This window comes from Malaclemys terrapin, chromosome 4, assembly GCF_027887155.1.
Source record: "Malaclemys terrapin pileata isolate rMalTer1 chromosome 4, rMalTer1.hap1, whole genome shotgun sequence".
NCBI classification, from domain to species: domain Eukaryota; kingdom Metazoa; phylum Chordata; order Testudines; family Emydidae; genus Malaclemys; species Malaclemys terrapin.
Window position 1 is genome coordinate 101,011,524 of NC_071508.1, and position 72,089 is coordinate 101,083,612.

Below are 72,089 nucleotides of genomic sequence, written 5' to 3' on the forward strand. Positions count from 1 at the left end.
ACCCCCAGCCCTTCCTTTGCCCTATCCTTGCTGTACTCTACCACTGCTGTCTGAACTGCCTTATATAGATCTGGTTGGGAGACCATCTCTGCCACATGGAGGGTGTGTGCCAACCACTCCAAACTAGCTCCTTGTACAGCTCCTGTGAAAAGCTTAAGTGATGCCGAGGACCTTGGGTGGAACCTCAGCACTACAGATGAGTTTCAGCCTCAGTCTGAGTCAGATGCAGCTGTTGCAGAACCAAATATTATTCCTCCCCCCACACAAACCTTCTCTTAGCCATCGAGGACAGGGAGGAAAGGGTGTGCACACAGGCACTACTTTACCAGCTGAATTTATCTCTGTGGTGGGTAATAATTCTGTCACTGAAACAAGCACATATTCTGTAGTGTATGATACTCTTTATTCTTTTAAGTCTGCCTAACAGCTCAATTTTCATGAACACACAAACCTTCTGCTCCTGTGTTCTGCAAAATAAACATAAATATTATTCAAGAAAGCCAAAGCGTGTGTAAAGTCCTTTAATAGCAACCATAAAATGTATTAAGATAAAAAAGGGTCCCATGAACACAGCAGTCGTAGATTATGAACAATATACTGCTGGAGGTAGCTGACTGCAGTTTGTATTTATAGGCAACCGTAATTATGAAGAAAAGAATGAAAATAATAGACATGTGAATATTAAAACCCACTGACTGGTCTCTTAAAATCAGACTGAGTAGAGATGGTTCAAAACCAAAACTCCAGATCCAATTACTCCTGAAACCCCACAGAGCACATTCAGATCCCAGTTTTGCAACCTCTTCCTATCTCTGTAATGTACCAAAAGAAAACCTAGGTAGGAGCTTTCCAAAAAGCTTTGGGAAACTTCATATCTGGATTAGAGTTTGGATTTGAACATTGCATCTTGGGCCCTTCTCTGATTACCAGCATATTCCAACTAACTGCTTTATGGGTATGTATTGCATCATAGTTACAGGTAAATGACATCTATTACAATTAGGTCTAAACAATGTAGATAATGCTTCAGGACCTTCCCCATTTAGCCCACAAAGGAGCACAGCCAGAAAAGACCAACACACTCACTGTGCTCCTGCTCCTGTTTAACTTCCCCAGACTATTTACTTTGGGTGAAGGAGGCACAGGAGGTGACTTCGGTGCCATTGTAGTTTGTGATGAATAAAAGAAATTAAATCAGTGACCCGTGAGCTCATGATGAACTATCAAGGTACAAGCAAAATGATTACTACAGCTCTCTTTCCCTACTGGCACATTAGGATAAATACACTGCAACTTCACAAAGATCTGTAGGTCACTATTTTATCATGTACATGTAATAAAGTATTCATGTTTTTCGTTAGCTTAAGCTAGTATTTAGTTTTTTTTCAAGACTACCAGACAAATACATGCTTCAGAGAATGTGTGTATGTGTCTAAATATATGTTTAAGTTTATATAGAGAGATATTGGGGGGTATATATATAGAGAGAGAGAATGTTTCTCTTTCTGCATTTGAGATATCCTTAAATTATATCACTGCTACAGAGGCAGAAAACGTTGCACTGGTTTGCGGTATTTTTAGCTCTTATTATATTTCACGAGGTAACACACTCATACAGCCTTATTTTCTGGTCTGGCCAAGCTCTGCTCACTGCAGGACCAGAGTACTGGTGATGATGGTACTTTAAATTACCTTTATGCATTAAGCCTCTCATTGCTGGCCAGGGTCTAAGGTAGTACCAGGCATAAATTGGAGCAGCCTGACTCAGTTTTCCGAGATCCTGAGAGATCTTTTGAAAGCTGGTGATCAGCGCGATGCCAGGACACTCCAGTCACAGGCCCCCTGCTTCAGACCATGAGCCAAACACTAAATGCTTGGGATTAGGAGGAAGCAACCTCTGTGGGTAATATGCTTTAACACCTTCCTCTGAATTACCTGGTGCTAGCCACTGTAGGATAAAGGATGCTGAATTTTAGATGGACCATACGTCTGATCCAGTATGGTCACCCCAAAATTCCAATCGGACCCCCCTTCCTGTCTTCTGTGGGAGCAGGGTCAGGCCCAGAGAAGTGAACCAAACATCTACATATTCAGAGAGGTGTATGCATTCCTCTGTAATGCTTAGTCCATTCACAGTCTTTAATTTCAGCCTGATCTGTTTACCAGCGTATAACATTTTTCCAGGTCCTTTATTTGTACTTGATTTTTTTTTAATTAAAAAAAAGGGAGTGACTGAATTAAGCCCTGGGAATGTAGATAATGAAAATCTCAATGGAGAAACAAAGATACCGCAGCTCTTTATTTCCCCCCAAAAGCACATGGCGTGTTGAAGTTATCAGACCACATCAGGCTTAGGGGACATTAAATGTCAAGAGAGCAGACATACTATAGAAAACTGATTGGGGGCTCCTGGAACCTTTAGTATCAAATGTTTTTCCTCTATAATAATGGGCGGCAACATCAATCTCAGGAATGCTGCCACAAATGTCAAAGAAAACCTGACACTGTGTATAGATTAGAGTTGCAGATAAAAGCACAGGTCCAAATCAAACCCTCCGTGTTCTTTTACTGAAACTTCACTGCCAAAAGTGCAATTTCTTAGTTATCAAAAAATAGAATCTGTAACACAGCCCTCATAAAGTTTCTCATTTTTGGTGTTATCAAGGAGGTTTATATTGAGAAAAAGCCATTTTCCCCCAAGGTTTCTGCAGCAGCATCTCACTTTTTTTTTTCTTATTTAACAAACAATGTTTACTTCAGAGCAGTTGGCTTCAAGACAAAGAGCGACTTGCTCTGCAAATACAGCGATATAGTAACACTTCAATGCTTGTTTGCCGCTCCCAGAGGGGACGCTCACATTTAAAGAAAAATAAAATAAAACACTTTTGTATCTCCGTGCAGCCTCCCCGAGTGCCTCATGGATAAAAATGCCTTTGTGGAACTAACTCAGAAATTGTAAACAATGCTATGGCACAAAAGCAAGTTCAGAGAAGGAATCAGCACAAAAATAAATAAATAAAACATAGACCCAGGCTTTGTAATAGAAAGGCTGCTGGGGTTTTTAAAAGACTCCAACTCCCACTGATTCTCACTTAGACTCCTTAGAAAAACTCACTCAAAAGGTTTAAGGTGATTGTCAAAAGTGCCTGAGTGATTTAGGAGATTAAATCCTATTTTCAAAAGTGACTTAGGCCCTTAGTCCCAGCTCCTCAAATAAATTTAGGTGCCTAACTCCCACTGGTTACAATGGGAGTTAGGTGCCTAGATGCCTCTGAGGATCTGGGTTCATAGATTTCAAGGCCCAAAGGGACCTTTATGATCATCTCATAGATGTTAAGGTCAGAAGGGACCATTCTGATCTTCTAGTCTGACCTCCTGCACAATGCAGACCACAGAGTCTCACCCACCCACTCCTGTAACAAACCCCTGACCTATGTCTGAGCTACTGAAGTCCTCAACTTGTGGTTTAAAGACTTCAAGGTGCAGAGAATCCTCCAGGAAGTGACCCATGCCCCCGCTGCAGAGGAAGGTTAAAAAACCCCAGGACCTCTGCCAATCTGCCCTGGAGGAAAATTCCTTCCCAACCCCAAATATGGTGATCAGCTAAACTCTGAGCATGTGGGCAAGAATTACCAGCCAGACACCCAGGAAAGAATTCTCTGTAGTAACTCAAATCCCACCCTATCTAGTGTCCCATCACAGGCCATTGGGCATATTTACTGCTAATAGTCAAAGATCAATTAATTGCCAAAATTAGGCTATCCTATCATACCATCCCTTCCATAAACTTAAACATGTCTAGTCTGACTTATATAGCACTGGCCATACAATTTCCCCCAAATAATTCCTAGAGCATAAAAAAGCATCCAATCTTTATTTTAAAATTGCCCGTGACAGAGAATCCACCACAATCCTTGGTAAATTGTTAATTGTTCAATACCCTCTCTGTTAAAAATGTATGCCTTATTTTCCATCTGAATAAGTTTCAACATCCAGCCATTTGATCATGTTGTACCTTTCTCTGCTAGACTGAAGAGTTCATTATTAAGTATTTGTTTCGCATATAAGTATTTATAAACTGTAATCAAGTCACCCCTTAACCTTCTCTGTGTTAAGATAACTTGAGTCTATCCCTATAAGGCTAATCATTTTCTAATCATTCTTGCAGCTCTTCTCTCAACCCTCTCCACTTTATGAACATCTTTCCAGAATAGTGGACATCATAACTAAACACAGTATTCCAGATTACTTTGGTGCCAAATACAGAGGTAAAAAAGCCTCTCTACTCCTGCTCAAGATTCACCTGTTCATGCAGCCAAAGATTGCATTAGCCCTTTTGGCCACAGCATTGCACTGGTAGCTCATGTTCAGCTGATTATCCACCATGACTCCCAAATCTCTTTCAGAGTCATTGCTTCCCAGGATAGAGTTCCCCATCTTTTTAAATATAGCCTACTTTCTTTGTATCTAGATGTATACATTTCCATTAAGCCATGTTAAAATGCATGTTGTTTACTTGTGCCCGCTTTACCAAGAGATCCTGATCATTCTGTATTAGTGACCTGTCCTCTTCATTATTTACCACTTTAATTTTTGTGTCATTTGCAAAGTTTAAAGTGATGATTTTATATTTTCTCCTTGGTCACTGATAAAAATGTTGAACACAATCTCTCCGGTACTCCACTAGAAACACACCTGCTGGATGGTGAATCCCCATTTATGATTACATTTTGAGATTTATCAGGTAGACAGTTTTTAATCCATTTAATGAGTCCTGTCAATTTATAATTTTCTAGTTGTTTTAATCAAAATGTCAGCAGTACCAAGTCAATTGCCTTACAGAAGTCTAAGTATTTCACAACAACACTATTGCCATTATCAGCCAAACTGGTAATTTCATCAAAAAAGGTATCATTTTAGTTTGACAGCATCTATTTTCCATTAACCCATATTGATTGGCATTCATTATATTATCCTCCTTTAATTCATTATTAATTGAGTCCTGTATCAGCCACTCCATTAGCTTGCATGGGATTGACATCAGACTGACAGGTTTATAACTACCCAGGTTATCCTGTTTACTCTTTTTAAATATTGGCACAACATTAACTTTCATCTAGTCTTCTAAAACTTCCGCAGTGTTCCAAGACTTATTGAAAAGCAACATTAGTGGTCCAGTGAGCTCTTCAGCCAGCTCTTTTAAAACTCTTGGATGCAAGTTATCAGGATCTGCAGATTTAAAAATGTCTGAGTTTAGTAGCTGCTTCTTAACATCCTTCCGAGATACTAGTGGAATGGAAAAAGTGTTAGCATCTGATATGACTACATCATCTGATTTTTTTCCTAAATACAGAACAGCAATATTTATTAAATGCATTTACCTTTTCTGCATTATTATTGATAATTCAACCATTTCCATCTAGTAATTGACCAATATCATTCTTAGGATTCTTTTTGTTCCTAACATACTTAAAAATTTCCTCGTTATTGTCCTTAATTCTGCTGGCTATACATTTCTCCTTGCAGTCCTGGGCTTCCCTTACCAATTTTCTACAGTTCCTAACTTCTTATTTTTTATATGGTTAGGGCCAGATTTTCAAAGGTATATTGAAGCCAATGAGAGTTAGGCATCTAATATAGTTTTCAAAAGCAGCAGAATAGGTTAGGTACCTATCTGCATATTTAGGCACATAACAACTTTGAAAATCTTGCCTTTATGAGCTGAAGTCCCATTGACTGTCAATAAAACTTAGGTTTCTAAAAAAAAATTTCTCACTTGAAAATTAGACTTAGGGTCTTAAATCATTTAGACATGTTAAATAAATTGACCCATAGTGTTGGAACTACTATTCATAACTAATGTATTAAGATCTTCATAGATAAGGGAAGGGAAATTGCTTTTTTTCGTCCCCTTTGGCTTTTTTTTAAATGGGAAGAAAAGGGCATTAATACATACCACATCTCTGGACACTTGTCACCACAGCAGCTTACTGTGGTTAATACCACCAAACAGTGCTACTGAAGAGACCAGAACAAAACAGAGACAGAGCAAAAGGTACAAAGAAACAAGCAAGGGGATGACATTTCCAAGAGTGATCGAGAAAACCTGAAAAAAATATAAGATTCTATTAACATTTTTATCTTGTTCTTATTCCGTTCAAAGAACTGGGGTCAACCCTTCAAAAGAGTGTGAGTCCCGCATACTCAAAGCGCGGACAACTTCTTTTATTTGAAGGTGCTAGAGTTTTAAAAAAATAATAGTTGTTGAATATCATTTTACATTAATTATTGTAGCCGATCAATTCCCTGATAATTCAGTTAGAGTTCTCTTCAGTACAGTACTCTGATGGTCTCCGCTGCTTGAAGTCTCTCTCCCCTGGGGTATCAGCTGGCTCTTGGTAGCTAGGCTCAAGTTGAAAGTCTGTCCTGCAGCAGACCCAGACTCCTTTCTTCCCTGGCTGGGAAATGACTCAGCAAGCTAGGTCTACTTGTTCTAGTCAAAGGAATTCTGTGTGCCTGGGTGAAGCTCAACTGTCTGAGCTGTACTCTTTCTGCAGACAAGTTGTCTGTTTCCCCTCCTTCTCTCATGAAAGACTGAGTGAAGTACAAAAAGAAAGTACATATTTTCAAGGTGCTACAATGAAATCATTTAAAACATGGCTTATTGAAAAAGAGGAAACTAGACTTCCATCAACAGGTGGAACAGCCTCTTCTAATTGTAGTACTGAGAAGTCTCTGCCATCGCCTGTACCAGAAACCAAGTGCCAGTTGCCTGACCTTGTTAGCATTTCTGAGACACCTCATCAGTCAAAGCTTAATTCTTTCTTTGTGCATAACTTTGTTTACCAGAAGCTGGGAATGAGCGACAGGTGATGGATCACTTGATGATTACCTGTTCTGTTCACTCCCTCTGGGGTACCTAGCATTGGCCACTGTCAGAAGACAGGATACTAGGCTAGATGGACCTTTGGTCAGACCCAGTAGGGCCATTCTTATGTTCTTACCTTGCACTGTGTACAACTTGCAAGGCTGAGCAAATTATGGATATTTTGGTTCCAGGACCCAAACTGAAAAATCTGAAATAAAAACAATTGGTTCTGTTTAAATCCAAAACAAAAATTTTTGAATTATTTTCATCTAATCAAAAAATTGATTTTATTTGTTTGTTTTGAATCAGTTAAAACATTTCAAGTCAATTTGGAATGGATTTTTTTCCATTTCTGAATTTCTTTCAAGTTGAATGAAATATTTCCATTGACTCTAAATTAATTTTTTATTTTTTATTTCTGTTAAGTCATTTGGGGTGTTTTTCACCCTTTTGTGTGTGTGTGTTTATTTTATTTTTTTAATTGGCCAAATTTGAAATTGAAATACCATTTCAAATTAAAAAAAAATCAAAGAGAGACATTCAAAATGGTGAAAACAAAATGTTTTTTGCAATCAAAACAAATTTAACTACTTCAATTCAAATTTGGGGCCTGAAAAATGCGTTTTAGCAACAAAAATTAGTTGAAAAAATTTCACCCAGCTCTACTTGGGAAGGATGCAACAAAAGATCCAGAAATGAGATCTCAAATTGGTAATACACCTCTACCCCGATATAACACTGTCCTCGGGAGCCAAAAAAATTTACCGCATTATAGGTGAAACTGTTATATTGAACTTGCTTTGATCTGCTGGAGTGCACAGCCCCACCTCCCCAGAGCACTGCTTTACTAGGTTATATCTGAATTTGTGTTATATCGGGACGTGTTATATCGGGGTAGAGGTGTATAGTATTTCATATAGAAATGTTTAAGTTCCTCTTTGGTGTTGAACTAAGTTAAAAAGTCATAAACATGGCAGACAATCTGTCCAAAACTCTGCAAGGGTCAGACATTTCAGCAGCAGAAAGCCACTCTCTTATGAAAATGATACTTAATTAACTTCAGTCCATCTGATCAGATTCATAGATTCATAGATTCTAGGACTGGAAGGGACCTCGAGAGGTCATCGAGTCCAGTCCCCTGCCCGCATGGCAGGACCATATACTGTCTAGACCATCCCTAATAGACATTTATCTAACCTACTCTTAAATATCTCCAGAGATGGAGATTCCACAACCTCCCTAGGCAATTTATTCCAGTGTTTAACCACCCTCACAGTTAGGAACTTTTTCCTAATGTCCAATCTAGACCTCCCTTGCTGCAGTTTAAGACCATTGCTTCTTGTTCTATCCTTAGAGGCTAAGGTAAACAAGTTTACTCCCTCCTCCTTATGACACCCTTTTAGATACCTGAAAACTGCTATCATGTCCCCTCTCAGTCTTCTCTTTTCCAAACTAAACAAACCCAAGCAGATGAAAGCTGCAAACTTACTCTGGGAGCAAATCCACCAGAAAAGTTTAAAGTTGGAGATACTTGAAATGCCTGAGCTTCCAAGGAAGAGAGAAGTTCCCAAGGAAATGCAAATAGGCACTGGTGAAGCCAGTTACCCAAATTCAGCAAAGGTATTTTATAATGTACTGTACATCTACTTCAAAGTAATTGATTTTACAATATCCAACATTTAATCAAAATTTGAACAGAAAAATTATTCAAAATCTTGAAACTCCCCTAGCAAGTACAAACCTACCAGAAACACAGGTTCAAGACATGCTTCAGGTGTATGGTTCCAATTTCAGCCATGATCAACCGAGTACTCAGACTCATCTGTTGCAAGCCGTCAGTTTACATAAAGATTGTTGACATCAGTTCAGAAATATCTCAGCTCGCTCAGCCAAACCAAACATCAGTTGTTTTCTGAAGTGTTGAAGTTGATAAAAATGACTTTGATGGTACCAGAAACTAATGTTGTAAGACAATGTGATTTCAGTGCTCTATGTCACATTAAAACTTGGCTTTGATCCACAATGAGAAAATCACTGCTCAATTGCTCTATGATTTTACACGTACACCTCATAACTTAAAGCTTACAGATGGTGCAGAAGAAATCATTTCAAGAAACCCGGATGAAGATCACTGTTTGAATTTTTTCAGATTTGTGAGTCTTTCTTTTTACTCATGTTCAAAACTGTAATGCTTTAGTGAGTAACTCTGTACCATGACTAAGTTTTACTAGAGTGCAATAAACAAGCTTCTGTTCCAAACTCAGTGTTTGCTTTATTTATTAATGCAATCTCTAAATTTTGGGGGGGGGCCTAAAGCCCCTGCAAACCTCCAGTTTTCTATCCTTATGCATAGTCATGTTCTGTGTGTCTCCAAACCTCACTTGTGCAATGTCTAATTTGCATGCCTAAACTGACCCACACTCTGACAATCTGGCCTTGAATCTCTACTGGTCTGAATTTAGGAAACACATCTTATAAAGTCTCTCCGATAACACTGGTCTACAATTTTTGAGAAGTTGTCTGCTTCAAGATAAAATGTGCTATTTATTATGTATTTTGATGTGCTGAATTCAAATATGACAATTAAAACAACTGATTGGCTAATGTTTCTAAGATATTTAAGTTTTTACATTTTATGTCTATGTATATTGTGTAGATAGTAGTTTTAATAATAAATTGTAAACCTAGGTCTTTTCATGTGTTTATGGTTGCTTTACATGATAATATTTCACCTGTCCTGTTTATGTAACACTTTAAAAATCAGCAAAAGAGCTATATAAATAAAATTTATTATGAAACAAAAGGCAAAAAACTATTATGTACACTAACTGGAAGTCTTTCCATGCCGTCTTTTCCTTGCCACGCAGTGCATGGTCAAATGCATCATCTCGAAGAAGTTCATGAATCTGAGGACCAACAAAGACACCTTCCTTTATCTTAGCTTCACTTAACCTTGGAAATTTTCCACGGAGGTACTTGAAAGCTGCTTGAGTTTTGTCAATGGCCTTGACGAAGTTCTTTATCAGACCCAGCTTGATGTGTAAGGGTGGTAACAAAATCTTCCTTGATTCAACAAGTGGTGGATGCTGAACACTTTTCCTCCCAGGCTCCAATGACTGTCGGAGTGGCCAATCTTTCTTGATGTAGTGGGAATCTCTTGCTAGACTATTTGCAGAGAAAACAGCAGTACTTTGTGTATCCAGTCTGCAGACCAAGCAAGAGAGCAACAACCTTCAAATCGCCACAAAGCTGCTACTGATGTTGGTCATAGTTTATGCACCTCAAAAGTTGTTTCATGTTGTCATAGGTTTCCTTCATATGACTGCATGACCAACTGGAATTGATGGCAAAACATTGCCATTATGCAGTAAAACAGCTTTAAGACTCATCTTCGATGAATCAACAAACCATCTCCACTCATCTGGATCGTGAACGATGTTGAGGGCTGCCATCACACCATCGATGTTGTTGCAGGCTACAAGATCACCTTCCATGAAGAAGAATGGAACAAGATCCTTTTGATGGTCACAGAACATGGAAACCCTAACATCACCTGCCAGGAGATTCCACTGCTGTAGTCTGGAGCCCAACAGCTCTGCCTTACTCTTGGGTAGTTCCAAATCCCTGACAAGGTCATTCAGTTCACCTTGTGTTATGAGGTGTGGTTCAGAGGAGGAGGATGGGAAAAAATGTGGGTCCTGTGATATTGATGGTTCAGGACCAGAAGTTTCATCCTCTTCCTCTTCCTCGTCTGACTCAAGAGAGAATGATTCTGGTGCATCAGGAACCGGCAGTCCTTCTCCATGGGGTACTGGGCGTATAGCTGATGGAATGTTTGGATAATGCACAGTCCACTTTTTCTTCTTTAACACACCTTTCCCAACTGGAGGCACCATGCAGAAGTAACAATTGCTGATATGATCTGTTGGCTCTCTCCAATTCATTGGCACTGCAAAAGGCATAGCTTTCCTTTTCCTGTTCAACCACTGGCGAAGATTTGTTGCACATGTGTTGCAGCATATGTGTGGGGCCCACCTCTTGTCCTGATCTCCAATTTTGCAGACAAAATAAAGGTGATAGGCTTTCTTAACCATAGTGGTTATACTGCACTTTTGTGATGCAAAAGTCACTTCACCACAAACATAGCAGAAGTTATCTGCACTGTTCACACAAGTACGAGGCATCTCTGCTCAATTTGGCTAAACAGAAATGTGTCCCTTTGCAAAATCAAACATTGACAAATAAGAGAGCACGACACTGTATGATTTCTAGAGCTGATATAGGGCAATTTGTTCAGCAGAGTGATGTAAGCTTCGTTAGGATTGCATCATCCATGACTTCTAGGAATAACATGATGCAATTCATATCATGTATGACGCAATACCAGCTTCAGATTGCATCATTCATTGTTTTGCGTAAAAAGCAAGTACTGTCCAAACCCAGTCATAGATTTATTCATAGATCCAATCAAAGATGTATTTTAGTCATTTCTGGTTTAAATTGAGATCCCTTCCCTTTATAACTCACTTATCCTCCGCCATTCTCAAGTCAAGGGTCGTATATACTGACCCAATAGCAGATCTTGAAAACTAGAGCCATTCAACCATTTTAAGCATCATTTTCGTTCTCAGTGACCCAGAATTAGTAAAGTTTGACTACATTTATTTCAGAAGCATTTTGACTGTAGAGCAGTGTAATGGGAACTATATCCCGTAGCAGATAGCAGAGGAGATCAGAAGACTCTAAATTCATTATTTATTTAATTATTATATGTACTACAGTAGTGCTCAGAAGCCTCTCAGGATTGGGGCCATATAGTGCTGGGTACGGTACATGTATAGAAGAACACAGATTTCCACTTTAAAGAGATCACAAGCTACTTCTTAAGTTCTATTCCTAGCTGTACCACCCTCTGCCTTAGGTCTAAGCTTTACTCAAGTGTCCACTAATTTTGGGTGGCTCAGTTTTGAATGCCCAACTTGTGACACCTGAGCCCTGATTTGCACAGGCACTGAAAACTCACAGAACTCCAGGTGAAATCAACAGGAGATGCAGATGCTCAGCACATCTGAAAAACACTGTATCTCAAGTTGGTAAATCAAAATTAGTAGACACTTTTAGAAATTCCTAAACTTTTTTGTACCACCATCTATCCATCTGAAAAATTGATTTCATAATATTTAACTCACTGAAATGATGAAAATTAATGGCTATAAAGTACATCCTGGCACACAAAGCACTAAGCAAGTGTAAAATACCGATGAAATCAGGCCCTTTGACTCACACTGACTTTCATAGGGTCAGAGTTTTACTATATAAGACTCAAACAAGCGGAAAGACTGGAACACATTAAAATGTTTTTTGAAAACATATCACGCTTGTTTTTTATGTTAAAAAAAATGAAAAAATATTCACTGAGCTCTAAAAATTAATCACATATTACATGGCAGTGTTTTCCATTGGAATATGCCATTTCAACCTGACTTAGTTTTTTCCATGAAAATGTATAGATTTTGATGACATTTTGTTTGGAAAATGTTTACTTTGTTTGAATGAAAACTTTTCATTTTTTCATTTTGAAACATTTTGTATTTACATTTTTTTATAATCAAGCAAAAAGGGAGAAAATCAAAAGGACATATTTTCAATTTTTTTAAATGTTTCAGTTTACATAAAATAAACTTTTTTGGTATTTGGTTTAATGAAACATTTCAAAATGTTGTCTTTTCATCCCAATTTAAAATTATTTATTTTAATCTCAAAATTTTCCACACAGCAGAAAATCTATTTTCAGACCAGCTCTAATTAGGGGAATAAACACTCTTGAAGTGTGGGGTGAGACTGTTTGCATCTACTGTTTTGTTTATGGAACATCTCTAATTAAGATTCAACAAAAGTAGAACAATTTATCATGAATCTTAGGTAGCCAGTTAATGCTATTTAGTTCACTATGGGAAGCAAAATACCAAATAAGTTCCCCTTAAAATGTTTAGTTCAGGGAGGTCAATATATTATTATGTACTTTAGGAGAGTGGTGATCAGATAAAATCTCCGCAACGTTGGAATACGTTATACTATATAACATACATATAAATTACTATTAAAATACTTGCTGAGTTACTTACAAATTTGTCAAGAGCAGCTTACAGTTATACTTCCCAAAAGAGAAATGATGAAAGAATTGTCTTGGTCTCACATATCAAACTTGGGTAAATATCAATGTTTTATCTACTCCTGAATAATCAAAGGGAGATAAACTTCCTGTAGCAGCAAAACTTTCTTTTAATCTCTCCTTGCTACCCCCATGTGAATCTGACAAATCAAATACAATATTTTAGTCTACGTCAATGCACTTCTATAAATCAGCTTTATGCATTCCATAGTCTTAAAAACAATATGGTAGATTTATCTAAAAATCCATTATTTGAATACAAACTCCCAAGTAAGAAAGAAAATCAGCATCCAGGTTTGAGTGATAAATATGTGAAAATCTGAAAAACAACTCGGAATGACAATAGTAATGGAAAGCTAAAGGGGAGAAAAAGGAGACAGCTGAAAAAGAAAGATAAAATGAGAAAAGAAAAAAATGATATAAAAAGTGTTTATAGTCGTACAATAGGAAGGACTGACGTGCTTTTAGATAATTCTAGAGATGCATTTAAAAGCCACAATATAGTACAAGTCAAAATTCCTTCTGTATATAGGGCTTCAGTGCTCACAAGTTCTCTAGAAATATTGTTTGGTATAAAATTATTTTAAAGGTTTCTTTGTAAACATAAGCATTTGTCAGAAAAACTAAAAACACGATGTTACTTTATAAAAAGGTGCAGGAAGTTACTGTTTTCCAGCTACATATAATTAGGTGTCATTATTAATTATTATTATTTTTACTATTACTATTGTTAGACTCGATCTGACAGTCTGAACAGAAGTGGCTAAGTAATCAAACTCTATAAAGCTCTTGTCATCACAGCCTGATGGCTCATTCCTCAAGGGCAACAGACTTTCAGTGAATACGCCAGAGGGCACAGAGTACACCATTGGTGTACAGAAGCAAAGAAGGCACATGCCCTCCAGCTATTTCATCGAGGAGAAAAAAAGATCTCTTTTTCAGGAAGGCCAAAGAACAGTCACAATCTAACAACAAGACTATTTTCAGTATTATAAGGATTATGTGATTAGGTACAGAATATTAAACACACACACACACAAACTGTTTTGAATATCCCACTTTGCTGAGAATTGCTGTTTTCCTCTTCTGTATCTTGTCTGATTAATTTCAGTGGGAGGGGAGAGATCTGTATGGTTTCAGTTTGAGAGTTGTCTCTCTCATATTGGTTTGTTAGCTTCTCATTTCATTTCCTTGTCCAATATTACCAGGAATATTGGTATGCATTAAATGAAAGGTTTTCTCCATGTCATCAGACTAATGTCAACCATCAGGTGATGTGCATCAAATCTCATTAGTGTGTTGATTTCATTCAACATCCTTTTGAAAGAATGTTTCATTACCATGCAAATAGAAATAGCACTTGTTTCCACACTGGCTACTTGCTACAGAATATCACATACAGACACCTAAGAGTCAAATTCTTATCTAACTTAAATCTTATGCAACCCCATCCAAGTCTGTGAGGTTATGCAGCAGAATCTGACTCTATATTACACCCACTGAGCTTTATGTAGCAGGGCCCATTCACATCAGATGGGGAAGCCACCACATCACATCAGCTATCATACCACATGGGGAAGCCACCATCCATTACACTCACTCACTATCTTCTGCAATATTTAGTAACCAAGGAACTGTACTAAATGCTACAATCTCCCCTATGTGTTTTCTGATCTTTAATATTATTAGCAATGACTGTAATTCAGCCAGGAGGATTTGGCATAAGTTCATATCATTGGTCCATCTACTGCATCATCGTGTGCCCAATGATGACTAACATAAACACATAATTCACCCAGACATGCTATAGATTGTGGGTGAGTGGGCGGAAATGGAATTGGAAATCCTATCTTTATCTTTAATATGCAGAAGTTGAAGCAAAGAAATAATTAAATGGAACCATTAGGTTGCATATATAGATTTCAAGATCATCTGAATTGCAACATGTATAGCTAAAGGCATAGTCTATATTTGATTTTACTATCAACACCACTGGGAGGCCTTCAATAATAATCTTTCCAGCTAGCAAAACTTGTTTTTCTTCAGCTATCATCAACCAGCCCAGCTGTCATCCATAATCTTTCTGATAATGTATGTTTCTGTAATATCCCAGAACTCAGTTATTTTGAACAAAGTTTGTTGAAATATGGCCAACAAAAGCAGTCAACTGATTTGGATTCTTGCTGAAATTAAAGCTTTAATTAATCTAACATTGAAACATTTTTTCTGACTTCTTGTTTTTTGTCTCTTAGATAAGCTTGCAGAATTGTTATTCAGTCTGGGAAAATCAGACCCACTATTCAACAAACAAACAAGACAGCACACTTAGCTCAGCTTAAACATGACAACGAATCCGTCGCAGAGTCCATATGAATGCAGTTATTTCATTTCCTGAGGCCTTCTCCCCAGGGATCCTACTCCCCAAGCCATTTTCTCAGAGCTCTGCCTGTATTTTGAAAATAAATCTGCTGGGATAAGAACTAAGAAAATGAAAAAAAGGCAGGAGATCAGAAAGTGAGAATATGCATAAGAGAATAAAGGAAGGAGAGCCGAATGGGATAAATAAAACAGTTGGATGCAAGAAAACAAGAAAGCACATGGCTACAAGCGAAAAAAGAAATCTCATTGCCAACTCAGAATAAACTCCTGAGGCTGATTACAAGATTCAAATGTAAGTAGTAATGCTCTTGCAATAAAAAGCAGCATTTATTAAAATTTTAATATTCCAACACATAATTTATTTCTCTACTTCACTATTCCCAATTCCCATATCAAATGTAATCTTCTTTTCACCTATTACCACATCTATGAGTTGCATTCATTTTTTTAAATTCCCCTTAAATAACAGACGTTTTATATAAAAGCATTGGAAGAGTCCCCTGAAACAAGCTGTTTACTTAACCATTAAAAAATACATTTGAAAGTTCTGATGACAAAGGACTAGTCTTTAATTTGTTATAAATCAATATAAAAATATATGCCAATACCGAGTCCCACTGAAGTCAATAACAGAACTTCCATGTGGTTTCTTTTTCGAAATCAACACTTTCAAGACAAAATATTCAACCAACACACTCAATTTGGGCTTATTATGTCACACAATATGTTGAATCGAAAGACATATTCTAGATCTAAATGTGTGCTCTGATCTGGTTATACCTGTTGGATCACCAACTTAAAGAAATCCTAATATCTCGTAAGGAATGTATAGGAACTGCTACTGGTATTATGCTCTTTTCCCTTAAAAAAATGAATGTAGCTTAATTCTACAATGTTACTATGTGCCTATATTCTAGCCAGCAGGCACCACACCCCCACAACCTCAACTCACAGCCTACTGGCACTAATTATTGTTGCTAAATACACAATTTGGGTTTTCTATAGTTGCTATTACAAGGTCGGAGATGAAACATATAGAAACATAAACACTAGGCCTTCTTACCTATAAAACTCATCGTTAAAATGCTCCTCTGTAATTCCTGTCTTGGAAGGCCTATGAGACACCCTACTTCTGGGTTTGATACAGAAGAAACAAAAGTTCCCCCCACTCTTCCCATGATTTTTTACATCTGTACACACCAGCTGAACAGAATTTAGACCAAATTTTCCAAAGCACTCCTATCCCCACAGAGGAAAGCTAGGTGGACTAGGTTTCTAAGACGGCAACAGCAGTGTTAAGTAGACAACCATGGGTCTGGGAGGCAATGACACTGAGTTCTACCCAGCTCACTGTGTAACCCTGGGCAACTCATTTAACCACTCTGTGTCTCAGATTTCCCCATCTGATATATGGGGATAATGGGATTTACTGACCTGCCTCAGCTGTTGTGGAGATTAAATTAGAGCCATGTTCTGCCTCCAGATATGCACACGAGCTATGACTGATTTCATGGGGAGCTGATATGTGTATCATAGTGCTGAATATGTCCCTTGATGTGTACACAGCGCATAGATTATGCAAGTTCTATGTATTATTAATTATTAAAGGATAAATTGACAAAGAGTGAATTTGTATCATTTGAATTGATAAACATAGAAATTAAATAGTGAGTGGAATCTGTGACTTGTCTCGCCCTCTCACTTTATGTCAATTAGGCTCTTTGGTATGACTAGGGTGACCAGACAGCAAGTGTGAAAAATCAGGACAGGGGGTGGGGGGTAATAGGGAGCCTATATAAGAAAAAAAACACAAAAATCGGGACTGTCCCTATAAAATGGGGACATCTGGTCACCCTAGGTATGACATTAAGGGACTCTAATAAATTTTCTGATTAATCTCACAAAATTGAAATGCAGGAGAAAGTTGTTGACTGAATATCCAGCTTACAGCTGTCACAAGAAAAATGGCCTGGCAGCCAAAAAATACAATCCAAAAATGGGTGATGTAACATAAAGTGGAGAGAAGCCAATAGACCAAGAAAGGGCTTAATAAAGTACAGAGACTTTTCATGATTCTCTTTGTTCAACCAGTTTCACAGTTCCTCAAGAGAGAGAGAGAGAGAGAGAGAGAGAGAGATGGAGGGAGGTCCTTTTAGCAGGTTGATCTTTCCCCTAGATAAATTGGCCTAGCAACTCAGAAGACATGTGGCAGATTGTCATGGGATGAGCTCTTGAAGGTGGAATCAATCTAATGCTATTTGGAGATCTGAGCAACATAAATATTTACATATTCTTTTGCACAAATAATGATGCCATAGTATAAATAATAGTGTAGCCTTATAGGGTAAGCATTTTATTTAACATACATTCATATAACCACAGTGAACGATTCATTGTTACTTTTAATTTGGACAATTTTGTTTTCTAAGGGTTTTCTCCCCTATTTCCTATTCTTAGCAACTTCGATAGGAAATCTACCAAGATGTGAACTAGAAAAATAAAATACAGATCAGGAGGCTGAGAGAAACAAAATACACATGTGAATAAAGACTGGAAAGCAAAATGTAATAAATAAAGCAGATGGAAGCGAGAAAGCACACAGCTCCAAGCTAAAAAGAAATCTTTGCAGTCTCAAAACTAACTCTTGGGGCTGAAAAGAAGGTTCAAACAAAGCCAGGACTTATGCAGAAAAAGAGAGTAGCATTAAGCTTTAGATATGTTAATATACAGAGAAATTCATTGTTCCTTGCAAAGGTTACAGAAACTGCATCTCATGAGTAAAGATTCAGCTAAAGGGCTTGAGTCAATTAGGTTTCTTATGTTGATGAATTTAAACATATAGAAACAGACAATGAGATGAAAAGAAAAATGAACAATGAAGTATATAGGTATGAAACTACATTTTCATGGGAATCTGAGAGATGCCAGTTGAACAGTGCTGGAGAGTGAGGACCAAATTAAGAGGGGAGTCCAAGAAAGTCTAGAGGGAGCCTAGACTGGTGTACCTTACATCTCCTTCCTGCTCCGAGATTCAGCTTCGACCTATTGTCCCCTTACTGTGCCTATGCTTGCCGAAAGGGACAATTGGACAGGAATGAAGACCCTATGATGAATAGAACCCAATCTCTTGAGTCACCTAATCCCCATCTTTTACTTATTTATTTTTAAAAAAATCATAAAAATCCCACACAGCCTTATAAAAATTCAGCTGCATAAATACAACTCTGTGTGTGTGTGTATGTGTGTGTGTGAGAGAGAGAGAGAGAATTTTGACTGTGATAAAAAGTGAAGGAAAAAATAAGGCCAATTCTGCAATATGTATATGAGATGACCAGCTGACCAAAATTAGGAAGTGCTGAACATTTCAAGTGAATAAGCTTTCCTGAAGAATATTCAAACCAATTTTCAGTTGTGTTTCTGCCATTTCAGAAAAAGAAGAGGAACAACAGGAGGTCGTTCTGTGGATATATTTGTTGAATTGTATTAGTTAGCAGCAGGGACAGAAAGGCAGCCCCTAACATAAGAAAAATACTTTGAAATAAAGAAAGGGAGATTGTGTGCATGCTTCACAGAATCAGTAGCATTTCCTGAGACCGAGGTTCTAGATTCTGGCTGCCTGTGTAGCGGCATCAATAGGGGAGAGGGTGCAGAGACCAAAGAATTGATGTCATAACTGGCTGGAGGACTCAGCAAGTCTCCTGTCTTTCAATCCAAGACCCTGTTTACTGGTCCATGAAAACCAACCTAAAGCTTGAACCAAATATAATCCTCTTAGGTTCAAAATAATTCAGTTCGTTGAATGCCTTCCATTTTTGTACTCTTCACCACTTCCCAGTTTCATCTGAAGTAAATACCAAAACAGCACAAGCAAGAGTAGTCTCATGATATTTCTGCCCCAACAAACTCAGAAGGTATGGAAATCTTTAAAGACAACCTGACCATATAAGATTTAAAGACCAAAGATATCTGGATAAGGGTCTGACTGGTAGATGCTTATCAGAACAAACTTTCATATCTACTGAGGTTCATCCATCACTAATTACCAGTCCCTTTTGGAAATGTTTTCCATTAGCATGTGGGAATATCCAAATATCCAGATTAGTTTCAAGCAAGATGTCCCAGAGACAACAGGCAGTTTTTTAAATAAGCATAACTGAAAAGGAAAGCTTTATCCTCCATAAACAAGCTGTACATTGCACTGAATAGAGGAGAATAATGCACTGGAGATACAGTAAAATATGGGGTCTGACCAGGTCACTTCTCATACTGTCATGTGTGATGGTTTAAAATCCAGAAAGGTAATTTCAAACAGAATGCTAAATCAAACCCATAGCTGTGAATCCTAAATGGCTGACATTGTAGGTCCAAATTTAAAAAATGTGCTATACATAGTACAGCACCATGATGTTATTAAGAATACTTTTGAATCAATTATCCATGGTTAACCCCTCTCATTTACAAATGGGTGTCAAGAAAGCTTGAGGGGATGGTATGATGAGACTACCTATAGTGGCATGTAGCCGATCTGTGACTGCTAGCAGCAAATATCTCCAATGGCCAGTGATGCGACGCTAGATGCAGAGGGCTCTGAGTTACTACAGAGAATTCTTTACCAGGTATCTGGCTGGTGAGTCTTGCCCACATGCTCAGGGTCTAACTGATCGCCATATTTGGGGTCAGGAAGGAATTTTTCCCTCAATCAGACTGGCAGAGACCCTGGTGGAGGGAATGGTCACCTTCTTCTGCAGCATGAGACATGGATTACTTGCATGTTTAAATTAGTGTAAATGGAATTCTCTGTAACTTAAAGTCTTTAAATCATGATTTGAGGACTTCAGTAACTCAATCAGAGGTTAGTGGTCTATTACAGGAGTAACAGGGTGGGTGAGGTTCTGTGGCCTGCAATGTGCAGGAGGTCAGACTAGATGATCATGATGGTTCTTCTGGCCTTAAAGTCTGAATCTATGAAGAGATGCCCCATCCCAGAAAGGTGCTGTACTTGATTCTGATATATTTCTTTGGTAGTGCAGGTCAAAGTGGTATAAGCCTTTTTTGACCCAAAATTTCCCATCAGTGCTAATAGTAATGCAGCTCCCCTTGTGTATTCAGGGCCCCAAGTGGATTCTGGTGTTTTAAGCACTATGCCTGCTCAAAGCAGATATAAATATCATATTGCTAAATATGCTGATAGTTCCCAAGGCTTGGTTGACACTAGGACTCTCAACATTGTTAGCAACATTGCGTTCAATGGAAAAATTCTCAGCAAGAGGATTAGTGTAAATAAGGCTACTGGGCCAAGCCTGGTGTCCTGCCTCAGCCTTCCCCAATTTCAGAGATTTCACTGGGAGGTGTTTTTACTTCAGGATTTGACCCTTTGAAGGGTGCAGTCAGAACTTAATCTCACAATTCCTCTCATCACTAGCTAGTGTACAGGGAAGTTTGTAGCCATAGCTGAGGCCATAATTTCTCCCTCTCCCTCTGGATAGCCCAATGACAGTGACAAGGCTAGCCAAAGTAGAGCTTCCATTCAGAGAGGATAAGGTCTGAGTCTGAGGGGTGCAATGAGAGTAGATAGATTCTTGTAACCTTGCTCCCAAAGCTAATCACAGTTTCGTGCAAAATATTTTTCACACCAACTACTAGTGAAACTGCTGTTTTACACTGGTACTGAGCGTGGTGCATATCACTACATAGCAGTAATGGCTTGTTTCTCCTCGTACTGCTCGTTTACGTTGTTAGGAGTCTGATGTGTGCCATTTTGCGAGGCAGTTGGATGCAGCAAGTTACCAAGGGGACACACACCATGATCACTCACAGAAAACAGGTCTATTTCTTGTTTTCTCTTACTCTAAGCTAGAAATCGTTTAGACTCAAAGTATATAGTTCCCTTTTGTGCATGGAAAATTGAACACGAGAGCAGGTCCTGGAATTGTAGAATTAGAATGCCAGAAGTAGGGAAAACTAAGATGACTATCTTCTGAATGAAAAGCGATTAAAAAATAAAAATGATTTAATGCACTTGATTTCCTGTTTAATTTCTACCACGTGTATCTGGAATTAAATTTTAATTTTAATTTCATTTTAATAGAGTGGTGTATTAATTTTGATATAATTAAGCCTACCAAGAATACATCTTTGGGATAGCACAGGGAGCTTTTCCTTGGGTAGTTAACTGTGTGCTGCACATTTCTACCTGCTTCTAGCTGAGCACTATGGGGAGGAGTAAAGATAAATTATTATTGGAAGCCTATATGATGACAGGAGAGATTACAAATGCTATTAAAGATTTAGCAGTAGGAGGGTGATGATGGAATACCAGTCAAATGTTTTTTTAGCTGCCTTAGGATATTAGTGCCCCACTATCATTATAATTATGAGTTGATCTGTGGAGAAGCAAACAAGTCTCTAAAGCTTCCCAGTTTCACAGGTGCCATTCACCCAATTTTTTTCTCTCAGCACAAGCCTGAAATACCCCATCAGGCATGAAATAGTGAGTGAGCCTGAAAGAAAAACAGACAGCATCACACAAATAAAAGCGTCTCAGCATTGGGGAACCAGTGGTTCTCCAGAAACTTACAGTAATGTTCACAATGTAATATCTCCACATTATTATCTCTGGCACATAGGGCTCAAAAAACTGCAGCACTGAAAGAAAGAGGGAGAAAGTCAGAGAGGGGGAAAACCAGTGTTTTGAAGGGCTTGTTCCCCACAGAAATGCAGGGGAGAATTCAGTGATTCCACCAGACTTTTCAAGCAGTTCTACCACTTTACTAGTCCAACCAGCCAGCTTACTTTGCTTTTCTCAGCCTGTGCTTTTTCAGCCTCGTTCAGCCAGGTGGACTCTAAAGTCCATCATGGAGACTGGTTTATGCAAACCTAGCTCAACATTGTGACAAAAGGATCAAGACTGATTCAAACCCTGTGGCAGGATAAAGCATGCACAGATGAATGGAGGTAAGCAAGACAGAACACCAGGCATTAGCAGCTTTTACTATTTAAGGTAAGGATTGGAGGGGAGCCCAGGTACCATTCTGTAAATCTTGACATACCAATATCTGAGAGCCACTAATCTCTGGTAAAAGACTTAGGAGCACTTGAAAACACTAATAAGGAGGCTTTTCCCTCAATTATTTTGTATTACTTCTTGGAAGATTTTTTTTGTTTTATTGCCCAAACCAGATAGAAGAGACAAAATAATTTTATTGAGCCATATGCCAATCTGAGTTATATCAGTGTAAATCTGGAGAAATCCCATTGATTTCAATGGAGTGACTTCAGATTCCCAACTTGGAAGCAAATGAAATTAAATATAACAGCACTTGTAACAGCAATGGGAGCTACATGTATATATTCCAGGGGCAAAATGTGGCTCTTGTTGCTTTTCTCATTTTGTTATGATCTCAGATTAGGCTTTCACCTCTGCTTTCCTCCAGACTTTTCATTTTGAGTGTGGAACGAAACGAAACAAAAAAACCTCAGCAACTACTTTAAAATGTTGTTTTCTTAGAAACTAGTTTGGCCTTATTAAATTTGGAACTAGTGAAGAAGGAGAATACAACAGCTGTTAGGATCCTAAAACAGAAACCAAACAGCCTCTTAAGAGCTTTATTGTTTTCTTTTTGTTCTTAGGGATTTATTTTATTTTATTCCGTGGCAGTTTAGGAGAGAACATGGGGAAAACATTTTCTTAGGAGCATGAAAACAGGGACCAAAATGAAACAACAGAAGTTAAAATGTTGTTGTTGTATTTTTTTTCTTGAAGATACATCTTTATGTAATATGTCAGACACCAGCCAAAGAGAAGGGAAGACTTGGTGACACTCAAAACTGGATTTTGAAAGATTAGCTCCAACCTCAGATTAACCCAGACAACATTTTTGGAGGGGCTGTGGGTGCGACAGAGAGAAGAGTGTGAGATGGGGGAAGAGCAATTCTGGAACTTGACTGCTTCCAGGGCATATGCTGGTAATAGATATGTTCAACATAGCATGTTCTCTCTATGGCCTCAGCAAGGGTTAGTCTGTCTTTCCATTTTATGTGAGACATAAAACCTAGGCCCTGACCACTTATGTCCATTAAAAATCCATTATCAGTTACATAAGAAAAAGGGTATTAACGAAAGGGGTATTAACAAAACTCCAGCCTGGGCAACTGTATTCTGTGTACTTAAACCTTTAAAACTGTAGTTCATGGACTACCAGCAGTCCACAAAGCACTGGCTGGTCACCTGGTGCCAACTCTCCTCCTCCTGTTCACCTGCTCAATCTAAGTAAAGTCAGCTGAAAGGCATGATATACTTTCCTATTAATTTCCATGTAAGTATGATGTTAGTTAACATAGGGATGCTGTTTATAATTGTGAAGAGGAGAGATGCTAGTCTGAATGATGATCAGTGGGAGGGAGGTCGTCGTGCATTTGGGAAGGGGAAAGAACATGTTCATGAGACACTTCCTCCATTAAGATGGAGTTCACAGTCTGAACCCCTACTTTAAAATATTGTCAGCTGGTATAAATCGGTCTCCTTCTGCAAGGTTCTGTAAATCTTTCCTATGCTCTTTAAAGAAAAGGTTGAAGACAATGGAATGAAAAAACTTGAGGATCCCTCAGACACTGAGGAATGGACTCAGCAATGCCACCAACTTCATCTTGTGCAATGTAAGGGGGCAAGAGGAGATCTATCAGCAGCATGCCGGGGGCAGGTTGGGACCAAGGTACGCCTGATCTCCCACTAGCTCAAGCAAACCAACTTTATTCCGGCATCAGAAGTTAGAGCAGCCAGGGGTTCTAACTTAGGTTGAATCTGGGTAACTGAGAATCAGAGAGCTGGAACCAGCTTCTTACAGTTGCCATTGTCCACTACAAGCTCCGCTTAGGCATTGTAGAGAATCAGGGCCCAGGCTTGCTTACAGAAGGTGGTCCTTGGTGGAGCTTTCACTAATTCCCACCTAAAACAATAACAACACTGATCAGTACTAACTTGACTAAGGTGTTTTGAAAACCAACCTAAATTTAGAGGACAAATAGGATTAGTAATGGAGTAAGGAACAAAGAAGTGTTTCTTGTTTGCCTCAGAAAAGAATGTTGCCTGCAAGACATATTCATGATATTGAAAGGAAAGAGAGAAAAAATGAAGATCACAGTACAAACATGTTCATCAGGCTGACTTTACCCTAATGCACCAGGAAATTCTTTCTAGAGTGGACTGGCTGGTGCTGGCATTGTTGCAACAAGGCTGGCAACTTATGTTAGTTCATTTTGCTTCTATTCCTTTTGGGAGTGTATATGTTGTATCTACCTGATTTGCTTTGCATTGATATAAGACACAGATACACAGCATAGAAGTGAATCCTATCTAAAATTGTATGTATCTTACCAGCTTCTTGCTGTAGAAATCAGTCACAAAGCGGTGATGGTGACATTCAAATTTTGCATGGTATACAGTATGTGGATGATTCAATTTTAAAAATATATATATTTTTTTAATTAAAAAATCAAATGATCAAATTTGGAAGATGTATGGTGGGAAGGTTCAGCACCATCATAAAACTTCCCACTCAAAACATCAGGAAGTATTTTGGAATGGACCCTAAGGATGAGCCAATAGGTGAGGAAGGAGAATGAAATTAGGAGGGTTGTCTGAATAAATCTAGCTTAACTCCAAGTTGCATTTCAACTTAGTTCATAGCATGAGCTCCACAATATAAGGCAGGGTTTAAGCTTAGGCAATATAATTGGCCTTATAGGATACCATATTTAATGGGTATATGAGGGGAACAAGATATTTGGAATTTCTTCAGCATAATGTGGAGTCAAAAACCTAGAACACAGGTTCTGTTTAGCTTAAGAAGAGCGTCAAAAGAATCCTTTACCTAAAGCACTAATACACACAGGGCAATCTCGGGATGGAGACATTTTGATTTGAGAAGTGGAAAATAGCTTTTCAACTGGTAAAAATAGAATCTGGCTCATAGGGAAACTTGTAACACTCGCCGCAGGTCACAGGGGAAAAGGATATTGGTTTTTTCTACCCAAAGTCCATAAATAAATCAATTCTGCCAGTGTCAGAATATGGTATAGGTGAGAACATTTTCATTTTGGTCTATCAGTAACCATGGGCCATATTCATCTCTGGGGTAACTCCATTAAAGTCTAAAGTCAACGAGACAATTAAGACTGAATTTGGACCCCAGAGGTTGGATCATACGCTCTTATGGAAATACCTACAGCCTTGGGCGCTTAGGGTGGAAAATCTTGTGAGGATCCCCATACAGTTTTTCCTGAATCATTCTGTCTTGGAACAGAGCTGACCCTCAACACCTACTGTTTTGAGCCCAAACTGGTTGCAATTATGTGATCCTCAGTGACCTAGGGATATCCTGTGTCTCTACACTGGATCTGGGGCTCCCCCCAACTCAAATTCCACAGCACTATTAGGGTTATTTTCCAATGCCTCTGCTCCTGAGACATCCTCTCTCTTAAAGAGGTTTCCCAACCACAGATGTGAAAGGGGAAGTCCCTCAGTAAGGGAAAGGAGAAATCCTCCCCCTGCAGGTACTACAGCAGATGATCTGGCCCCATGTGTTTAAATCACCTCAAAATTCATGAACATCAACAAATAACACAGACCTCTTGTTCACAAAAACCTCATTATTTAACAAAGTTTCAGTCTGCAGACTGCAGAGCTGAGCCTTCCAGCATACTGAAAATCACTAAACCATCACTTCACTCTGGCAGACTGTGCTGAAAAGAACCTGGTTTGGGAGTTCTTCTGGTTTCAACGATTCAGTCATTTGTTGTCGATAGTTGAAAAATGAATTATTTAACTTCCTTCCAGGCAGAGGTCAGAAACTCATAGCTGAGATGTCCATTTCACCATTAGTAAAAACGAAAAATAAAACATTTCAGGTGGTAAACAGCTGCTAGAGTTAAAAGTGGGCTCATTGATAAGCACTGTAACATGGCTGTAACAAATGAAGCAAAGCTGAAAATGTGCATGCTCCCTGGCAGCTAGCCCCATTCTATGTTTCTTTAATTTTTCCTTATCAGTTTCACACCATGGATTGGTGCCAAACTGACCAAGAGAGCCCCAAGCAGCTGGAATTCAGGTCAGAAGGTGTGTGGTAAAGTTTGACTTAGAAAAACTAGTTATAACACAAACAAAATCTGAAATTTATGTGGGCGAGGGAGTACTAGGGAGTAGCAAAAATCCTAAAGCTTAAATTATAAAGATATTGGACTTTATTCTTCTCTCATGTGTTCTAGTTTTACATCTAATTACTTATATGTCCCCCAATCATATAGTATCTGCATTCCTCATAGTTTTAACTATATTTATCCTCACAGCACACCTGTGAGATAGGGAAGTGCTATTATTCCTATTTTACAGAGGCACAGAAAGATTAAGTGACTGGATCAAGTGGCAGAGGAGAACTGAATCCAGGTATCCCAAATCTCAAGGTAGCATGCTAACTGCTAGAGCAGCCTTCCTCTCTAGACTCCTCCTGACTTACATCAGTGTGAGAGAAGAATCAGACCCAGGTTTAAATCTCTGACTGAGAAAGAAACTCTGTAGCTAATCCAGTTTCTCTTGTGCAGCAGTTTGAGGGCTAGGATCTGCACAATCCTGTGGTTAATCAGCTCCAATTTCATTAAGAGCTATCAGTTTAAAAACAGGGAATCTAAGGATTTTGGAAATAAAATGTAGAACAGTCTTTTAAAAGACCAGGCTCAGTGCATAAACTTCAAATAAGATCCAAGGAAGATATTTCTGAACTCCTGCTTAAATATTTTGTATTAGGATTAAGTCACACAGTGCCCCTCATTGTTAACATGGTACATGCTGGTGAGCTGAGAGCAAGGGTTTTCTTCACAGGATAGTGTTTGTAACCAGAAACCACCACACAAGCTCAACAAAATTTCCCTTTCCCCCTCCCAAGGATCCCAGCCAGCTTTGTGACCCTTTTTGTAGGCAATCTCCAATTTATAGACCTCCCCTAATCACCTGTGCAAAAGGAATTGGGAACTGAGCTGAGGTTAACACTTTGCTCACCACAGACCAGGCAGTCTCATCCTACCACACTTGTCCAAATATCCTGCCTTTGCAATACAGTCTTATCCCTTCCAACCTGAGATTTATTTATCACCACATGGAAGTTTTCATAAGTGGCTATTGTTTCTTCTTTTTCTGCCTTTGGCACATAACTTCACTCAAGGAATGCAGCTCTTCTGCACTGTGTTACTGGTGACATTTATAGCTCTATTTTCCCAAGACACCATCCCGCATTTCCTCTATATGTATGTTTTCTTTTCATTCTTATTTTTCTGATATGAAACAAATGGTGCTCAAACATCAGCATTTGTGCTCAGAGGACTAACATTTATTTCACAGTCTCAGTGGGCCCCATCCTACTTCCACTGGAGTCAAAGGCAAAAATCTCATTGGCTTGAAAGGAGGCAGAATTAGATACTAATAGTCTGATCCAGCTCCAAAAGAAGTAAATGCAAATTTTGGCACTTACTCCAATGAGAGTTGGATCCGAATCTTAGTCAATGGAAAGACTCACAATGAATTCAAAGAGTTGAATTGAACCCTAAAATAGGCCAGGGTTCACTTTCTCAGAAGTCTGAAGGAATATTTATTCAACTACCGCAATTCTCAATGAAGCTAATGATAGAATATAGACCCCAAAACAGTATTATTAACCCTTTTGAGAAATTGCTATAGAATTAATAGGGACAGAATCAGTGGGGTTTAATAGAGTTCTATGGCAAACTCCACAAACTTAGATAAATTAATAGAATCTGAACTCCTTTCTCTAGGTTTTTTTGAACCACCCTATAGATTCTATAGCAGGGATATAAGTATTTATTAAATTCCGTAGACAGGCTAAGAAAATAATGGTTTTCATTCTCTCAGAAATTCTATATGACCTTTCTACAAAGAAATAAGACCTAAGCTCCACAGAGCCTGATTTTTCAGAGAACTGAGTGCCGGCAGCTCCTATTGGCTGCAGTGGGAGCTGAGGGTGTATTCAGTACTTCTGAAGATCAGGTCCCATAGCTTTGTAAAACCAATGCATCAGCAATGTATAACTAGCCCAGAAAATTTTGCTTTCCTCACAACAGCATCTTTCCAAGCAGCTGTTCGTTCCATCTTGAATAGCATACTGCAGTGCTTAAAGGAGTTAGAGCATTCCCACTAACTTTTTAAATGGGAAGGTCAATAACACACTATGTTGATTGGGGTGAAGAAGGAAGAAATGCTGAATGATTATAGAATTCTGGTATTATGTGCAGTGTTATTATGGCAAGATGCCCAGGGCTCATAAAAGATAAATGAGGTTTGAAGGGGGGTTGAGTGGGCAGGGGGTTGTTAAATTTAATAGAAGTTCTTTTTTTTTTTTTTTTGGCAAGGGAATGCAAAAGACATCAAAGCAGTTTTCCTATAAATCTATATGAAAATGAATTTCAGAGGCAACTTTTCTGCTTTTATTACTGAAGTTCTTTTAGAAGCTGAAAGGGAGCATAATTCAGTGTCTTTCAAATTACTTTGGAGAAATACAATAAACCCAATATAGATGAGAAAAGTTATGGGCTTTTTTTTTTTTTTAATTGTATGAACTAAACATATACAACCCCTGGATTTTTTTTTTTTTTTTTTTGGTTTATTAAAATGGTTCCTAAAGCTCTGTCCATGCATATTTCACTTTGAAACACATTCATTAATTTCTAGTCTAGAACTCCGATGACATGATATAGCAGTTTAGTTTAAGGCTACTATCACCTTCTTAGGAGGTAAAGCACAGTTTTGTGATTAGAGAGCAAGGTTGAGACATCAAATTACTGAGTTCTATTCTTGGTCCTGCCAGCGAGTCACTCACTGGCCAAGTCACCTAACTGTCCCATGCCTGAGTTAACCAATCTGTAAACAGCTATAATAAATAAGTACCTACCACACAGGTGGTAAAGATGGTACAATTTAACATACTGAGTTTAGCCTTAGTGTAAATGGACACATAATCCTGTCACTGCAGACCTTGGGAGTGATTCCCCAGTTCCTTGCATCTTGTGAAGTCATTGGAAAGTGGGTGGAAAATGCAGCTTAATGGTAGCATGAACACCTTATTTTCACTCATGTAGAAGATTAGATAAAGTCCAAAGCACTGGAAGATCAGGCCCCTTGTCCCTTAATGTGTCAGACCCATCCCTTCCACAGGCTCAATGCCCTGTTCTTCACCTTCCCTTGCAAATGTATGTGCTTTTTCCCCATATTGCAACGAATGTTTGAAATCCCCTCCCAATTCAACTCAGCTCAGCCAGCACCCTCTTCTCATTCATATCCCTCTAATGAGCCACAGGAAATGAGTCAGTAATATAAAAATGAGATAGATAGACATTACAGTCTAACCCAGAGTAAGAAGCAGTGTACACTACTGTGCTGTCCCAGAAGGAGTCCAGGAGTCACAATCTCCTTTTTGGTCTCCCCACTGCTCTGGGGGAAGAACTATGCTGTGACACATCACTTGACATGCCTGCATAGCCACACCACCAGGTACATGTGGGAGAAAGAAGACAGAGTCAAAACTCCTTCCCCCCTCTTCCCTCCCATCTGCATGAGAAGGAGTCACCATACCTCACTGGGTCACAGCTGAGAATACAAATTCAGAATAAACTGCTGAGAAATAGGGCAGGCTCACCCCAACCCCGTGGCAGTTTCCTAAGGAATTCCAGCCCTTGTTTCACCACCCAGACACTAAACTTTATGATGAGTGGTTACTGGAAGCTAATTTAATCAAACAAAGGGTTCTTCTGAGCTCAAGAGATCAGCCACATAGCCAGGTCAATATATAACTCAGATCTTACACAATAATCATGCTGCTGCCAATCCTTTAGTAACTAAAATCTAAAGGTTTATAAAGAAAAGAAAAGTTAAAAATGGTTAATGGATCATATTCATACAATAATAGTCAGGTTCTTATATCAGGTTTGTAGCAGTGATGTTATAGACTGCTGGCTTGTAAAGTCTCTGGTAACTTCCAAAGTCCATAGTCCAATATGCTCCTTTTATTCCAGAGAATCAAAGCAGGTAAGAGACAAGATGGAGTCATTCCAGGGGCACCCTTTGCCATGTACCTGGAAAATTTTTGTTTTAAACAAAGCTCACAGCCCAGCTCGTGGAAAGTTAATGGCAAAAGATTGAGTCCAGGGACAGATGAGCATATCACATGCCTTTACCTGGCTTGATGACTCAAAGAGGGTACCCATTGGCCCCCTGGAGGCGGAGGCATCTGCTGGAATAGCTATCTGGGTAGAATGAGTTTCTGATATGGCCCATTGTGAGAGCTAAGTGCCTTTGAAGGGCCACCAGGCTTGAATAGTCCATTCACAATAGGCTGGCTAGACTGAGGCCTTGGCTACACTTGCGAGTTGCAGCGCTGTAAAGCCGCCCCCAGCGCTGTAACTCACTCCCCGTCCACACTGGCAAGGCATTTGCAGCGCTGTATTTCCGTGGTTGCAGCGCTGCATGTACTCCACCTCTCCGAGAGGAATAGCGAGTGCAGCGCTGCAGCGGCAGCGCTGCGGTGCCAGTGTGGCCACCCAATGCGCTGTGAATGGCCTCCAGAATTATTCGGCAGTATCCCACAATGCCTGTTCTAGACACTCTGGTCATCAGTTCAAACTCTACTGCCCTGGCCTCAGGTAACCAACCATGTGACTGACCCTTTACATTCCCTGGGAATTTTAAAAATCCCCTTCCTGTTTGCTCAGCCCGGCATGGCATGGAGTGCTATCAGCAAATCTTTCCAGGTGACCATGCCTCCACGCGCCAAGCGAGCCCCAGCATGGAGCAATGGCGAGTTGCTGGACCTCATCAGTGTTTGGGGGGAGGAAGCTGTCCAGTCCCAGCTGCGTTCCAGCCGTAGGAATTACGATACCTTCGGGAAGGTATCAAAGGACATGATGGAAAGGGGCCATGCCTGGGACGCCCTCCAGTGCAGGATTAAAGTCAAGGAGCTGCAGAGTGCCTACCGCAAAGCCCGCAACGCAAACGGCCGCTCGGTTGCTTCCCCTGCGACCTGCAGATTCTACAAGGAGCTGGATGCGATACTTGGGGTTAACCCCACCTCCACTCCAAGCACCACCATGGACACTTCAGAGCCGGTGTAGGGGGGGGGAAGGAGGAGGAGGAAGAGGAAGAGGAGGAAAACGGGAGTGATGGTGGTGGGCCGGATGGAGACACCCCGGAATCCCTGGAGCCATGCAGCCAGGAGCTCTTCTTGAGCCAGGAGGATGGTAACCAGTCGCAGCAGCCGGTACTTGGTGGAGGACAAACAGAAGAGCAGGTTCCCGGTAAGCGTTTTTTTTTTTTTTGGGAAGGAATTTTTTCGGTGCGGGCTCTTTGGGAGAGGAGGGTTAAGCATGCATGCCTAGATGCGGTATAGTGCATTGATGTGGTTTATCATATCGCGGTAATCGGCCTCGGTAATCTCCTCGAATGTCTCCTCCAGAACGTGTGCAATGTGCTTGCGCAGGTTTATAGGGAGAGCCACCGTGGTCCTTGTCCCAGCCAGGCTAACGTGTCCACGCCACTGTGCCACGAGGGGCGGGGGGACCATTGCTGCACACAGGCAAGCTGCATATGGGCCAGGGCGGAAGCCGCATTGCAGTAGAAGACCCTCCCTTGCTTCCCAGGTCACCCTCAGCAGCGAGATATCGTCCAGGATGAACTCCTGTGGAAAATGTTGGGACAGTGTTCAGTGTAGGTGCCCCCTGAAGCTGTTGGCTCTCCCCAAGGCACAGAAACCCAGAGGACAGTGCAGCCCTGAAACAATCAGTCCCCATTACTCACCATTTTGAGGCTCCCGTGGAATATGTGTGCTCTGTTTCGGATGGGAAAATTATGCTATTGTGTAGACTCTGTGTGTTTTCTACTCCTTAAGTGTGGGGGGAATCATTACTCTGTCTGGTATAAACAATGCTGCCTCTGTTAAATGTTACGTTTTGCCTATACAGCTGCATCAACCTTGAGACCTCAGCCGTCCCTCTTATCGCCTGCTCAGAGACTGCAAAGACTCAGGAAGAGACTGCGAAAAAGCAAAGAAAACATGCCGCAAGAAGTGATGCGGCAATCTATTAAAGAGAACAAGAAGGCACAGGACTGGAGGAAAACGCAACGCACCGGCGGCAAAGCACCGCGCACCGGCAGCAAAGCACTCATCAGCATCCTGGAGCGCCAAGCAGATGCTATCCAGGAGCTGGTAGCCATGCAGGAAGAAGAGCGGTACCGAAAACGCAAATGCCACCCCCCCCTACAGCCCTTGTCCCAAAACTCTTTCCGTTGTGCCCCACTGTCACCTCCAACCCACTTTCCCCAACTTCCGTGTTCTTCACACCACCCGCTGCCTCCAACACCAGTATCTTCACCACCCAACCCTGAAGACCACGACCCTTACCCTCTGCACTCAACCCCCATCACTATGCAGTATAGCCATCCTGAAGTGCAGCACTCACTGCACAGCACACCAGACAGGACATACACAAATCTGTTATTGCACTGTTCCCCACTCCACCCCCTTTTTTCTTTTCAATAAATAATTTTTTTTTCTTTTCAATAAATGGATTTGAAAACATTCTTTATTATTGCATAAAGTAAAAGACTCCTTAGCCCAGGAAATAAACAGGCACTGCAAGTCTGCTTGTCTGCTAAGCAGATACTGATTCCTAAAGATTGGAACTACTGTACTTCACTCCCGTGCAAGGCACCAGATATCACTGCTGGTTTTCAGCCTCAAATTGCTCCGTCAAGGCATCCCTAATCCTTGCAGCCCCGCGCTGGGCCCCTGTAATAGCCCTGCTCTCTGGCTGTGCAAATTCAGCCTCCAGGTGTTGAACGCCGGAGGTCCATGCCTGAGTGAAGCTTTCACCCCTCCCTTCACAAATATTATGGAGGGCACAGCATGCAGATATAACCGCGGGGATGCTGCTTTCGGCCAAGTCCAGCTTCCCGTACAGAGATCGCCAGCAGGCGTTTAAACGGCCAAAGGCACACTCCACAGTCATTTGGCACTGGCTCAGCCTGTAGTTGAACCGTTCCTTGCTGCTGTCAAGGCTCCCTGTGTAGAGTTTCATGAGCCACGGCATTAACGGGTAGGTGGGATCTCCAAGGATCACAATGGGCATTTCAACTTCCCCTACCGTGATCTTCTGCTCTGGGAAAAAAAGTCCCAGCCTGCATCTTCCTGAACAGCAAAGTGTTCCGAAAGATGTGTGCGTCATGCACCTTTCCAGGCCAGCCTGTGTTAATGTCAATGAAATGCCCACGGTGATCCACAAGCGCCTGGAGAACCATAGAGAAATACCCCTTCCGATTAATGTACTCAGATCCTAGGTGGGGTGGTGCCAGAATAGGAATGTGCATCCCATCTATCGCCCCTCCACAGTTAGGGAACCCCATTTGTGCAAAGCCATCCACTATTTCCTGCACGTTACCCAGAGTCACGGTTCTTCTGAGTAGAATGCGATTAATGGCTTTGCAAACTTGCATCAACACAATTCCAACGGTCGACTTTCCCACTCCAAACTGGTTTGCGACTGACCGGTAGCTGTCTGGAGTTGCCAGCTTCCAGATTGCAATAGCCACCCACTTCTCCACTGGCAAGGCAGCTCTCAATCTCATGTCCTTGCGCCACAGGGTGGGGGCAAGCGCCTCACACAGTCCCATGAAAGTGGCTTTTCTCATCCGAAAGTTCTGCAGCCACTGCTCGTCATCCCAGACTTCCATGACGATGTGATCCCACCACTCGGTGCTTGTTTCCCGAACCCAAAAGCGGCATTCCATGGTGCTAAGCATGTCCGTGAATGTCACAAGCAATTTCGTGTCGTACGCGTTACGCATCTCGATAGCATCGTCGGAATCCTCACTCTCACTGTCACTTTGGATCTTAAGGAATAGTTCGATAGCCAAATGTGACGTGCTGGCGAGACTTGTCAGCATACGCCTCAGCAGTTCGGACTCCATTTCCCGCAGACAGATCGCGCTTCACAGAAACCGTTGAAAGATGGCGCCAAAGGTGGACGGAAACAAAGGGATTTCTGGGATGCGAAGCGATGCATCACGGGGCATTGGGACAGGACCCAGAATCCCCCGCACCCACGCCCCCCTCCCACAACCCATGGCGCTAGAATGGGAAAAGGTGCTCTGTGGGATAGCTGCCCATAATGCACCGCTCCCAATAGCGCTGCAATTGCCGCAAATGTGGCCACGATAGTGCGCTGGGCAGCTGTCAGTGTGGACAGACTGCAGCGCTCTCCCTACTCAGCTGCACGAAGTCAGGTTTAACTCACAGCGCTGTATATCTGCAAGTGTAGCCAAGGCCTGAGTGTAAACTATCTTGTGGGTGTTACCCCTGTAGCAAACATATTTGTGATACAGGTATATAGTCAATATTCATAACTTCAGATACAGTGATGATGCGTGGATTTAAATAGGATAATCTTATTTAGCAAATCATAACTTTCATTGACACCTTATATGACATACTTTGCACTAGATTTGTTGCAGTTGTATCACAGTGGCAATATCAGTGATGTAAATGGTTATATTTCTATCACACAGCATCATAGGGGGTGCAGAACAGCCCTACCCCTCCCACATAAAGGAAGAAGCAATACAACATGCCACCATGTAGAACAACCCACAGTCGAGGGCTATAGGAGCTGTAAAATACTCCCATCCAAATAATTCCTTCATGTTGGCTTCTAAATAAGACCCAACACTCCAGGTCTATCTCGTTTAGGCAGCATGCTTTTTGAGTGTTATTCATGCAATAATTTACTACCATAAGTCTCAAAAGAGGATAGTAACAGAGCTAGAACAGAGCCATTATATGGAGCTACATCCGTTTATACTCACTGAGGCTCCAACTCACATTTTTTTGTTTATATGAGAGAAACAAAAATCCTGAACCCAAACATCCCTAAACTTTGTGGAGTTTGAAATCCAGATCCAAATGTTCAGTCCAATTTGTAGACCAAATACTCACTCCTCAATTCAGCCCAGTTCATTTCAGTCCTGGGTCATGGTGTCTTATAGACACCACACGTGGCTTTCTGGAGATGTTAATACCTTTCCTGCATGGGCCTGTATAAGTGTCCTCCACTTTGCACAGCCTTAATTAGTACCATGTTCAGAACATAACACAAATTGGAGAAAATATGCCAAGAAGTGTAACAGGTAACTATTTTCTTTCACACTTGGGAACCTCTAGACATCTTTTGAACTAATCTTTTCTTAACTGACTTTTATGTAAGGATGGCTCTTTGTGCTTTGATGGATGGGACTCCTTTGACCATATATAGTCATTTTCCTTGTTGTTGCTGTTATTTAATTTTATCTTTAAAACCCTTTTATTTAATATTCTTAATTTATTTTAATTTAGAATCAATGTTAGAGGTATATGGGTCTGATACAATTCATTATCTTTGTAACATGTTTGTAAAGCCTATATTATTCATACTTACATAATGACCGTGCATTTACATTTATATTCCCATCAGTCTTATCCTTACTCTACATCAGCCTAATCTATGTTTCTTTGGGTATTATTGTTCATAAAAATGTTAATAAACCTATTGGGCCAAATTCAGCCATGGTGTAAGTGGATGCAATTGGAATTGCACCTGCTTACACAAGCGCTAAATTTAGCCCTTTGTTCCTAAAAGAACATTAGAAAAAAAATACCTTTACAGAATCCTCCTACATCCTTTCATTTTTATTCTCCAAAGAACCTACTGAAATAATTCCAAATTGGGCAGACAAAGCAATTTTCCCTCTGAAGATGTGCTGTTTTATCCAACAGACGCTGATCTGCATGGAAAGGGTGACATTATGTACTGAAACAAAGGTCATGTATAATCAGAGATTAATGGTGCTTAGCCTACCAAGGAGGTACCCTCAAATTCTCTTGTTGCTACCAAACCAACATCCTGCAAGGTGCAGAAAATAGTATACAAATCCATACAAATGTCTAGCAATGCTAACAAGCAGAATTTTTTATTCTCCAATGGATAGTTCACCAACTTGTTTTTGTAGATCTAAGCCATTCTCTCCTAGCAAGAGGGAGTTTTTATTCATGATTCAGTTTTTACCAAGCATGGGTCAGATTAGTGTCCAACCTTAACGGTCTAAAGCAATGTTTTAAGAATAACCCACTTAGCACAGTGAGGAAAAACATTTAAATTACTGTTATATGACTGCAAACCATTTCTGTTTTAGCAGGTATTCCAGAAACCCATGATGTAAATTTGAGAGCAGTTCAAAGGCATCATGTGCACAGATAGTATTATAAATGCAAAGCAGATTAGTAGCAGTGCAATGGCCACTGCGATGTCTCTTCTGGGACTTTGCAAACTACATATTTGAAAGGTCATGAGAATACTTTGTAATGCTCCATCTAAGAAAAATATTCACTCAAAATGCAAAACACCTATGCAAACATATTGAGAAAAGACTGGTTCTAGCACAAAACCTAGACTTAAACTGAATGCAGTGGTATTTAACTCATTCCATGCTAAACCCCACTACTGTACTGCAATAAACAAAGGAGAATAAAGGAGCTATGATCTTCAAAGAGGAAAATGGGTGGATAGTGCAAATTGTTTTCTGAATTTTTGCAAATACAGTAAATTCCTGTTGACTGCTACTTTGAGATTTTATTGAACAGTTCTAGAAATAATTACAGAATTTATGACAAACTGACACTTTGCAAATATGATCTAGTATGACCCCTTGTAATCCTTTCTGATACTAAGTATGGCCAGGTTCAGGAGACACAATATTCCTTTGGTTACTATACTTCCTAACTAAGGTCCAGATTTGATAACCTTGTTCATGTTGAGTAATATCTTACTCCAACAACAGGAGAAAGCAATGGGACAATGTGGTAAGAATCAACATGAATAAGAATAGCAAAATCTGACTCCCAATAAAATGGCTTGAGTTCCCATTTAATGGCTCTCACCCAAAAGCACTGGGCTTTATGAAAATTAAATGAAATAAATAAATAAAGAGCCTGGCTCACCACACCTAATTTGAACAAGAGATAAATACAGGAATTACTTTGGGGGAGTTCTATGGCCTGTGTTATATAGAAGGTCAGACTACATGATCACAGTGGTCCCTTCTGGCCTTCGAATCTATGAATACTGAATCCTTCGTGGACTGAAACAAGAAGTTCACACCTGTGAATGAGCAACATAAACAATGGTATCAGTATCAACAGGGGATGGGACATGCACAAATGGAAATGAGGATGCAGTAAAAGATACATTGAACAGGAGCTCTGCAGCCTGGGAGCAGCTGGATGTTAAAGATGTCGGAACTTAGACTGAAATGGATAGTCACCTCTGAGAAACAACAGTGTCAGTTCATGTTAGGAGATATCTGTCGTGTGCAAGGGCCTTCCAGTTAGACCAGCGGTCTCAAACACGCGGCCCGAGGGGTTATTTTCTGCGGCCTGCGAGCTCCTTGCAGCCCCCGCCCCGCCCGCCCTCCCCCAGAGTTTACCTAGAGCTGCTCCGGCCCGACACGCACTGGGGGCAGGGTAGGCTCCCTGCCTGCCCTGTCCCGGTGCCGCTCCGGGAAGCCGACAGAACCTGGGGAAGGAGGGGCGCAGGGGTGTGTGTGGCTGTTGCTTCAGGCCCTGCCCCCAGCAGCTCCCATTGGCCATGGTTCCCTCACTCCTCCTGCACCCCACACCTCAACTCCCTGCCCTGAGCCCCCACCACACCCCACGCCCCTCCTGTACTCCCTGGAGGCAGGGAGGGGGCAGAGTTGGGGTGGGGATTTCAGGGAAGGGGTTGGAATGGAGGCAGGGCTGAGGGCGACGGGGGGAGGTGTCAGTAAATGTGGCCCACGGGCCAATGTACTAGTCCTCATGTGGCCCTTGTGGTCATTTGAGTTTGAGACCCCTGAGTTAAACTAAGGATCGGGGCCAGCTCTGGCTTTTTTGCCATCCCAAGCTAGCTGGAGGGAGAGACTGGGGCGGGGGGGAAGAGAGAAAGGGGCCAGCCAGGGCTTCCTTCAGCAGGGCGCTCGCCACATGGCCCCTCCCGCCGCGCCGCCTGCCGGGAGGGCTTCGCGCCGTTCTGGTCGCCGGGGACGGAAGGACGCGGGCTGCCCTGCCGGGCTTGCTGCAGACCTGGCATCGGCTGGGGCAGACGGAGCACGCAGCCCACTCCCAGCAGGGCGCTCCCTTCCTCTGCACCACCGCCCCCTACAGGGCGGCCAGAGCGGCGAACCAAAAAAAAAAAAGGATTGGAGGGAAACCGCCCCTTAGAATCTGCCGCCCCAAGCATGAGCTTGCTCGGCTGGTGCCTGGAGCCGGGCCTGCTAAGGGTGCTGCTGTAATTTGTATCCTCTGGCTGCTGGCAGTCACCCCACCACAACTATCTATATTACCAAGTAATACACACAGGAGTCAGGGCACTGATGGATCTGGGGATAAGTGACTGCATTGGGGAGGCAATGAGAGAAGATTCCCTGCAACAGCAAAGGCAGACTCTTTCCTGATACTGTGTCTCTCTTTCTTCTCCTGAAGGGACACTAAGACAGGGTAGCACTATTACCAAAGTCCTCTTGAGAGGCAGATGGATTCAATCCTTAAACTCCATCACTAGCACTCCACAGACTTCATCACTGGCACCCTCAGCTGTCTCACCACTCTCCTCCTTTTCCTCGGATCACTCTGGCCTCAAGGTCAGTAGGTAACTGTCTCTCCAATGCAATGATTGGCTGTTGCAGTTATGGGGCTACAGGGTAAATGACTACTGCAGGTCTCTGCTGTTTCTGAATCCATCTGCCTTTCTACATCTATTGGGGTATATCCTCTCTCTGGCTCCTTTATGCCAGGAAAAAGTCCGGGGCAGCAAAGGTTGTGGCTCAGTAAGGATTTCTCTGGCATAGGCACTGCAAAAGACAACAATATGTCTATCCTCAAAGATCCTTCCACAAACTCAGAGTGGGAGGAGCATGGCAGAGGTAAGGCTGTGGCATGCAGCGCTGTGGAGATTCCAGGCAGTGCTGCAACTCATAGGCAGTACTGGGTAGGCTGTCGTAACTTAGACAAGCCCATAAAGTCATTTAAATTATACCAGGCATCTTTCCAGCCTTGGAAGCAGCCCAGGATTCAGAGGGCTGCACAGGTGGCTTAAAGCCACCTTCCCCTCTCCTCCTGGGCTGAAAGTTGTGTGCTTCACCTCTTAAAGGCACAGCGCAGAATTTTACCTTACATGTGTCTGCTACACAGAGTTCCAAAAAGGATGTCGTCTCTAGTCAAAAAGATGGAAGCCACCTTGTTTGTTTATAGCCTTTTGCTGTTCTCCCTAATATATGCTTGTTTTTTTCCTTTTAAGAAGAAATGTGGCTCCATATAATATGACAGTATAAATGCCTAGATTGATAGATACAGTGTTGTTGTAGCTATTTTATCCCAGGATATTAGATAGACAAGGTGGGTAAGGCAATATCTTTCAAGCTTGAAAGCTTGTCTCTCTCACCAACAGAAGCTGGCCCAAGAAAAGATATTACTTCATCCACCTTATCTCTCTAAATTGATAGGCAGCCTTTCTATGCATCCAGATTTGAGCAAGGCTAAAATGCATATACATCTTTTTATCCTGAAACCTCCTAGAGTGTTTTACAAACTAAAACAATATACAAACTGAACACATGAACGTGTCAAAAGGGCCACTTTTTATATGCAGCCATCTCTGAGGTGGAAGGCGACAATTGTTTAATATGGCACAGCAACACTACATGGCTGTTTTGGACATGAAGTGATCAAAAATAGCTTATTGAATAGAATTTTTTTTAAATCAGCAGGCCTGGATAACTTGCACAAAAGAGTTGGCTGAGAAGATCTCTGGACCACTAATATTATTTTTTAATAAATCTTCAAATATTGAGGAAATTCCAGAAGACTAGAAAGTCCTAGTGTTCTGCCAATATTCAAAAAAGGGCAAGAGAGATGACTGAGGTACCGATAGGCTGTTTATATTGACATCAGTCCCAGGCAAAATAATGGAAAAGCGGATATGGGATATAATTAATAAAGAATTCAAGGATAGGAATAAAATGAACGTCAGTCAGTGTGGGTTTATGGAAAATACATCTTGACAAACAAACCTGATTTCATTCATTTATAAAATTACAGGTTTGGTTGAAAAAGTTAATTACATAGATATAATATATTTAGACTGTGGTAAGATTTAGTACTGCACAATATTTTGATTAAAATTAGCACTATGCAATATCAATAAAGTACATTTTAAATGGATTAAAAACTGGCTAACTGACAGATCTCAAAAAGTAGTTATCAATCAGAAATCATCATCAAATGGGGGGTATATCTAGTGGGGTTCTGCCACGATCAATACTAGGCCTGATGCTATTCAACATTTTCATCACAGATCTGGAAATAAATATAAAATCCCTGAGGATAAATTTTGCAGATGACACAAAGACTGGCAGAATGGTAAATAATTATGAGGACAGGGCAGTTTTACAGGACAGTCTGGATCACTTGGTAAGCTGGGCCCTGTGATGGGGCAACTGCCCCTTACTGCAGAAAAGATGTTAAAAGCAGCCTTAGGGAGGCTGCGCTGGAGGCAGCCAATTAGAAAGGGGTTGAGAGGAGCAGCCAATCATGGCCTGGCAGGCTCATATAAGAAGGGCTGGAGGGCAGAGCAGAGATCAATAACTGACTGGAAGCTGAGGGGAGAAGACTAGGTTCCTAGGGAGTGCCAACACCTGGGATAGAACTACTGGCTTGCTGCTAGGGCACATGGGATGTGGCCCCGGGACAATGGACTGCAGTTGCCACTGAGGGAGTGGCTGGCCAAAGATTGAAGGTCCCCTGGAAGTGGGGACACAGATTGTGGCACAGCCGGAGGGCAGTGTCACTGAAGAGGATACCACAGTCCTGGTAGTGGTGCAGATCCTGGAACAAAAGTGACAGTGGTGAGCCACCACCAGGGGAGGGTGCTCTGCTGAATAGAGCTAATTCCCATGACCCCCGGCAGGAGGCGCCAGAGTGGTGAGTGGCACCCCATCACAGACCCATTTAAACAAAAGGTGTTTTAATACAGCCAAATGGAAAGTTATACATCTAGGAACAAGGAATGCGGCCATACCTACAGAATGGAGAATGGTAGCCTGGAAAGCTATGGCACTAAGAAGAATTTAGGGGTTGCTGTGGTCAACATGAACTCCCAGTGTGATACTGTGGCCAAAAGGGCTTATGTGATCATTGGCTGTATAAAGAAGGGAACAGTGAGTAGGAGTATGGAAGTGCTTTTACCTCCGTATAAAGCATTGGTGAGACTGATGCTAGAATACTACATATAGTTCTGGTATCCACATTTTTAAAAAAGGATGTTGAAAAATTGGAGATAGTGCAGAAAAGAGACAGAAATTATTTGAGGACTGAAGAAAATGCCTTACAGTGAGAGGCTTCAAGAGCTCAATCTGTTTAGCTTTTTAAAGAAAAGACTGAGGTGACTTGTTTAGTGTGTATAAGTACCTTCAAGGGAGAAAATGCAGGGAATAAAAGGGCTCTTTAACAGAGAAAGGCATAGCAAGAACCGAAAATTGTCTGGCTGGAAACTGAAGCCAGACAAGTTCAAATTAGAAATAAGAAACACATTTTTAACCATCAGGGTGATTAATGATTGGAACTCCCTACCTAAGAAAGTGATGCATTCTCCATCTCTCAATGTGTTCAGATCCAGAGTGGGTGCCTTTTGGGAAGATATGCTTTAGCCAGACACAAGTTATTGGGCTTAAAACAGAGATAACTGGGTGAAATTTAATGGGAGATCAGGAGATCAGACTAGATGATCTAAATGGTCCCTTTTGGCCTTAAAATCCATGAATCAATTAAAACAATTGCAGGTGGATATTAGGATATAATTACCCCAGCTGTATTCCTGTATACAGGAATTCAATGATTCTGCTCTCATGAAAAGCATCATGAGATCTTTTAATGACAGTGCTGCCAAATCTTGTGATGTTTTCCTGTAATTTTTGCAGTTTTTAGTATTTTTGTTAAAGCCCCAGCTCCTGAAGAAGTCGTGTGATTATGTAAAAATCCTATATTTCGTTAAAAAAAATAAGTTTCTGGCACATATGGTTTCAGAGTAAAGCTAGAAAATGTGAATCTGAAGGTTCAAATATACCTCATATATATTATTTTTAAAAAACTCCCATGATTCTAAAGCCAATCTCATGATTTTTGCGGGGCCCAACTAATGATTTTTGAATGCTTGGGAGTGGCAATACCCAAGTCAACACAAATGGTTAGAAGCTTAATTTTACATCTTGGCTTTCATTTGGCACCTTCAGCAGTTGAGTGGGCCACTAGCACCTTAATATAACATTGATTCACCACAAACTCAGGACGAGATGAGTGCCACCTGCTGAATCACCAAAATCACTTTCTATGGGAACTAGTATTTACAGATTAAACTGTACTTTTTTCAGTAATATATAACTAGACACAAAAGCAAATCAACTGAACAATGAATAGATCGTTATCAACTCAGTAAAACTCAAGAGCCAACTAAGCATCTACTTGATATCCAGCCCTGGCTTCCCCTTTTCACCTTGTAAGGAATGTATTTCCCTCTTGATACACATGTTTAAATCCCACCACTAATGACAACTGGGCTGGCAATTATACATTTACACCCTGGGAGACTTAACCCATAAGGACAGCAATTCCATGAAAGGTAGAAGAGCAGTTTTAGTAACATAATTCTGCAAGAGTCGCTCATGCAGAGTTTTGCAAAAGTTGAACAAATATGTTTCAAAAGTATGCCAGTGTTTTAGAAATTAGTCATACAGGAGCAAACATCGTGCATGGCTTTATAAACAAATTAAAGTGTCAGCTCTATTCACTGTTACGCAAACGGTTTGAACATATTTGCAAAATGGACTGCATGGGAATTTATTCTCAGCAAACAGTTTGTAGACATTAGCAAATTAATTTTCCCATTGTCTCATAGGGTTTAATCCAAAAAGGAGTCACCATTTCTGCTGCCTTTTAGGGGACTGGTGAGTAAAATCAGATTGAGTAAATGAAGAATGTGCTATATATCTGCTTTTCTTATTCATTGATGTTGCTGGTTCAATACTACTACCTTGCTAATCTGATGTCAAGGGACAGATCTCTCTAATATCACTGGCTCAACCCCTCTAATTTGTGTAGCATAATTTGTCTCTTTGCTAGGTCGTCCCAAATTTCCATTCTCTGACCTAGGGGTGGAGAATCTTCTGACAATTTTGAGGAGGCAGAAATTTACCCAAGAATAACTACAAAGCACATATATATACCAAACACACTTATCAGCCACGGGCCACCTAGTGGCATAGACAGAACCATATGAGGCATGAGTACAGAGACTCATACACCTGGTTAACTAACCACAGCAATTATACACTGACAGTACAATGCAATAAATCCCAGATTTTTAAGAAATGAGCTTTAACTCCATCAATAACCAAACAGCACAAACTGCACCAAAGCATTAGTCCCTTAATCCCAGATTAGCAGTACCATGTCCTTTTGTGGTTGTAGACGATTCTTGTGTACAATATACGTTTATAGTACCCATACATCCAAGCTGCTCCCAGGACTTGTATCCCAGAACCAGGCTGTGCCTGGGAATGATGTGTCTTTGGTACAGCATATGTCTCTTACCTATAGCCTACATGATTCACTCTCTTCTAAAGTGGTATTTTCATCTCCCAAAGGGAAGAGAGCTGCCAGCAGGAAATAGGAGTGGGATTTCCTGCCAGCCCTCTAATTAGTTAGGGCTCTGGGAGATAGTGGAGAATCAAACTCCTCTCCCCATAGCCAAATGGGGCTCAGTCGGTAGTGATGTGTGGAGTGGGGTCTCCATGCCTCTTAGTCTGGATTGGAAAGTGTAGGGGACAATTTCCTGGTGCAAGTACTGGAGGAACCAACTAGGGGCAGAGCTCTTTTTGACCTGCTGCTTACAAACCAGGAAGAATTAGTAGGGGAAGCAAAAGTGGATGGGAACCTGGGAGGCAGTGACCATGAGATGGTTGAGTTCAGAATCCTGACACAAGGAAGAAAGGAGAGCAGCAGAATTCGGACCCTGGACTTCAGAAAAGCAGACTTTGACTCCTCAGGGAACTGATGGGCAGGATCCCCTGGGAGAATAACATGAGGGGAAAAGGAGTCCAGGAGAGCTGGCTGTACTTTTAAAGAATCCCTATTGAGGTTGCAGGAACAAACCATCCCAATGTTTAGAAAGAATAGTAAATATGGCAGGCGACCAGCTTGGCTTAACAGTGAAATCCTTGCTGATCTTAAACACAAAAAAGAAACTTACAAAAAGTGGAAGATTGGACAAATGACCAGGGAGGAGTATAAAAATATTGCTCGGGCATGCAGGAGTGAAATCAGGAAGGCCAAATCACACTTGGAGTTGCAGCTAGCAAGAGATGTTAAGAGTAACAAAAAGGGTATCTTCAGGTATGTTAGCAACAAGAAGAAAGTCAAGGAAAATGTGGGCCCCTTACTGAACGAGGGAGGCAACCTAGTGACAGAGGATGGGAAAAAGCTAATGTACTCAATGCTTTTTTTGCCTCTGTCTTCACGAACAAGGTCAGCTCCCAGACTACTGCACTGGGCAGCACAGCATGGGGAGGAGGGAGAAAAAACTGGTTCGGGACTATTTAGAAAAGCTGGACGAGCACAAGTCCATGTGGCCGGATGCGCTGCATCCAAGGGTGCCTAAGGAGTTGGCAGAAGTGATTGCAGAGCCATTGGCCATTATCTTTGAAAACTCATGGCAATCTGGGGAGGTCCCAGATGCTTGGAAAAAGGCTAATGTAGTGCCCATCTTTAAAAATGGGAAGAAGAAGGATCCGGGGAACTACAGGCCAGTCAGCCTCACCTCAGTCCATGGAAAATTCATGGACCAGGTCCACAAGGAATCAATTCTGAAGCACTTAGAGGAGAGGAAAGTGATCAGGAACAGTCAGCATGGATTCACCAAGGGCAAGTCATGCCTGACTAACCTAATTGCCTTCTATGATGAGATAACTGGCTTTGTGGATGAGGGGAAAGCAGTGGATATGTTATTCCTTGATTTTTAACAAAGCTTTTGATACAGTCTCCCACAATATTCTTGCCAACAAGTTAAAGAAGTATGGGCTGGATGAATGGACTATAAGGTGGATAGAAAGCTGGCTAGATTGTCAGGCTCAACGGATAGTGATCAATGGCTCCATGTCTAGTTGGCAGCCAGTATCAAGTGGAATACCCCAAGGGTCGGTCCCGGGGCCGGTTTTGTTCAATATTTTCATTAATGATCTGGAGGATGGCGTGGACTGCACCCTCAACAAGTTTGCAGAAGACACTAAACTGGGAGGAGTGGTAGATACGCTGGAGGGTAGGGATAGCATACAGAGGGACCAAGACAAATTAGAGGATTGGGCCAAAAGAAACCTGATGAGGTTCAACAAGCACAAGTGCAGAATCCTGCACTTAGGACAGAAGAATCCCATGCACTGTTACAGACTAGGGACCGAATGGCTAGGCAGCAGTTCTGCAGAAAAGGACCTAGGGGTTACAGTGGATGAGAAGCTAGATACGAGTCAACAGTGTGCCCTTGTTGTCAAGAAGGCTAATGGCATTTTGGGCTGTATAAGTAGGGGCATTGCCAGCAGATCGAGGGACGTGATCATTCCTCTCTATTTGACATTGGTGAGGCCTCATCTTCAGTACTGTGTCCAGTTTTGGGCCCCACACTACAAGAAGGATGTGGAAAAATTGGAAAGAGTCCAGCGGAGGGCAACAAAAATGATTAGGGGGCTGGAGCATATGACTTATGAGGAGAGGCTGAAGGAACTGGGATTGTTTAGTCTGCAGAAGAGAAGAATGGGGGGGTAGGATTTGATAGTTGCTTTCAACTACCTGAAAGAGGGTTCCAAAGAGGATGGATCTAGACTGTTCTCAGTGGTACCAGATGACAGAACAAGGAGTAATGGTCTCAAATTGCAGTGGGGGAGGTTTAGGTTGGATATTAGGAAAAACTTTTTCACTAGGAGGGTGGTGAAGCACTGGAATGGGTTACCTAGGGAGGTGGTGGAATCGCCTTCCTTAGAGGTTTTTAATGTCAGGCTTGACAAAGCCCTGGCTGGGATGATTTAGTTGGGGATTGGTCCTGCTTTGAGCAGGGGGTTGGACTAGATGACCTCCTGAGGTCCCTTCCAACCCTGATATTCTATGAGTCTATGATTCTATGACATCAAGGGACAGGCTACTGTAATGTCACTGCCTCAGCACTTCTAGTTTGCTGGGCTGATTTCAAGAAGGAGAGTTTCTGAGAGTTCTCTGGTTCAGCATCTGCAGGTTGGTATGTTGATGTTGAATTGCAGCCATATGGAGCTGCATGTAAGAAGGCACAGAGGTGAGTGGAGAAGGACACAACAGAGGCACATGCCTTATTAAAACATATTTTAGTATAATTTTCACACTGAATAATGTGTATACCTGAAGCATGCTGCTGAAGTCTACAAGGCTAGTAAACTTATTTTAGTAAGTTAGTAAGTAACTTTAAAATAACTGGCCATAACAAATAGCCACACTAAAATGAAGAACTAGTAAGTTCCACTTCCAGAAACTGGTCATTGCTGCAATTGCCATACAGCTCCGACAATCTAGTTTTTCCACTGTTTTAGTATAAGGATAAGAGCCACCATTTATAAGGGCAGCACTGTAGGGAATGGAATCAAAATCATGGTATAGTACATAGCTCTCTTAGATCAACAGTAAAATGGACAATAACACTTCCCCTTCAGTTTTTCATGTCTGTTTATAAATTCATTCTGTAAAGGCTCATATAATATTCTTACACACCTACATGTACCAATAATCATCTCTGTTATGAAATATGACTGTCAAGTTTAAATTTAAAAAAAAATCTGTAAAAAATAAGTGACAGGGGACAAGTAGGGAGGACACTTAATTCCTGTTCAGTTCCAGCTAAATTCAACGGGACTGTGCACATGTACAAGGCTAGTAAGATCAAAACCATCATGTATAATGACTTGACCTGCTCAAAAAAAGCATTTTATTTTCCATGGAAAATTTAGAAAAAATATTTTTGTTTTTCAAGGAAAACACAAAAGTATTGTGAAGAAAACTATTTTTTTCATAAAAAAATCCATTTATTGTGAGAAAAAAGTTGATGAAAACTTTTTGAACAGCTGTAGTGGTGACATTTCCAAAAGGAGAAAATATTGTAGAATGATAGCCTGGATAAGACTTATAATATTGCAGCCCTCAGACTAAACTGTTGAGTACCATAGGCAGAGAATAGGGACTACTATGCACCAGTGCCCAAGGCCACTGCAGTGGCAGAGAACTGATTTGGTGAGATATAACAAGATGATCCTAGCAAGCGACACATGCCCTATGCTTTTCATTTTGTTTTGTTCCAGGTTTTTAAATCATGCACATGTGGAAGGAAACATCTCCAGGTTCTTCATTCCATTCTATTTTCCACACCAGCTAAGAAAGAAATACCAGTCATTTTCATCCAGGAGGCTGATTGTTGGTTGATTCAAAAGATTGACAAGAACCAAAGCAGAATGTTACCTAAAGTAAGTGGTTTGTTTTCATTATTTAAGATAGTGGAATTAAATTCACTCAACCCTAACATTACAAGATAATTAAGCATTATGCATGTGAAGTGGAAGAGTGTATGTATTCTGTGTTCTTTGCTTTTCATAAGATTTGACTTAATATTCAGATTTTTAACTAGAGTGTATGGTAGTTATTGCTTGCTTTGTTAGCTTGTTGTTTCTGATTTCTCTGTTCAATTAACCTTGGGGACCATATCTGCAATATAGATCAGAGTGATTCCCGTAAGTCTCAGTGCATGCATTTTCCTACTCATTCTTCCATGAAAAGGGGAATGTGTGGTATACCTTGCACAGAAGAAGCCAGAGATACCGTGCCCTTTAAACTGCAGACCGTCTGTGGGTGTCCCTTGCCTCTTTTCTACCACCTGGATCCCAGTGGCCCCTGAAAGCACTGCAGTTTCCAAAACTCTTCTTCTAACAAGGCTACTCTTACGATGATTGACTGTGGTTCTCATGCCCTCCCTTACACCATCTCCGCCTTTCTTATTTCCCAGAGCTGGAAACCTACAGGCTTCCATAGGGTCAGTGTGCTGAACTCTTGCCCCCGAAGGCAAAATTTCCTATTTCCACAGGCACAAGCTCTGTTCTGCCTTTACAGTTTGTCTCACATATTGAGTTTTTTTGTTGTTGTTTTGTTGGTTTTTTTTTATTTTTTAGTGTGCTTTTAGTTAATAGGGTGATCAGCACAAAAACAGAATCTTCATATTCACCAGTACAAGAAGTCAGTGTATGTTTTGTTGCAAACATTCACTCAGAGCCATTGCCATCCAGCTAGGCTGGAATTTTCTCTAGCTGCATAAATCGCCAGTAGGTATCGTTTTTAAATTGGAAAGTACTAGTCTAAAGGACAGATGAAGTTAGAAACCCCAAAAGAACAATATTTTTTTTTACATCATCAACAATCTACAACCTATCCTGGAAAACGATCCCTCACTCTCACAGACCTTGGGAGGGAGGCCAGTCCTCGCTTACAGACAACCCCCCAACCTGAAGCAAATACCAGCAAGTACACACCACTCCACAGAAACACTAACCCAGGAACCAAACCCTGTAACAAACCTCGTTGCCCACTCTGTCCCCATATCTACTCTAGTGACACCATCAGAGGACCCAACCACATCAGCCACACCATAAGGGACTCATTCACCTGCACATCTACTAATGTGATATATGCCATCATATGCCAGCAATGCTCCACTGCCATGTACATTGGCCAAACCGGACAGTCTCTACGTAAAAGAATAAATGGACACAAATCGGACATCAGGAATGATAACATAGAAAAGCCAGTAGGAGAACACGTCAATCTTCCTGGACTCTCTGTAACAGATTTAAAAGTAGCCATACTTGAACAGAAAAACTTCAGAAACAGACTTCAAAGAGAAACTGCAGAACTAAAATTCATTTGCAAATTTAACACTATTAATTTGGGCTTGAACAGGGACTGGAGTGGCTGGCTCATTATAGAAGCAATTTTTCCTCTCCTGGAATTGACACCTCCTCATCAATTATTGGGAGTGAACTACATTCACCCTGATTGTATTGGCCCTGTCAACACTGGTTCTCCACTTGTGAGGTACTCCCTTCTCTTCATGTGTCAGTATAACAATGCCTGCATCTGTAATTTTCACTCCATGCATCTGAAGAAGTGGATTTTTTTACCCACAAAAGCTTATGCCCAAATAAATTTGTTAATCTTTAAGGTGCCACAGGACTCCTTGTAATTTTTTCACTATCATTCAGGACATACTTTTGTATGTGATCTGATATGAATTTATATCTGGAACAATATTATCCTATCAACAATAGGTACAGGCCTAGAGAGCAGCAATTTTGTAGTGGAGAGGTAAAGAAACAGGTGCTGATTGAAACTACAGTAGATCAAAGTGCACTAGGGAATACTTAGGGAATGGTAGCAGGGTCCACACAGACAGCTGGTGTGTGGCAGGCTAGAGTGCTATAGATTTACACACCAGTTTGCCACACACTGTCTCTCCATTTAGTCAAGCCCAGAACTTATCGAGGGGTGCCACTGGCCAGCTGGCAAGCTTCTAGCACTTGCCACTGAACAGTGTACAGTGAAGAAGGGTGAAAATGCAGGGAATCTGACAAGATAGATCTTGGGCAGACCTGAGGAAAGAGTATTAGGAAAGTAGCCGAAGCAGCTCAGCAGCAAAGAAGAATTGCTCCTGAAAATGAAAGGTTGCAAGATAATAGAGAATTTGTGAAGTAATGTATAGGGAGAAAAGGGTTGAAATGTTACAATAAGAACAGATTGGGTTCAGGTCTTAGTATTATTGACCTCTGATGAGAGAACCAATACACCCTTAGTGATATCACTTGATGTTTTCAACCAATCATGAGTGAGAATTTTGCCCACACATATAGCAACACTAGTCATATCCAGAGTAAGCAGTTGTGTCACAAATGTTTACTTTCATGCAAATGTGACTATAAGTAAAAGTTTAAAAAAAAAAGAATCACCTGAGGGGCACTGGCTCTAAGCAAAGTATTTTTCAAAGTTTTGGTTGAGGCGTCGGTAGACATTTATACAAAGTTTTTAAAAGTTATAGCTTGTGTTTTAATCTTTCTAGGCTTCATTTCTTCCTGTAGAGTGAATGACCTGCCTGGTCAGCCCCCTCCACCCCTTTTTTTAAAAAAAGAACATTCTGTAAAAATCCATCTGTTTCCTCAAATATTTGACATATGTATTGTATAGAGCACTGTGATTCAACTAGAACATTTTCTTTTCTCAAATGTTTTCTTTGCTTATTGATTTTTTTTCAAAATTAAATATACAGCATTTAAGAGAACGTGCGTATGTGTGTGAGGAAGAGATACAGCAATTTCGACATCACTTTCATTTCGGTTTCGCCTAACCTTTCAGAAAGGATCAGTACCCAGGGTACAGAGGAAATAAACAAAAAGACAAATGTGTGTGAGACATTTCTATTCCACTAACTATCAATATATGGATGATATAGTTCTCATATGTTTCCACATTTATTTCCCCTTTTTGCACCTTTTCAAGTGAAGCAATTTCAGATAAGAAAAACATTCAGTTTTTTTTCTGTTGGATCTGTCTAGAATGGTGGTTTTGAAAAACTTGGCAATTTTACTTAAAGATAAATACATATGATTACCTCAATATCTACAGCATTCCTTGTACTCCATTATGCTTATTGTAACAAATGGATTGAATACAGTAAATACTGAAGTTAGCTAACTGCAAATCTTAATTACCTTGGGCATTTGGTAAATTTTTAAGTAATGATATTGAAGTCAATGGGAGCTTTGCATTGATGTCAATGGAGAGAGGATGTCACCCTCATTTTTAGTACCACAGTGTCTATATTAGAGGTTTCTAGGGCTCCTGTCACCTGATATCTATTGCTAATCAATAGGTTCCCATAAACTTCCTAGCATCTCAATATAAAAAAAGAACAAGAGACAAATAGATTTTCAATTGTGTGACTGTAATGGGGTTAGGGGAATACTCAGGCACTATTAAGTATAATTCTATTGTACTCCACTTCTTCCTGTACTTCAGCTTAACTCTTACTGAAACACAGACCAGAGTTCTGTCTTTTACCCTGGGTTGAACCTCAGGACTATTGTATGTGAAACCTTGAAAAATAAGTGTTAGTAGTTCCCAGTCAACGAGAGAGAGAGAGAACCATCAAACAGTTTGTTAGTAACACAAACATTTAATGCATACAGAAAACACTAAATGTAGCATAAAGTATTGTAAATAGAACTTGGAATACTATGACGAACTTTTAAACAAAAGCTATTAAGGCAATAAATCTAGTGTTCCTCAGACAGACTTCCCCACCTTGTTGTTGTTACATATGTAAATGCAAGGTTCCAAAGTAACATTTACACTTCTACATCTAAACACATTCTCCTCTGATCTTCTTTCAAAGAGGATTTCTCTCTCAAGCTAGGTCTACACTCAGGTTAAGTCTATATCAATGTACCTACATCAATCAGGGGATAATCCACACCTCTGGGTGATGTAGTTATACCGACCTAAACTCCTGTGCTGTGTCAACCAGAGAGCTTCTCCCATTGACAGAGCTACTGCCGGTTGGGGAGGTGGATCAACTACACTGTCAGGAGAAGCTTTCCCATCTGCATAGGCATGTCTTCAGTAAAGTGCGACAGTGGTGCAGCTGCACTGCTGTGGCACTGTACGTGAACCCAAGCCCTTTGTCAGTGTGGCCATAATATGTTGCATATGACACGCAGATTCTTCAGAAGAATGTCAGTATCTTAGTTCTTTCAAACACTTCAGAGCCCTATCCGCAAACAGTCTGGAGATCTCCACAGCTAGCAGTATTCCAGCTCTTGTGTTAATGGCTGCCTAATCCTCAGTTGTTGGTGAAACAGAAATCTGTAGTCAGTATCCAAAAGGGGATAGCTATTGGGATCAGCATATAAATATCCATTCCCTGGCCCTCTCCCGTCATTAAACCCACAGACTGCTCTTATATACTACCTTTCTGCTGATGATTACTAGGGCAAGAAGTCCCATATGTCCCACTACTAACACAACCTTCAGAACTGAGCTGAAATTATGCAGATTTGATCCCTCAAGGTACAAATGCACCACTTTCCTTTCATCACACACCTGAGGGGAGCAGGATCAAACCCAGATCTCCTCATACAATCCCAGTTCTGTCAAGCTGCTACCCTAATCCCGCAACCAGTCAATAGAGCTACACTTAACACAGTGAGTGAAACTAAAGTGCATGCAGGTAACTCCCAATGACCACTGCCAATTCCCAGGGTTGCCTTGACATGTACCTTAACTTCGTATTTCCTGTTTTTCAGAGAGAGATTTGAGTTTTGCTGAACTCGACAAACTGGAAGGACACAAGCTACCACTGGTCAACCTCCGTGTTAATAAGCCATTCAACGTCTATACTGAAAAGACCATAAATGAGGAAAGTTAACACGAGGGGGTGTTGTGTTATCTGTACTGCAGCCATCATAGTGATATATGGGTAATGCAAGCTAGATGAGGAATAGAGTGGGTGAACCCACTGGATTTTACTGCTGCCCATGGGCCTGATCCTGTGAGGTGTGTAGTACTGCCTGGGAGTGTTCTGCACCATCAACTCCTAGGGAAATCAACAGGAATTGGGGATTGTTCCTACTGCAGTTCCCTAAATGAGAAATGTCAGTTTCTTCAAATGTATCCTTCCAATGACTGCCAATATGCCCCGTCTCCTCCTGCATCTGCCCAACCTTCACATCACCTTCCATGCCTGCTCTGACCCCCCTTTACATGCCAGCCTTTTTAGACAGTGTAGACAGCTGGGACATGTTAGGTCCAGCTTCCAGCCTCTGGTGTCAGGGGAGTACAGTGGAAATGAGAGCAGGGGGAGTTTCCCTTTAGTAGTGTTAGAAAGCCCTGTAGGCAGCAAAGGGGAAGTACACTTAAGGGGGTTGATTAATTAGGCTGAATCAAAGCAGTAGGAGACACGTACAAAGTCAGTTTTGCAGGATGCAGCACTCTGGGCTCAGTCTGGTAATAGACTTTTCCTGCTGGTCACCGGTCACTGGGGTATCCGTCCTCCCGGCCATTGGCTGGGTCCCCACGTCCTCTCTCCGGCCCTCTGCAAAACACACTCCCTCTCCCCTCACCTCGTTAAACCAGTAACACCCAGGGAAACTGAGTCCCACCCCCTCTGCATGCAAACCATTTAAACTCCACAGAAAACAAGAAAAAACCCCACTTCGTCACACGGTGAAGTACGCTTGACAGGAAGTATTTGAATTTGAAGCCATGCCATTTTGTAAAGTTAGATATAATTATTATTATTATTATTTACTTTCTACCATTCTCCTGGTATCGATCCCAGAGCACAAGTTCTGCTGGGTTTGCCATTAGGATGCGTATATAGGTGTTGCAGATATTGCAACTGTATGCAATGTCTGAGGGAATCAGATTGCATTAAGTTTGTGAATGGTTTATGGATAGCTGTGGGCCAGGGATTTCATGCAACTCTGGGGAGTGGGGAACAAAAACAATGGGAAGTGTGATTACCATGAATCACTCAGACTGTGAACACTGCCAAAGAGGTACCACCGCCCTGGGGAGACTTACATATACTGTTTCCAACAGACAGAGAAAGGGCTTTTTGTATAAAAATACAGAGTCCAAACTGACTCAGGACCTTCTTTCTAATCCGGCAAATGGACAGGACCTTCTGTCCAAAGGGGGCCCTAGCGCTTAGGAAAGGATGGAAAGACTTTGGCCTCCTAGGGCCCCCATAAGACTGATGGGTGACTCCTGGTATATTTAGTGTGTGTTTAAATCTGTTTTTTTTTTTTTTTTTATGGGGGGGGAGGTTTGTAATGTTTTTACCTTAAGAATAAAGGTGCTTTCTTAAGTAGAGCTGTACGGTAACTTGTAACTGCTGGCACTACACTGTTCATGGCCCTCCTAGAGAAAGGAAGGCACAGGTTCTGGCTGTTAGACAGACTGGATGACAGTGTAAGGCAGGGAGCTGTGCAGATGTAAAATTCTCAGTCAGAAGGTCAAGATCCCTGCTCAGAGACAGGTGACAGCTGGAGACCTGACTGGGCACTGCTGAAGCGGACCTCAGAGTGGGGATAGAAGTGCAGTTACCCTGCAGTTGTGACAACGTACAAGGAGGAAAGAAGAAAATCAGACTCTTTCTTCCAGCTGTGCTCCAGGGGCCTGCTTCTAGGCCAATATGCTTCAGCTTCCTCCCCCTCATGAAATATGGTATATTGGTGATGAAGTTGGTGCTGCAATTTAACATCACAATGTGATGCAGACTTCCAAAGAGGGGCAAATACTTTGTCTGCCAAGCCAAAGTTGCAATGTTCTGTTTCAGTTTGACATGCCATAAGGCAGCAGGAATTCAAATTTTCACCAGAATCTCAGGCACCATAGCTGGGAGAATTTGGCAAAATATCTAAGCAGATTGGTACCTTTTTTAAAAGGACAAAGTGTAATTTTTCTGCTCCTGGGGGAGTTTTTCGGGTATTTGTTTCGAATGCCAAAGATTTTAGAGTATCTTCCTGTCTCGCACACAAAACAGTATTCATTTCAGTCTTATGTACAGAAACAACCTTATCCACAGGCAAGTCGCTGAACAAGTGAGGAATTCAAACACCACATGATGGAAGTCTAGAGAAAACAAACACTCAGACAAGTATTGTCAGCCCATAAACAACTATTATTATAGTGCTTCCTAATCACAACAGAACTTTTCTTGTGTGTCAACAGTTCAGCTGCCAACCCATTAGTGACCCTGATTGCTTCCACAACAACCATTTTAAATGGTATTATTTTTTATAGATCAGTTTCAAAAGGTAAACAAATGGTTGTACTTTGAATCAAACTCCACTAATAAATGTGAAGAAATCCTAACAAGTGTTTTATGAAAGAAAGGAACACACACCGGTGTAGGTTTGTTAGAAAGAGTAATTTCTGGGCAAGAACATGAATTAGTCTATGTAATGAAAGCTTATGTTCCAAAGTGTCGTATTTAATATTTGGCATATTTGCATTTTGTTCATTGGATTTTCAGAGTGTAAATCAGAATATTTTTGATTAATCACATACTGTAAAGAGAATAGATAAAATGCCAGATTAAACCTGAATATATTCAGAGTGTGGGACATTCAAAATGCATAGTGAAAATGTCCAAATATTGAAGGATTCTCAATATTCTCAGCACGTCTGTGTTCTGAATGAACATTTTATTTTCTTGTCAGTGATTCAGAATTTCCACCGCTACTCTTCAGTGACTAGGGAAAATCATGCCAATTGGGATAAAGCTTTATTTTAAGGTTGAAGGCATGAAATAAGCACTAAGAAGACAATTGTACACCTGTTTTGAAAAGTAAAAGGCATCTCAAATCTGCTTTGCTTTTGAAAATTTGGCCAAGGAGTGTATTTCAAAGGCCCAATAGCCCATAACATTATTCCCAGTGCTCTGTGCTGTATGCCTAATTGGGCTCCTACACATTTGCATAAGCATGATGCTTCATGATTAATGCATAAGTCACAGCATGGAGCCCTGTACCAATTCATCTGCAGAGCCTTTCTCCCCCCACCTTCATTGCAAACAACCATCATGCCTCAACTGCAATCCATCATAATTGTAGGTATGGCTGTGTTATCGAAAATCAAACTGTATACATTTCATCATACAGTCCGTACTGAAATGTAAATCTCTTTTGTCTAAAAAAAAAAAGAAAAGAAAAAAAGTTAGATGTTATGATGCCTCTGGCATTTATACTTCCTGCACTGCAACTCATGACAGCATTTTTTAATCTTAAAATTAAGTGTCACATCTCTCGCTTTGTTCTGGAAATTGTACCAGATCACATGAAAAATGAAGACATTGTTAAATTAACAACCTAATAATTACTTTTCATTATTACTCTTGGGGTAACATTAACCTAGAGTGAACTGGAACTAGCTGCTCAAAAAGAGCAACAACATGTTAATAATTCAATACCACATCCACTCAGAGATAAATTAAACAGAAAATAAAACCCTCAAAATGCTGGTAAGGGACTGACTAATAAAAGAAAGCCAGCAAATGATGTTTTAAGGCTGCCAGGTCAACTTTAATCCAACCCTTTGTGGCTAGGCACTGCAGGCATCTTGAGAGACAGTAGGTTAATACATATTCTATTTGCTGCAATGCTTAGTGCTAACTAAGTGACTGTAGTTAGGGTAGCTTCACCATAAATTGGATTCATTTTAGCCACAAAGGGTGAAAATAAATTCATTCTAAAAGTCGTAGTGACATCTAAAGGAGTCCTCCTGATGCCACAATGTGAAATGTCAGTTATCAAATATGATTTATTTGCAAACAAAAAGCACCATGTCATTTGTAACACTATCAGTACTGTGGGTGAACCCAGTTTAACAGAGCTCAAACCAGTTTCCAACCTCTATTAGCTGTGGTTTAACAGTGAGAATTAAAAACTGTAACATTTAACACATAATAAACATTTTACTTAACTTATTCTGCATAATCTGTATATTATTAAACCATATGACATCATATTGGAAATTAATTTACAGGCTTCTTCATAAACATTAACTTAACCTTTGAATATCATACTGTCTGCCATTACAATGCCCAATGTTTCTTTTCTCCCTTGCAATGAGTAGTTCTTCAATAACTTCAAAAACAGCAGGGCATGGAATGGTCATAACTGGACAGGATGGTAACGATAACTGTGCAACAAGCAGCTAAAGCAAAGATGCATGGTGTATGGCAAATGATATACAGTGCCACTACTATGTCCTGTAATCAGTACTAATGCACTTTACCACACTAGTTCTGTGAAGTGTAAACATCTTCTCGGGTCCCCTCTGCTGTTTGACAAGTTACAGAAGAAGATTCAAAATACCAGAAAGCCATGTATAATGTCCTAATTAAGGGTGCTGCAAATTCCATTGCTGCACCAGCATTTTCTTCTGTGATACTGTCTTGTTTCTTCCTAAAGAAAATCTGGTTTGGGATCTTATGAAACATGAAATTCAGGACAGTCACCTGACATCAGAGATTGATGAGAGGATGCCTCTGTCATTTCTTCTGTGATGTCCTTAGGCTTAGCTTTGGTCTGGTCTGTCTTTTACTCTTCAGTTGTTAGAGAAATGTATTGTATGGAGCTTGCTTAGCATTGCTATCCTTTTTTCCTGGAAGTACATAATATCCTACTAACTGTATAAATTTTATTTCTTTATGACTATGCACAAGGGTGGCTTCTCATTTAAAAAATATGCCTTCTCCTATCACATAGTTATATATACTTACTACATCAGCAGAGGAGTTTAGATTGCAGGGGATTCGTTCCTCACTGAGACACGAATGGACATGGACTCGAGATAGTCTTTCCCAGTTTATTTTTATGTATAATAAAAACATAGACCCTTTTATAACCCCCACAAAGAAGGAGTAACAAGATAAGTAGCACCAAACATAAACATATATAGCCTCACTCCTGGACTGCTGCGAAACTTACATACCTATCTCTGGGTTCAAATATGTCAGGCCAAACTGCTCCTCTGGCGCTTCTTCCAGAAAATTGGTATGTCACCTAATGGCTCAACCCCAACATATATAAAACACTGTGGGCCATTAGGTGACATACCAATTTTCAGCAGTGCCTGGAAAGTAGGGTGGCCAGACAGCAAATGTGAAAAATTGGGACGGGAGGGGGGGGTAATAGGAGCCTATATAATAAAAAGACCAAAAATCGGGACTGTCCCTATAAAATCAGGACATCTGGTCACCCTACTGGAAAGCAGCAGAGGAGCCGTTTGGCTGGAGATATTATCCATTGTCCTTATACAGTGCACATTCATAGTGCAGCAAGAATAAAAGGCTACCAAAGCCAATGGCTACAGAAGGTTCTGGGCAATGGAGCAACTGGCCCAAGAGACGCACCCAAACACACACACACCCTATGCTCTCTCATGAATATTTGTTCTAAATGCTACTGTAACATAAACAAAGATTTTAAAGAACAAAAAAAACCAATGAAAAAGTAAACAAAGTCATAGCACTAGCAGTTACCCTAAATAATATGCACACCACATTATGTACAGGTTCTCTTAGAATACCCAAGCCACATGCTGTCTTTCAGAAAGGTTAAAATACCAGACCAACTCAAGGGGAAGGTCAGTATTGGGAGATGCTCCCAATGTCCTCCACATTAACATCAGTGGACAAGTTCTTCTATTTCTAGGTGATCTCTAACTTATTCCTTCATGAGGCAATCCCTTTTGGGCCAAATTCTGTCCTGAGTTGTGCAGATGCAATTCCCACTTGAGTCACTAGGGGGATCTGTGCTATAGATCACAGGACAGAACCTGGCCATTAGTTTTCTATGGTCCCCGCTCCCTTCCACATCCCATCTTGCATGTACAACACTTGCAGGGGGCCAATAGACGATGATGGGCAAATGCCACCTACTCCTCGTTGAATTTTGTGACATTTACCGCATGCTCACCCTGCTTTTCATGATTACCCTACCACCTCTTGTTCTCTTCCTTATCACCAGAGAGTTCCATAGTAATCCATCTCATCCCTACTTCTTCTCTTTCCCCTGTCTTTTAGTCTTTCTCCAATAGATCCCCTAAGAGCTGCATTCAGATTCTCTTTTTCTCTGTTCTGCTTTTCAAACCCACTTCATCCCCTTGGTCCCAGAACAGGAGGGCTGCTGCTGCAGGAGCTGTGTTTTCAAGAGTTCCTCCGACCATGGTTGATCTTGGAAATCCTCCTCCCCACTCTACACATGCACACACATAGTGGGAAAGGCTCCACAGCACAGAGATGAAATATCATAGTTTGCTACAGCCACGAAGGGAGCTCCACCTACTTCCACCTTTCAAAGCCATGGAAATGGAACTCTCTGAAGGGGCTTCTAGTGTGTTGGATAAAAGGTGAAATAATCTACATGGGTGAAACTCTCCCTACTGTGAGTGCAGGTTCTCCCTTCACATTCAGCCCTAGGGGAGAACATATATATGCATTCTTTGAAGGGTTATGAGGTATATGTCACTGTCTGTGCTGTAGCTCACTTTAGGAAAGAAAGAAGATTGAGGGCAGTCAGTTTAGCACTTTTTGTGGACCCTAAAAGCCAGAAACTGAAATTTAAATATATATGTTCTGTGTTTGTGTGTATACATACATAAATGAGTGTGTGCATTTATGATTGTGTTCATTTAAAATATTAAACTAAAGATACAAAACTAAGGTACTATATGATGCCTATATTATAATCATTAGGGCTCTCCATGACTTTCTAAATATGTCTCCTTATAGGTTCATGTATTTTTACTGCTTTAGGCCCTGATTCTTCCCCCACTGACTTTAATGGGAACAAGATCAGGCTCTATCTGCATTACAGTGTTCCTCTTTCCCGCTTTGTTTATATGAGCATTTCCTAAAATTTTCTATGTTAAGGTTAGAGGGAGATTTACTGCATCCTCTCATTATAACGGAAAGTCCCTCTATAGTAAATATTGTGTAAGGCAGTAATATAGACGTTTTTGAATAAAACATTTTAGTTATTTATTTAATCAGTGAATACATCTGATATCTGATATACTTTTTCTAGTACGATACATAGAAGTTCAGTTTAATTTGATTACATTGACTAGATTTACTGTCATCGTCTTCTGCAATGAAAACCAGGCTTTTTCTATAATAGAGAGGCAGCACACTGAGGAAAATGAGAACACAAATCTTTTTCTGTTTGACTGTGAGAGTCCGTTCCACCTCACCTATAAATGGGATATTAATGGTGAAACCAAGAGGATCTGGATTTTGTGTAAATGAAAGATAAATATGTCAGGTTAATTAAGCATTATGTTTTTGTTCGCAGAAATCCACTGCTTTCGCTTTTCTTTTATGGTCTGCCTGAGGTCAGGCTGAGCTTGAGTTATGCCATTTTTAGGGTACAATGCAGGACTTGACTCTTCCAACATGACTTCTAAGAAAACGGCTGGCAGTTCCAATAGTGTTATTCTGACATAACGTCTTTGGGAGGAAAGGGTATCAGAGAGCTCTCCCTGTTTCGGAAGGAATCTATATTTTGTTTAATATTCATGTAACTGGAGTGTACAATCATGAGCACTTAAATATGAACAATACATAATAATAAATCGCTGTTTTAATTACTTTGATAGCACTTTTTATAATCCCACTGACTGATCAGCCAAAATGCTGGTACAGAATCTTAATATCTTTTCAACACCACAGTTCCCCACCAAAAGCAAGATATCATTGACAAACTAACTACAATCCTTGCACATCAAAAACTTCTAAAATATAGAGATGGTTAGATAGTTTCAGTTCTGTAGCAGGCTTTCAATAGACAGAAAATCAATCAAATCCCACCTCTTTGGTTAAAGAAGTATCCACTGGGTCAGTCATTTCACATGGATCCTTCCTTGATTATTCTGGCTGAAAACGGCTTCAGTCTTCATGCCACTAACTTGTGCATAATGTGGATTGAATTCCAGAGCAAGTTATGTGACTAAATTCATTGCCATTCATCGGGATCAATAAATGCCATAAGTTAATTTAATGTGAAGAAGCTTGGTCAGTTGTGTATTCCTCACACTATGATAGCAGCAACTTCTGTAGTTAGACACTTAACCCTTTTTTATACTGTTGAAGGAAAACCCCAAGGAGCCACTGTTGTGTTGTTTATCTGTGATCTCCCTCTCATAGCTCCGTACGTTTAAGTCAGAAATCTTTGACAGTTGCAGCAAGTTTCCAGTTTTAAATGCACCTCCAGCAGCAGTGGAACCAATGTGGAAGGAAAAGGAAACCAAGAAGAAATTTCAAGCATTTCTGCTGAGGTACATGATTTAATACTGCTAATGCTCTCTTATCAGTAGAAATATTGGCATAAAAGCTTAGAAATGTATTGCAACAGGAGTAATGCCAGGGGAGAAAGTTTTGCAGTAGGAATTACAATAATCTCTGTGAGCTGGTAGGGGAAGGAGAAGACCCACAGAGACCTACTTGTTGCCCTGTGTTCTCTGCCTTGAAGTAATAACCTACAGAACTAGAACCTGGAACTAAGTGGGTTCTGGGCCACTGACACTTCTGAATCACCACTAGAAGCTTAGCTTAAGTTTCTGCTGGAAGATCCTGTGAAACTAGGCTTAGCAGGAAGTACTGCCCACCAGGACCTGAGTGGCAGCCCCTCACAGCCTACTGATTGGCTGATGCTAGTATTTAATCAGGAAGCCAGCATCAGGAGCTTTCTGAGCAACAATGCTGACTGCCTGCTTGCTTCTACTCGAGTCCCTGTTTGCTGTCGATCCTAGACTCCAACTTGTGATGCTGGTTTGTCCTTGATTTTGCTATCTGATTGCAGTCTATAACCTGGTGGCTGACCCTGACTTCCTGATATCCTAACCCAGCTCAGCCCCCAACTCTGCTATTTGCCTGCTACCTGCAACTTGATGCCTGAGCCCTGACTTCCTGGCATTCTGACCCAGCCCATTCCTGACCCCACTGCTCATTTCCTGACTGCACTTTAGCAACTGACCAGTACACTCAGGCTATCCTCGGTTCAGCTCTGATACTCTGTGAGCAGCACCATAACACCTGGCTAAGCAGAAGGTGTGAATCTTCTGTTTCCCCCACTTCTGGTTCAGGGCCAACTAACAACAGGATGAGCAGACATTATGCATAACCAGTATACATGGTTGTGAGAAATGATAACATTCCTTCCTGCTTTGGGATGTGAATCCAGAATTTGGGCCTCAAATTACAGTCTGCAGCCAATCCTAGGCTCTTGTTCTCATGCTATTTAATCAATGGAGCCTGTATTTCCCCATTTACATTAAATTCAAGAACATATTACCTTGGCGTGTCCATCATCTTGCCTTCTTGGTGTAAGAGCTGATTGAATACTTCTTTAGCACCTAGATATTATAATGGACATCTAAGATACATTATAGGTAGATAGGTATCAGAGTAGCAGCCGTGTTAGTCTGTATCCGCAAAAAGAACAGGAGTACTTGTGGCACCTTAGAGACTAACAAATTTATTAGAGCATAAGCTTTCGTGGACTACAGCCCACTTCTTCGGATGCATATAGAATGGAACATATATTGAGGAGATATATATACACACATACAGAGAGCATGAACAGGTGGGAGTTGTCTTACCAACTCTGAGAGGCCAATTAAGTAAGAGAAAAAAAACTTTTGAAGTGATAATCAAGCTAGCCCAGTACAGACAGGTTGATAAGAAGTGTGAGAATACTTACAAGGGGAGATAGATTCAATGTTTGTAATGGCTCAGCCATTCCCAGTCCTTATTTAATCCTGAGTTGATTGTGTCTAGTTTGCATAGTTTATTCAAACTCTTAAGAACATAGGCTATTTTTTTTAAAAATGTAGGTACTTTAAAATCAGGCATTACAGTGTCTAAATATGGATTTAAGTAAGTGGCCTGATTTTCAGAAGAGCTGAACACCCACAAACAGAAGAAAATGTTTGGACACTGATCTACATTTTTACCAAACTTTCAAATCTATGAAAGTTCCAGTCCTTCAATGAAGCCCATGAGCCAGGTCTCATAATACCCCTATACTTCCAAGCCTGTCCTTGACAGAAAATACCATAGGTTACCTTTGGTCAGACTCAATGGACTCTTGAGCCTTTTCATCCCACGATGTTCAAGGGGAGATAGATTCAATGTTTGTAATGGCTCAGCCATTCCCAGTCCTTATTCAATCCTTTGTTGATTGTGTCTAGTTTGCATATCAATTCTAGCTCAGCAGTCTCTCGTTGGAATCTGTTTTTGAAGTTTTTCTGTTGTAATATAGCCACCCGCAGGTCTGTCACTGAATGACCAGACAGGTTAAAGTGTTCTCCCACTGGTTTTTGAGTATTATGGTTCCTGATGTCAGATTTGTGTCCATTAATTCTTTTGCGTAGAGACTGTCCAGTTTGGCCAATATACATGGCAGAGGGGCATTGCTGGCACATGATGGCATATATCACATTGGTAGATGTGCAGGTGAATGAGCCCCTGATGGTATGGCTGATGTGATTAGGTCCTATGATGATGTCACTTGAATAGATATGTGGACAGAGTTGGCATCGGGGTTTGTTACAAGGATAGGTTCCTGGGTTAGTGGTTTTGTTCAGTGATGTGTGGTTGCTGGTGAGTATTTGCTTTAGGTTGGGGGGTTGTCTGTAAGCGAGGACAGGTCTGTCTCCCAAGATCTGTGAGAGTAAAGGATCATCTTTCAGGATAGGTTGTAGATCTCTGATGATGCGCTGGAGAGGTTTTAGTTGGGGGCTGAAGGTGACAGCTAGTGGTGTTCTGTTATTTTCTTTGTTGGGCCTGTCTTGTAGGAGGTGACTTCTAGGTACTCGTCTGGCTCTGTCAATATGTTTTTTCACTTCAGCAGGTGGGTATTGTAGTTTTAAGAATGCTTGATAGAGATCTTGTAGGTGCTTGTCTCTATCTGAGGGATTGGAGCAAATGCGGTTATATCTTAGAGCTTGGCTGTAGACAATGGATCGTGTGGTGTGTCCTGGATGGAAGCTGGAGGCATGTAGGTAAGTGTAGCGGTCAGTAGGTTTCTGGTATAGGGTGGTATTTATGTGACCATCGCTTATTAGCACAGTAGTGTCCAGGAAATGGACCGCTTGTGTGGATTGATCTAGGCTGAGGTTGATGGTGGGATGGAAATTATTGAAATCATGGTGAAATTCCTCAAGGGCTTCTTTTCCATGGGTCCAGATGATGAAGATGTCATCAATGTAGCGCAAGTAGAGTAGGGGCGTTAGGGGACGAGAGCTAAGGAAGCGTTGTTCTAAGTCAGCCATAAAAATGTTGGCATATTGTGGGGCCATGCGGGTACCCATAGCAGTGCCGCTGACTTGAAGGTATATATTGTCCCCAAATGTGAAATAGTTGTGGGTGAGGACAAAATCACAAAGTTCAGCCACCAGGTTAGCTGTGACATTATCAGGGATACTGTTCCTGATAGCTTGTAGTCCATCTTTGTGTGGAATATTGGTGTAGAGGGCTTCTATGTCCATAGTGGCCAGGATGGTGTTTTCTGGAAGATCACTGATGGATTGTAGTTTCCTCAGGAAGTCAGTGGTGTCTCGAAGATAGCTGGGAGTGCTGGTAGCGTAGGGTCTGAGGAGAGAGTCTACATAACCAGACAAGCCTGATGTTAGGGTGCCAATGCCTGAGATGATGGGGCGTCCAGGATATCCAGGTTTATGGATCTTGGGTAGCAAATAGAATACCCCTGGTCGGGGTTCTAGGCATGTGTCTGCACAGATTTGTTCCTGTGCTTTGTCAGGGAGTTTTTTTAGCAGATGGTGTAGTTTCTTTAGGTAATCCTCAGTGGGATCAGAGGGTAATGGCTTTTAGAATGTGGTGTTAGAGAGCTGTCTAGCAGCTTCTTGGTCATATTCCAATTTATTCATGATGACGACAGCACCTCCTTTGTCAGCCTTTTTGACAGACTTTACAAAAACTAGACAAGCGATTTACAAGACAAACTTTGCCTCTCTACAAAGGAAAAAGGACACTAAACTATCTAAACTGCTACATGCCACAAGCAGCCACAACAGCAGTTCCCTTAACCCACCCAGCAATATTGTTAATCTTTCCAGCTATACTCTTAGCCCAGCAGAAGAGTCTGTCCTATCTCGGGGCCTCTCCTTTTGTCCCTCCAGACCCATGAATATGATACAGTTCTGCGGTGACCTAGAATCCTACTTTCAACGTCTCCAACTCAAAGAATATTTCCAACAGACCTCTGAACAGCATACTCACCCACAGAATCCCCCCTACCAGCACTACAAAAAAAAGGATTCTGCGTGGACTCCTCCGGACGGTCGAAACAACAGACTGGATTTCTACATAGATTGCTTCCGTCAGTGTGCAAAGGCTGAAATTGTGGAAAAGCAACATCACTTGCCACATAACCTCAGCAATGCTGAACACAACGCCATCTACAGCCTCAGAAACAACCCTGACATCATAATCACTACACTTACCTACATGCCTCCAGCTTCCATCTAGGACACACCACATGATCCATTGTCTACAGCCAAGCTCTAAGATATAACCGCATTTGCTCCAATCCCTCAGATAGAGACAAGCACCTACAAGATCTCTATCAAGCATTCTTAAAACTACAATACCCACCTGCTGAAGTGAAAAAACAGATTGACAGAGCCAGACGAGTACCCAGAAGTCACCTCCTACAAGACAGGCCCAACAAAGAAAATAACAGAACACCACTAGCTGTCACCTTCAGCCCCCAACTAAAACCTCTCCAGCGCATCATCAGAGATCTACAACCTATCCTGAAAGATGATCCTTTACTCTCACAGATCTTGGGAGACAGACCTGTCCTCGCTTACAGACAACCCCCCAACCTAAAGCAAATACTCACCAGCAACCACACATCACTGAACAAAACCACTAACCCAGGAACCTATCCTTGTAACAAACCCCGATGCCAACTCTGTCCACATATCTATTCAAGTGACATCATCATAGGACCTAATCACATCAGCCATACCATCAGGGGCTCGTTCACCTGCACATCTACCAATGTGATATATGCCATCATGTGCCAGCAATGCCCCTCTGCCATGTACATTGGCCAAACCGGACAGTCTCTATGCAAAAGAATTAATGGACACAAATCTGACATCAGGAACCATAATACTCAAAAACCAGTGGGAGAACACTTTAACCTGTCTGGTCATTCAGTGACAGACCTGCGGGTGGCTATATTACAACAGAAAAACTTCAAAAACAGATTCCAACGAGAGACTGCTGAGCTAGAATTGATATGCAAACTAGACACAATCAACTCCGGTTTGAATAAGGACTGGGAATGGCTGAGCCATTACAAACATTGAATCTATCTCCCCTTGAACATCGTGGGATGAAAAGGCTCAAGAGTCCATTGAGTCTGACCAAAGGTAACCTATGGTATTTTCTGTCAAGGACAGGCTTGGAAGTATAGGGGTATTATGAGACCTGGCTCATGGGCTTCATTGAAGGACTGGAACTTTCATAGATTTGAAAGTTTGGTAAAAATGTAGATCAGTGTCCAAACATTTTCTTCTGTTTGTGGGTGTTCAGCTCTTCTGAAAAATCAGGCCACTTACTTAAATCCATATTTAGACACTGTAATGCCTGATTTTAAAGTACCTACATTTTTTTAAAAAATAGCCTATGTTCTTAAGAGTTTGAATAAACTATGCAAACTAGACACAATCAACTCAGGATTAAATAAGGACTGGGAATGGCTGAGCCATTACAAACATTGAATCTATCTCCCCTTGTAAGTATTCTCACACTTCTTATCAAACTGTGTGTACTGGGCTAGCTTGATTATCACTTCAAAAGTTTTTTTTCTCTTACTTAATTGGCCTCTCAGAGTTGGTAAGACAACTCCCACCTGTTTATGCTCTCTGTATGTGTGTATATATATCTCCTCATTATATGTTCCATTCTATATGCATCCGAAGAAGTGGGCTGTAGTCCACGAAAGCTTATGCTCTAATAAATTTGTTAGTCTCTAAGGTGCCACAAGTACTCCTGTTCTTCTTTTTACTCTATAGTGGATTTATTTAGCATAACTTTACCTTTTCATTAGCATTTTTGTGTCTTTTAAAAGATCTCAGCAAAATTATTCAGTTTAATTTCACCCAAACCTTAGATCTGCTTTATGCTTTTTCCTTAAAACTCTCTCTATTTCTCCTCCCCACCCCACCTCCTACAGTATGATTCAGAGACTTCTGGAACAAGAAACTGAAACAACTCATGAATCCACATTGTCTAATGTACTTCTCCAGGCCAAGCCAGAATTTTCCACCCCATGAAGACAATTTCTGGAAGCCTTTTTTAATTCTTCAACCATCTTCTCCACAAAGCCTGCATACAAGCAAGAAACCAAATGTGCTCCTGGGATGAGGCAAACAGAAAGAGACTAGTAAAAAAAGTGTACATCCCGGGACACCGATCACAACAAAGTGAAGGGTTATGGCACTGGCACTATTTCTGAGATCATTTGAGTTAGTGTATGGATTATTTTTTCTACAAAACTGAGGATTTCCTTTTTCTTCCTCACCCGTCTGCCCAACAGAGAAACAGACAAGCAACTAACCCTCCACCCTCATCCCACCCCTGCTAAATACATGATACCAGAAGGTACAGTTTAAGAAAATAAATAACAACTGGAAGGCATTAGCAGTAAGAAATTATACATACAGATGTGTATGTGTAAATGAATCACTTGAACTCCTTATCTGGCACCAAAGAACAGTCACCAGTGGGTTAACATACAGCCACTATTTACAAGTAGACAGCAATGCTGCACAACAGTTGAGGAAGGAGCAAAAAACTGAACACAGAACTAGAAATACAGGTTTTCAAAAGGAGGCTGTAAAAAGCAACAGAGGGTCCTGTGGCACCTTTGAGACTAACAGAAGTATTGGGAGCATAAGCTTTCGTGGGTAAGAACCTCACTTCTTCAGATGCAAGTAATGGAAATCTCCAGAGGCAGGTATCTCCATACTGATTTATACCTGCCTCTGGAGATTTCCATTACTTGCATCTGAAGAAGTGAGGTTCTTACCCACGAAAGCTTATGCTCCCAATATTTCTGTTAGTCTCAAAGGTGCCACAGGACCCTCTGTTGCTTTTTACAGATTCAGACTAACATGGCTACCCCTCTGATAAAAGGAGGCTGGACAGCCATCTGTCTTGAATGGTTTTGACACAACAAATCCTACATCTTGGCAAGGGGTTAGATTAGATGATCCTTGTGGTCCCTTCTAGTCCTATGATTCTATTATTCTATAGGTGGAATATTAGGGTAACAGAATGTGCAAGTGAGAGAGCTGCCTGGAAAATGGAAATCCTTCCCTGCAAAAAAGTTCATGGTTTTTTTTGTTGTTGTTTGTTTTTTTAAATCAAATTGGGACAAAAAGTCAACACTGCAAAACTTTTCATAAGAAAGGATTTCCAGAAAAATTCCATTTCCAAAAGAACTGAAACACAATTTTTCAGCTTGCCAGCTGCCCACCTGGAAGGCTGATGTCAATTTCTCCCTGCCTGCAGAAAGTGAAATTGACAAGCATCTTACAGGTGGGCTGCCCAAGCAAAGCACCTCAGACTCCCCATCTTCCAACCCCAGCCTACAGCTTGGCTGTGGCTCCCCAGCTGCATGCCTGGAAGATTTTCTGCCTGCAGGCAGAGCATAAAATTTAAAATAGCCTTTCAGGTAGGCAGGAGGTATGATGGGGCTGCCTACAATGGCATCTGGCCCATTGGTGACTGCCAGTAGAAAATATCCCCAACAGCCAGAGATGGGGATGGCTGAGTTACCACAGAGAATTCTTTCCCAGGTGTCTGCCTGGTGGGTCTTCCCCAAATGCTCAGGGTCTAACTGATCACTATATTTGGGGTCACGAAGGAATATCCCCCCAGGTCAGATTGGCAAAGACCCTGAGGGGCTTTCGCCTTCCTCTGCAGCATGGGGCCTGGGTCTATTCACCATTTAAACTAGTGTAAATGGTGCATTCTCTCTAACTTGAGTTGAAGACTTGAGTGATTCAGCCAGAGGTTATGGGTTTATTACAGGAGTGGGTGGGTGAGGTTCTGTGGCTTGCAACGTTCAGGAGGTCAGACTAGATGATCACAATGGTCATTTCTGACCTTAAAGTCTATGAGACTTCTACAGTTGCTTCTTCTTCATTGACTAATTCTTCCTCAATCACAGTTCTCACCTACCATGCTCTCCTACTGCTTTTTTCATGCCCACCACAGGTCTCCTCTGCGTCATCTTTTTTTCCTCTTCCCCTCCACAACCCCCTTTCCCACTATCATGATCTCCTTCCCTATAGGGCCTAATTCAGTACTTCACCATTGACTTTGATGGGAACAGAAGCAGGCCTATACTCCCTCTTACATGGACAAATACACATCCCACTTCTAACTCCTCCTCTTCCCTCAACCTCAGTCCTGCTTCCATCCTACCTTCCTCTTCCTCCTCCTCCTCCCCCACTGTTTCCCATCACAACATCCCACTCTGGTCTGTCCCTCTCTAACTTCATATTGTACTACTCATTCTCCGTCCCTTCTTGTGGTAGAAGGCCAAGACCTCATCACCATTCGTAATATCCTCTCCATTGACCTCAAGATGATGGCAGAATACTTTTAATACTGAAAGCTCCACCCCAATACCTCCAAAACCTTTGTAACAGCCTTTCACCTAAATAACAAAGTCACCAAGGAAACACTTAATATCACCTTTTGTAACCAATTGGTCCAAAATGAGCCCTATCCAAAGTACTTGGGTATAACCCTGGACAGAAGCTTGGTTTTTAAAGCTCATCTAGAAGAGACATGCAAAAAGGTAAAGCAAGAACTACCCTCCTCTGAAAACTCATGGGCACAACATGGGATGCTGATGCACACACACTTCAATCACTGACTCTAGTACCAGTATATGAAACTGCTGAATACTGCACAATAGTCTGAGCAGGCAGCTCACATACCAAATCTCTTCATATGCAGCACAATTCTGTGATGAGAATTATAACTGGAACATTAAAATAAACACCCATTCAATGGTTGCCCACTCTAGCACGTATACCCCCATCCAAAATCTGGAGAGACAGACACAGATCCTGAGTACAATTGAACCATGGCCAACCAGAACTTGCCAATTCATGAGGGCCTCCAGAATCTTCTGAAGACATGTCAGAAAGCCTTAAAGACTTTTTCAGATCAGGCTAACGCTCCCAACACATCTTCCGGTAGCCCTGAAGCACACTGGAAAGAATTCTGGGACAACGTTAATGACCAAAACAAACACTTGATTGTCAGCCTCACAAAAGAACTTCCAGTCTTTAACCTACTGGAACAATGGTCCACTCTGAACCATTTCCAAACAGCGCATGGCAGATGCTGTCATCTCTCACACCTCTTGAAGATGAGAGACAACACACAATGTGACAGTGGATACCAGCTATAAACTATGGACCGTGTTGTAAATGAGTGCCCAGTTTGATCATTTGCTGGTGGCATCTCAGACTTACACCAAGCACTTCTGAACCAACCCACGGCTCACTAATCTGGACTTGGTTATTTGAAATAGTAGTCCCAACTGGGTGCTACCACACTATACATTTTTCTACTGCTAATAATGATGATAATAATAATAAACAAGCTGGCAGTTCAATAGAGCTCCTGCTGTAAGTATCATCCCATGGCAATATGAAAATGATTTCATGCCTGAAGTATACATGTGATAATAGTAAACTTAATCATGCAAAACCATGACACAATACAATGGAATTTTAAAGACAAGTGATTTAGTGGTTTTCATGGCACCTCTGACTAATTTGTATCCAAAGATTTGAGTATTTAGCATTAACAAGTTTAAGGCATGCTGTTATCTCTCCTGCCAGTTTACATCACTAGGGAGATGTAAAATGAGAAATGTCTCACTTTCCCTGCACTGAACCAATTTGAGGTGTGGTGTTAATTGCAAAGACTGGAGAAAATCATTAATAATTACCCTTCATTAATTTTGTGATGAATGAAGACTGTTAGAATGGATAGAATGAGGTCTAAGAGTAGCTAATCTGTTAATACATTCCTTTTAACATTGTTACTAGAAGAGAAATGGATTAAAGGGGTCAATAACTAACCATGGTTTTATCTGGGGGAAGGGGGAGAAGTAGCAGCCCCTTAGAGCTGTTTGGGAATTTTCTGCTGAAAGATTTTCTTGATGAAATATTTTCCATCATTAACTTTTGATTTTGCCAAAAAGTTATATGCTGGTCAAGAACATGGAAATTAAATATTTTGTTTGGGGTTAGATCAAATAGAATCTAAATCTTTTGGTATGCCAAAAGGAATAGAAACATTTCTTTTCGGATCAACTCTACATTAATCTGTGCCCACCTGAGCTACTGTAGTACCTTGGAGGAGTTGTAGTTTGGGTCACTCATTCTACAATATGGGCTGGTTCTCTGGCTAGACTACATAGCCCATCATGCACTATGGTCTCCCATCTAGTTTAACTGCTAGGATGCATTGTCAGAGATTTAGTCTGGCCAGAGATCCCAGCAGACAGAGGAGAAAGGAAACATGAGACTCCACAGAAACTTAAGCAGTTCAGCTGAAATTCAGTTCGACAAACAAAATGAAATGTTTGATTTGTGAACATCAAAATGTTTTGATCAAAAATGTTAAAACAAAATGTTTCAATATTTATGAATTGAAAGTTTTTGGAATTTTCAGCTTGGCAAAAATTTTCAGTTTTTTGACATTTCATCTCAATTTGGGATGAAAACAAATATAGAAATAGTGAAATTTCTTATGGAACAGCTC

At 41.0% G+C, this 72,089-nt stretch overlaps 1 long non-coding RNA gene across 1 annotated transcript; it reads left to right on the forward strand.

Annotated features, from left to right (window-relative positions):
- Window positions 1-15,414: 15,414 nt before the first annotated feature.
- Window positions 15,415-48,027, forward strand: LOC128835677 (uncharacterized). Its single transcript, XR_008444687.1, has 3 exons — window positions 15,415-15,711; window positions 43,482-43,530; window positions 47,953-48,027. It is a non-coding gene; the product is annotated as an uncharacterized LOC128835677 (long non-coding RNA).
- The last annotated feature ends 24,062 nt before the right edge of the window (window positions 48,028-72,089 follow it).